Source organism: Arachis ipaensis, chromosome B10 (genome assembly GCF_059453495.1).
Source record: "Arachis ipaensis isolate K30076 ecotype BB chromosome B10, ASM5945349v1, whole genome shotgun sequence".
Lineage (NCBI taxonomy): Eukaryota > Viridiplantae > Streptophyta > Magnoliopsida > Fabales > Fabaceae > Arachis > Arachis ipaensis.
The window spans coordinates 125,395,359-125,467,447 of record NC_142435.1 but is presented as its reverse complement, the minus strand read 5'-3'; the positions used below and the strand labels follow the sequence as shown (position 1 = coordinate 125,467,447).

Here is a 72,089-nt window from a genome sequence, read left to right as displayed (position 1 = left end):
CAAAACTAGAATAGGCACTAGAGAAGAGGCAGAACAACAATGGAATAGGATAGGAATTACTGCTTGGACAATTTGAAAAGCAAGGAATGAAAAAATTTTCAGACTACAAATTCAAATCCAAATACTACTCTAACATATGTTAAGCTGTTAGAAGTAGACATCAATAAATCTCAGGAGCCCAATACCTACACAGCAAAAGAGAAAAGGAGAGCAGAAAAAGTACCAATAACTTGAAGGCCTCCACCACTAGAATGGTTAAAAATAAATGTAGATGCAGAATTTTCCTCTATTTCTAATTTTGGAGCTACAACAATGATGATTCGAGATAACAACGACAACCGACAAAGAGGAGCAACAATCAATCTCAAAGTATCCTCATGCCATGGCGGAAGCATGGGCGATAAGAGAGGCGGCTATCATGGCAGAAAACTTAAGATTGGAAAAGGTCATCATAGAGTCAGACTCCTTACAATTGATTGAAGCCCTCAAATCAGGATGTTCAATATGGGATATAGACTCCATCCTCCAAGACATTAGAGCCAATGATGAGCGGATAATTTATACGCTTTTTGGCATTGTTTTTAGTATGTTTTTAGTAGGATCTAGTTACTTTTAGCGATGTTTTCATTAGTTTTTATGTTAAATTCACATTTCTGGACTTTACTATGAGTTTGTGTGATTTTCTGTGATTTCAGATATTTTCTGGCTGAAATTGAGGGACTTGAGCAGAAATCAAATTCAGAGGTTGAAGAAGGACTGCTGATGCTGTTGGATTCTGACCTCCCTGCACTCAAAGTAGATTTTCTGGAGCTACCGAACTCGAAATGGCGCGCTTCTAATTGCGTTGGAAAGTAGACATCCAGGGCTTTCCAGCAATATATAATATTCCATACTTTGGCCAAGAATAGACGACGTAAACTGGCGTTCAACGCCAGCTTTCTGCCCAAATCTGGCGTCCAGCGCCAGAAAAGGAGCCAAAACCAAAGTTGAACGCCCAAACTGGCACAAAAGTTGGCGTTCAACTCCAAGAAGGACCTCTACACGTGCAACACTCAAGCTCAGCCCAAGCACACACCAAGTGGGTCCCGGAAGTGGATTTATGCATCAATTACTTACTTCTGTAAACCCTAGTAGCTAGTTTATTATAAATAGGACCTTTTACTATTGTATTAGGTATCTTTGATCAGTTGTATGCTATCTTAGATCACGTTTGAGGGCTGGCCTCTTGGCCATGCCTGGACTTTCACTTATGTATTTTTAACGGTAGAGTTTCTACACTCCATAGATTAAGGTGTGGAGCTCTACTGTTCCTCAGAGATTAATGCAAAGTACTACTGTTTTCTATTCAATTCACCTTGTTTCGCTTCTAAGATATCCATTCGTACTTCAATCTGAATGTGATGAACGTGACAATCATCATCATTCCCTATGAACGCGTGCCTGACAACCACTTCCGTTCTATCTTAGACTGAATGAGTATCTCTTAGATCTCCTAACCAGAATCTTCGTGGTGTAAGCTAGAATGATGGCGGCATTCAAGAGAATCCGGAAGGTCTAAACCTTGTCTGTGGTATTCCGAGTAGGATTCAATGAATGAATGACTGTGACGAGCTCCAAACTCGCGATTGCGGGGCGTTAGTGACAGACGCAAAAGGATAGTAAATCCTATTCCAGCATGATCGAGAACCGACAGATGAATAGCCGTGCCGTGACAGGGTGCGTTGATCATTTTCACTGAGAGGATAAGATGAAGCCATTGACAAGGGTGATGCCTCCAGACGATTAGCCGTGCCGTGACAGGGCATTTGGATCATTTTCCCGAGAGAAGACCGAAAGTAGCCGTTGACAATGGTGATGTATCACATAAAGCCAGCCATGGAAAGGAGTAAGACTGACTGGATGAAGATAGCAGGAAAGCAGAGGTTCAGAGGAACGAAAAGCATCTCCATTCGCTTATCTGAATTTCCTACCAATGATTTACATAAGTACCTCTATCCCTATTCTATTATTTATTTTCGAAAACCCATTACTGTTTTATATCCGCCTAACTGAGATTTATAAGGTGACCATAGCTTGCTCCATACCAACAATCTCCGTGGGATTCGACCCTTACTCACGTAAGGTATTACTTGGACGACCCAGTGTACTTGCTGGTTAGTTATGCGAAGTTGTGAAGATATGTTTAGACCATGGTCATGTGCATCCGTTTTTGGTGCCATTGCCAGGGAATCAATTTCGAACAACAATTCACAACCTGAGTAGCAATTTCGCATACCAAGTTTTTGGCGCCGTTGCCTGGGATTGTTCGAGTTTGGACAACTGACGGTTCATCTTGTTGCTCAGATTAGGTAATTTTCTTTGTTTTGTTTTAAAAAAAAAACATTTTTCAAAAATCTTTCAAAAATTTCTCCTTTGTTTTCGAAAAATTATTCAGAATTTTTAAGAATGAATTCTAGTGTTTCATGAAGCATGCTAAAGCCTGGCTGGCTGCAAAGCCATGTCTAAATTCTTTTGGACTGAGGTTTTGGATTAAAATTGAATGAATTACACTCATATTTTTGCTGAAGCTTGGCTGGCCATTGGCCATGTCTAGTGTTTTGGACCGGAGCTTTCATTGAAAGCTTGGCTGGCTAGTGAGCCATGTCTAATTCCTGGACTGAAGCTTTAGACTAACACTGCAAGATTCCTGGAATTCATATTAAAAATTTTGGAATCCTTATTTTCCTTTTTCAATTAATTTTCGAAAAATATAAAATAAAAATCCAAAAAAAATTAGAAAATCATAAAAAATATATTTTGTGTTTTTTGTTTGAGTCATGAGTCATGTTATAAGTTTGGTGTCACTTGCATGTGCATCTTGCATTTTTCAAAAAAATTTCATGCATTCATAGTGTTCTTCATGATCTTCAAGTTGTTCTTGGTAAGTCTTCTTGTTTGATCTTTGCATTTGCATGTTTTGTGTCTTTTCTTGTTTTTCATATGCATTCTTGAATTCTTAGTGTCTAAGCATTAAAGAATTCTAAGTTTGGTGTCTTGCATGTTTTCCTTGCATAAAAAATTTTTCAAAAATATGTTCTTGATGTTCATCTTGACATTCAAAGTGTTCTTGGTGTTCATCTTGACATTCATAGCATTCTTGCATGCATTCATTGTTTTAATCTAAAAATTTCATGCATTGCATCATTTTTCTTGTTTTTCTCTCTCATAAATTCGAAAATTAGATTTGACTTTTTCAAAAAATTTTAAAAATCTAGTTGTTTTTATGAGTCAAATCAAATTTTCAATTTAAACATCTCATCTTTTTCAAAATCTTTTTTTCAAAAAATCAAATCTTTTTCAAATTTCTTAGTTATTTTCGAAAATTCCAAAAATATTTTTCAAAAATCTTTTTCTTATTTTTATCAAATAATTTTCGAAAATAACAATAACAATTAATGTTTTGATTCAAAAATTTCAAGTTTGTTACTTGCTTGTTAAGAAAGATTCAAACTTTAAGTTCTAGAATCATATCTAGTGATTTCTTGTAAATCAAGTCATTAATTGTGATTTTAAAAATCAAATCTTTTTCAAAAACTAATTTCTATCATATCTTTTCAAAAATATCTTCTTATCTTATCTTTTTCAAAAATTTGATCTCAAAAATATCTTTTCTAACTTCCTAACCTCTCATCTTTTCAAAATTTGTTTCAACTAACTAACTAACTTTTGTTTGATTCTTAACTTTTTCAAAACTACCTAACTAACTCTCTCTCTAATTTTCGAAAATATCTTCCCTCTTTTTCAAAAATTTCTTTTTAATTAACTAATTATTTTTATTTTTGATTTCAAAATTTTTCGAAAATTACTAACCTTTTTCAAAAACTATTTTCGAAAATCACTAACCCTTTTTTAAAAATTATTTTCGAAAATTCTCCCTCTCCCATCTTATTCTATTTATTTATTCATCTACTAACATCTCATCTCACATATCTACCCTCCTCACAGTTGTGTTTCTTCCATTACATTACATTCTTTATCTCCCTCTTTTCTTCCACTCACAAAGGGATCCCTATATTGTGGTATAAAGGAACTCTATTATTATTATTTTTTTCTGTGCCCTCTTCTTTGTCATATGAGCAGGAGCAAGGACAAGAATATTCTTGTGGAAGCAGATCCGGAACCTGAAAGGACCCTGAAGAGAAAATTAAGAGAAGCTAAATTACAACAATCCAGAGAGAACCTTTCAGAAATTTTCGAACAAGAAGAGGAGATGGCAGCCGAAAATAATAATAATGCAAGGAGGATGCTTGGTGACTTTACTGCACCAAATTCCAATTTACATGAAAGAAGCATCTCTATTCCTGCCATTGGAGCAAACAACTTTGAGCTGAAACCTCAATTAGTTTCTCTGATGCAGCAGAACTGCAAGTTTCATAGACTTCCATCTGAAGATCCTTTTCAGTTCTTAACTGAGTTCTTGCAGATATGTGATACTGTTAAGACTAATGGAGTAGATCCTGAAGTCTACAGGCTCATGCTTTTCCCTTTTGCTGTAAGAAACAGAGCTAGACTGTGGTTGGATTCTCAACCCAAGGATAGCCTGAACTCTTGGGATAAGCTGGTCAAGGCTTTCTTAGCCAAGTTCTTTCCTCCTCAAAATCTGAGCAAGCTTAGAGTGGATGTTCAAACCTTCAGACAGAAAGAAAGTGAATCCCTCTATGAAGCTTGGGAGAGATACAAAGGACTGACCAAAAAGTGTCCTTCTGACATGCTTTCAGAATGGACCATCCTGGATATATTCTATGATGGTCTGTCTGAGTTATCTAAGATGTCATTGGATACTTCTGCAGGTGGATCCATTCACCTAAAGAAAACGCCTGCAGAAGCTCAAGAACTCATTGACATGGTTGCAAATAACCAGTTCATGTACACTTCTGAAAGGAATCCTGTGAATAATGGGACGCCTATGAAGAAGGGAGTTCTTGAGATTGATACTCTGAATGCCATATTGGCTCAGAATAAAATATTGACTCAGCAAGTCAATATGATCTCTCAGAGTCTGAATGGAATGCAAGCTACATCCAACAGTACTCAAGAGGCTTCCTATGAAGAAGAAGCCTATGATCCTGAAAACCCTGCAATAGCAGAGGTGAATTACTTAGGTGAACCTTATAGAAACACCTATAACTCATCATGGAGAAATCATCCAAATTTCTCATGGAAGGATCAAAAGCCTCAACAAGGCTTTAATAATGGCGGAAGAAACAGGTTTAACAATAATAAACCTTTTCCATCATCCACTCAGCAACAGACAGAGAACTCTGAACAAAATACTTCTAATTTAACAAACTTAGTCTCTGATCTGTCCAAGGCCACTGTGAGTTTCATGAATGAAACAAGGTCTTCCATTAGAAATTTAGAAGCACAAGTGGGCCAGCTGAGTAAGAGGATCACTGAAATTCCTCCTAGTACTCTCCCAAGCAATACAGAAGAGAACCCAAAAGGAGAGTGCAAGGCCATTGACATAAGCACCATGGCCGAAACCAAAGAAGGAGAGGAGGACGTAAATCCCAAGGAGGAAGACCTCCTGGGACGTCCAGTGACCAATAAGGAGCTTCCCTCTGAGGAACCAAAGGACTCTGAGGCTCATCTAGAGACCATAGAGATTCCATTAAACCTCCTTATGCCCTTCATGAGCTCTGATGAGTATTCCTCTTCTGAAGAGAATGAGGATGTTACTGAAGAGCAAGCTGCCAAGTTCCTTGGTGCAATCATGAAGCTGAATGCCAAATTATTTGGTATTGATACTTGGGAAGTTGAACCTCCCTTGTTCATCAATGAACTAAGTGATCTGGATCAACTGACATTGCCTCAGAAGAGACAGGATCCTGGAAAGTTCATAATACCTTGTACCATAGGCACCATGATCTTTAAGGCCCTGTGTGACCTTGGTTCAGGAATAAACCTCATGCCCCTCTCTGTAATAGAGAAACTGGGAATCTATGGGGTGCAAGCTGCTAAAATCTCATTAGAGATGGCAGACAATTCAAGAAAACAGGCATATGGACAAGTAGAGGACGTGTTAGTAAAGGTTGAAGGCCTTTACATCCCTGCTGATTTCATAGTCCTGGATACTGGAAAGGAAGAGGATGAATCCATCATCCTAGGAAGACCTTTCCTGGCCACAGCAAGAGTTGTGATTGATGTTGACAGAGGTGAACTAGTCCTTCAATGGAATGAGGACTCCCTTGTGTTTAAAACTCAAGGATCTCCCTCTGCAACCATGGAGAGGAAGCATGAAAAGCTTCTCTCAAAGTAGAGTCAACCCAAGCCCCCACAGTCAAACTCTAAGTTTGGTGTTGGAGAGTTTCAACAATGCTCTGAACATCTGTGAGGCTCCATGAGAGCCCACTGTCAAGCTATTGACATTAAAGAAGCGCTTGTTGGGAGGCAACCCAATTTTTATCTAACTATATTTTTCTTAGTTATATGTCTTTATAGGTTCATGATCATGTGGAGTCACAAAATAAATATAAAAATTGAAAACGGAATCAAAAACAGCAGAAGAAAAATCACACCCTGGAGGAAGCATCTGCCTGGCGTTCAACGCCAGAACAGAGCATGGTTCTGGCGCTGAACTCCCGAAATGGGCAGCATCCTGGCGCTGAAAGCCCAGAACAAGCATGGTTCTGGCGTTCAACGCCAGAAATGGCAACAAATGGGTGTTGAACGCCCAAAATGGGCACCAACCTGGCGCTGAACGCCCAGAGTTGTGTGCAAGGGCATTTTACATGCCTAAATTGGTGCAGGGATGTAAATGCCTTGACACCTCAGGATTTGTGGATCCCACAGGATCATCTCAGGACCTGTGGACCCCACAGGATCCCCACCTACCTCATCATCTCTCTTTCCATTCATGATTATCCCTTCTGTTTTCCATCTACCACTCACATCCATACACCCACTACCTTCAAAATTCAACATCTCTCTCCCACCCAATCCCACCCATATGGCCGAATACACACATCCATCCATCTCCTCCATAACTTCTTCTTCTTCTATTCTTTCTTTTTTTGCTCGAGGGCGAGCAACATTCTAAGTTTGGTGTGGTAAAAGCATAGCTTTTTTTGTTTTTTCCATAACCATTGATGGCACCTAAGGCTAGAGAAACCTCTAGAAAGAGGAAAGGGAAGACAAAAGCTTCCATCAAGGGTCTATAGCTCAGTGGTAGAACATTTGACTGCAAATCAAGAGATCCATGAAATACCTCAGAGGATACATTTTCTTCCACACAATTATTGGAAGCAACTAAGGGTGGAACATCAAGAGCACTCCATCATCCTTTATGAAATCAGAGAAGATCTAAAAGCAATGAAGGAGGAGCAACAAAGACAAGGAAGAGACATAGAAGAGCTCAAGGACATCATTGGTTCCTCAAGAAGGAAACGCCACCATCACTAAGGTGGATTCATTCCTTGTTCTTATTTCTTCTGTTTTTCGTTTTCTATGTTATGTGCTTATCTATGTTTGTGTCTTCATTACATGATCATTAGTAGTAGTAACTATGTCTTAAAGTTATGAATATCCTATGAATCCATCACCTCTCTTAAATGAAAAATGTTTTAATTCAAAAGAACAAGAAGTACATGAGTTTCGAATTTATCCTTGAACTTAGTTTAATTATATTGATGTGGTGACAATGCTTCTTGTTTTCTAAATGAATGCTTGAACAGTGCATATGTCTTTCGAAGTTGTTGTTTAAGAATGTTAAATATGTTGGCTCTTGAAAGAATAATGACTAGGAGACATGTTATTTGATAATCTGAAAAATCATAAAAATGATTCTTGAAGCAAGAAAAAGCAGCCAAGAACAAAGCTTGCAGAAAAAAAAAAGAAAGAAAAAAAAAAGAGAAAAAACAAGCAGAAAAAGCCAAAAACCCTTAAAACCAAAAGACAAGGGCAAATAAAAAGGATCCCAAGGCTTTGAGCATCAGTGGATAGGAGGGCCTAAAGGAATAAAATCCTGGTCTAAGCGGCTAAACCAAGCTGTCCCTAACCATGTGCTTGTGGCGTGTAGGTGTCAAGTGAAAACTTGAGACTGAGCGGTTAAAGTCAAGGTCCAAAGCAAAAGAAAGAGTGTGCTTAAGAACCCTGGACACCTCTAATTGGGGACTTTAGCAAAGCTGAGTCACAATCTGAAAAGGTTCACCCAATTATGTGTCTGTGGCATTTATGTATCCGGTGGTAATACTGGAAAACAAAGTGCTTAGGGCCACGGCCAAGACTCATAAAGAAGCTGTGTTCAAGAATCATCATACTGAACTAGGAAAATCAATAACACTATCTGAACTCTGAGTTCCTATAGATGCCAATCATTCTGAACCTCAATGGATAAAGTGAGATGCCAAAACTATTCAAGAGGCAAAAAGCTATAAGTCCCGCTCATATGATTGAAGCTATGTTTCATTGATAGTTTGGAATTTATAGTATATTCTCTTCTTTTTATCCTATTTTGATTTTTAGTTGCTTGGGGACAAGCAACAATTTAAGTTTGGTGTTGTGATGAGCGGATAATTTATACGCTTTTTGGCATTGTTTTTAGTATGTTTTTAGTAGGATCTAGTTACTTTTAGGGATGTTTTCATTAGTTTTTATGTTAAATTCACATTTCTGGACTTTACTATGAGTTTGTGTGTTTTTCTGTGATTTCAGGTATTTTCTGGCTGAAATTGAGGGACTTGAGCAGAAATCAGATTCAGAGGTTGAAGAAGGACTGCTGATGCTGTTGGATTCTGACCTCCCTGCACTCAAAGTAGATTTTCTGGAGCTACAGAACTCAAAATGGCGCGCTTCCAATTGCGTTGGAAAGTAGACATCTAGGGATTTCCAGCAATATATAATAGTCCATACTTTGGCCAGGAATAGATGACGTAAACTGGCATTCAACGCCAGCTTTCTGCCCAAATCTGGCGTCCAGCGCCAGAAAAGGAGCCAAAACCAGAGTTGAACGCCCAAACTGGCACAAAAGCTGGCGTTCAACTCCAAGAAGGACCTCTATACGTGCAACACTCAAGCTCAGCCCAAGCACACACCAAGTGAGCCCCGAAAGTGGATTTATGCATCAATTACTTACTTCTGTAAACCCTAGTAGCTAGTTTATTATAAATAGGACCTTTTACTATTGTATTAGGTATCTTTGATCAGTTGTATGCTATCTTAGATCACGTTTGAGGGCTGGCCTCTTGGCCATGCCTGGACTTTCACTTATGTATTTTTAACGGTAGAGTTTCTACACTCCATAGATTAAGGTGTGGAGCTCTACTGTTCCTCAAAGATTAATGCAAAGTACTACTGTTTTCTATTCAATTCACCTTGTTTCGCTTCTAAGATATCCATTCGTACTTCAATCTGAATGTGATGAACGTGACAATCATCATCATTCCCTATGAACGCGTGCCTAACAACCACTTCCGTTCTATCTTAGACTGAATGAGTATCTCTTAGATCTCCTAACCAGAATCTTCGTGGTGTAAGCTAGAATGATGGCGGCATTCAAGAGAATCCGGAAGGTCTAAACCTTGTCTGTGATATTCCGAGTAGGATTCAATGAATGAATGACTGTGACGAGCTCCAAACTCGCGATTGCGGGGCATTAGTGACAGACGCAAAAGGATAGTAAATCCTATTCCAGCATGATCGAGAACCGACAGATGAATAGCCGTGCCGTGACAAGGTGCGTTGATCATTTTCACTGAGAGGATAAGATGAAGCCATTGACAAGGGTGATGCCTCCAGACGATTAGCCGTGCCGTGACAGGGCATTTGGATCATTTTCCCGAGAGAAGACCGAAAGTAGCCGTTGACAATGGTGATGTATCACATAAAGCCAGCCATGGAAAGGAGTAAGACTGACTGGATGAAGATAGCAGAAAAGCAGAGGTTCAGAGGAACAAAAAGCATCTCCATTCGCTTATCTGAAATTCCTACCAATGATTTACATAAGTACCTCTATCCCTATTCTATTATTTATTTTCGAAAACCCATTACTGTTTTATATCCGCCTGACTGAGATTTACAAGGTGACCATAGCTTGCTCCATACCAACAATCTCCGTGGGATTCGACCCTTACTCACGTAAGGTATTACTTGGACGACCCAGTGCACTTGCTAGTTAGTTATGCGAAGTTGTGAAGATATGTTTAGACCATGGTCCTGTGCATCCCTTTTTGGTGCCATTGCTAGGGAATCAATTTCGAACAATAATTCACAACCTGAGTAGCAATTTCGCATACCAGCCATCAAGAACAGACTTCTTAATTACGGCTTCACATGGATCCCTCGCACAGGTGACCATCTGGCTGATACCATAGCTCACCTAAAATAGCAAGATCAATTGAACATTAGATGGCCCACATCACCTCCTAATCATGTCGCAAAGATCATAAGGGATGATAGACTTGGAATCTCCAATCAAAGAGAATAGAGACAGAACCAATAATGTTCGTTTGTGCTTTATAAAATTGGACAAATGGGAGGACAAGAATTGATCTAATGGTATCGACGGTACTAAGCAGATAGGCTCAAGAGATCTCACCCGTAGCATTGCAAATGAAAGTCTCACAGTCGGCAAGCGAAATTATTTTCTAGCATCATAGAGTATCTCCATCAATTCTATCTCCAGCGCTTCTCAAATCTCCATCCAGTTAGGTGGTTCAGCATCTCTACCCTATGCTCATATTTCCTCGTAGCAGCTTCAACGCTTTTGTTCTTGACTCTTTAAGTGATGTTTTAAGGCATTGTCTATGGTGAGGAAAGTAGAAGTAAGTCCTTTATGTTAGAAAATGATTTAATTTCCTAATCTAGTTGTGGACAATAATATATTAATTATAATCACAAATTATACTATTTCAAATTAAATGACTTATATAATGATGATTTCATTTATTGTTATAAATGCTAAATTGAATAAATCATAATTACTTTTGATTTGGAATTAAATGAGAATAAAACCAGATATTATCTTTTGGACTTTAGATACTATTTTTATTTGGGCTTTAGGGTTTAGGGTGACATGCTCAAATATAAATAGTGCATTCAGGGTTTCAGTCCCCAACACACCAAAGCCTCCTTTGTCGCCCTTTTCCAATCAGAAGAGTCACAATTCAGCCATATTAGGGATATAGAAGGTTTTGGTTGAGAAAAATCGAAAGAACTACAACATCTAAACTCTTTCAATCATGATTCATGTTTATGAATTCAGGTACACTTTCGCATTCAAGTATTTTCTTTTTTAATGATTTAACATAAATAATCTTTGAGTTAAGGAATTCTGAAAAAATCTAACAAGTAGTATCAGAGCCATCCTTGACTAGATCATTAAGTAATAATTAATTCCATTGTTATTCGTTATTTGCTATTACTTAATACTGGCATATCATATCAATATTTTTTTTTAATTTGAATCAATTGATGTGCGTATATATTTAGTATGTATGTTGTGTGTTGCTTTCCTGTTATGCGCCACTATTGGTGTTCCTCCATCTTTGATTATGTGAATGCAAGCATTATATTATTGACATTGTGGTCTTCTATATATGTAGCTTTCTTATTTCATTGCAAAATATTGGTAATTTTTCCATTGCAAAATATTGGTAATTTTTTTTTATGTATTATTATTATTGTTGTTGTTGTTGTTGTTATTGCTGTTGTTGGTTAAAATCACTTATGCGCTATATATTGTGATTTCAAAATAAATAATAATAATACCAGTGTTTAAATTGATTTGTGTCTCAATCTCAAATATTGGAGCAATAGTAATGTTGATTCATAAAATTAAAAAAAATTAATTAATTCCTTGATCACGGATGCTGCATATCCATGGATTTAGCATACTTACCATAAACATTTTTGTATGCACTATGGTTTGATATGTGAATATGAATTCTTGATCACGGATGCTGCATATCCATGGATTTAGCATACTTACCATAAACATTTTTGTATGCACTATGGTTTGATATGTGAATATGAATTCAGAAATTTTTGGCACATGAATTTGTTACAATATTATAATCATATTTTTTTAAGGTCTGAAAAGACACAATCAAAATTTAATTTCTTTTGCGATTTAAAATTTTTTTTATTGTTACATAAGGAAACTAGTAACAATTTGGATTATTATACTCACCTAATTTATAAAGATTTGATTTTATAATAAATTGATTGAACATGATGCTGCAAAAGTAGCTTCTTTTGTGAAAATTGATTTATTTAAAACATTAGGAATATAGTGATGTGAAATTTATGCGAATGTTGATCAGTCCAAAGGAAGGTCTATATTTGGTCAAATTATATACACATATTAATGGTAAAGATATGTTTGAATAACTAATTAAGAATAAAGCAATGCTTATTAATTTTTGTGGATAATAATCGGCCCAAAGGAAGTTTATTGTTTGGCCAAATAATAAGCATTGCACACTTTTTTTTATTTTCTATTAATTATGAAATCAATAATCGGCCCAAAGGAAGGTTATTGTTTGGTCAATTAATAGAAAATATATGCGATAATAAATAGGTTGCGAATTTTAAGTTTCCATATGCGCATTCAGTCGGTCCAAAGAAAGGCTTAATGTGTGACAGAAATTTTGACAATATTTTATTACTGCAATGAGAGTATCACTTACAATTAATTTTTCTATCCAAGGATTGAAAATTAATGTTGTTCTAGATATCTCAATATGGATTTTTTTTTTCCATTATTTAACTAATATTTATTGCATGTTTTCTTTGTTCTAATTCAGAAACTATGGCTTCAACTGCCAATATTTTTGTACAAATTAGTAGTATTCCTATGATGAATGGTTCAAACTTTAGGGTTTAGAAGAATACTGTGGAGATTGTCCTCAGTTGTATGAATCTGGATATAGCTCTTCGAGAGAAAAAACTCACTTCCACTCCAGAAAATCTCAATGAGGTTAAAATAGAGAAGTGGGAGAGATCCAATCAAATGAGAATTATGATCATGAAATGCTCAATTTCTGAAGCATTTCGGGGCTCAATTACTGAGGATAAAGATGCCAAATAGTTCCTGAAAGATATTGAAAAATTCTTTGCAAAGAATGAAAAGGCGGAGGCAAGTAGCCTTTTGAGCAAACTTGTCTCCATAAGGTATAAAGGTAAAGGAACATAAGGGAGTACATTATGGAAATGTCTCATCTTGCTTCTAAATTGAAAGCACTAAAGTTAGAGCTGTCTGAAGATTTACTTGTGCATTTCATTTTGATCTCTCTTCCTGCACAATTTGGGCAATTCAAAGTGAGTTATAACACTCTGAAAGACACTTGGTCCCTAAATGAGCTTATATCTTCATTATGTGCAAGAAAAAGAAAGGTTACAGCAAGATAAGACTGAAAGTGCTCACATAGTTTCATCTTCTTAGGATAAAAGAAAGCGTTATACTACTACAGATGCGCCTTCTCAGCAAAAAAAGGCTAAGAAACAGGATCAAGTTTTAACCTGTTCCTTTTGTAAAAAGGTGGGACACATGAAGAAAGATTGTACCAAATATGTCACTTGACGTGTAAAGAAAGGTATAATTCTTATTTTTGTTTGTTCTGAGGCTAGTTTAAGCTATGCACCTATTGATACTTGGTGGGTAGATTCTGCTGCTACTACTCATGTAAGTGTTACTATGCAGGATTGCCTGTGGAGCCGACCGCCAAGTGATGCTGAAAGATACACCTATGTGGCAGACGACAATATAGTTGCAGTCAAAGCTATAATAACCTTTAGATTATGTTCCACGAGTGGATTTTACTTGAATTTATTTGAGTTATTTTATGTACCGTCATTTAGACAGAACTTAGTTTCTGTTTTTTGTTTGGACAAATCAAGTTATTTTTGTTCGTTCGAAAATAATAAAGCTAGTCTCTTTTATAAATTGGATAATATTTTCTCTGGTTGTTTGATGAATAATCTATAGGCTTGATTTGAATTCCTATAATAATGAAATACTGCAAACAGGTACAAAACAAAAACTAAATGAGAATTCAGCATCATTATGGCACAAACGCCTAGGTCACATCTCTAAACAGAGAATCCAAAGGCTCATGTCGGATGAAATTCTTGGACCCCTAATTTTGGCAGACTTTGAAGTCCGCATTGAGTGCATAAAGGGAAAAAGACAAACGAAAGGAAATTAGGTGCCGAGAGAGCTAAAGATGTCTTAGAACTGATACATACCGATATATGTGGCCCATTTCCTATTGTCTCTTGGAACGGACAACGATATTTTATTACGTTCATAGATGATTACTCTCGTTATGGGTATCTATATTTAATTCATGAAAAGTCCCAAGCCTTGGATGTTTTCAAGTCTTTCAAAGCTGAAGTTGAACTTCATCTTAGGAAGAAAATTAAAGCTGTCAAATTTGATCGTGGTGGTGAATACTACAAAAGATATGACGGTTCAGGTGAGCAACATCCCAGGCCTTTTGCACTTTTTCTAGAGGAGTGTGGTATTATTCCGCAATACACTATGACAGAAAAACCTAGTATGAATGGTGTTGCAGAGCGAAGGAACCGAACTCTTAAGAACATGGTAAGAAGTATGATTAGTCATTCTTCCTTGCCTGAATCACTCTGGGGAGAAGCTTTAAAGACCGCAGTGTACATCCTTAATAGGGTGCCAAGCAAAGCAGTTAACAAAATCTCTTATGAAATTTGGACTAGAAAAAAGCCCAGCATAAAGCATTTACACATTTGGGGATGTCGAGCTGAGGCGTGACTTTATAGGCCGCATGAAAGAAAATTGAACTCAAGAACAATTAGTTGCTACTTTGTTAATTATGCTAAGCGTTCATGGGGTACAAGTTTTACAATCCTGCATCAAGGTCTATTTTTTGAAATGGAAAATGCGAGATTTCTTGAGGATGTTGAGTTTGGAGGGAAGGGAATATTAAGAATGTTGCTTTTGATGAGGATTCTGTAACTGATAATGATCAGGTCTTTGTACCTGTCATTGTTCAAGATAGAGTTATAGTATAAGAGCACAATGAGAATCCCACTCAATTCCAACCCATACAGCAAGCTCAACAACCTCAAGAAGTGCCATTAAGGAGATCCAACAGAAAAAAGAGAAGTGTAATTTTTGGATGAATATGTAGTCTATCTCTAAGAACATGAGGATAGTATTGGTTTGACAAAAAATGACCCAATCAATTTTCTTCAAGCCATACAAAGTTCTAACTCTGAAAAGTGGATTGATGCCATGAAAGGAGAGATGAAGTCTATGAAAGACAATGATGTTTGGGACCTCGTAGAATTACCTAAAGGTGTGAAACTAATTAGTTATAAATGGATATTTAAAACCAAAAGGAATTCTAAAGATAATGTCGAGAGATATAAAGCTCGTCTAGTCACTATAGCTTTACACAAAAATAAGGCATAGACTATAAAGAGATTTTCTCTTTGGTATCGTCAAAAGACTCTTTTAGAACCCTAATGACACTAATAGCTCATTTTGACTTGGAGCTACATTAGATGGATGTGAAGACAGCATTTCTCAATGGTGACATTGATAAAACGATGTATATGGTACAACCAGAAAATTTTGCATCAGGCGATTTAAAATCTATTGTTTGTAAGTTAAAGAAATTCATCTATGGTCTCAAACAAGTTTTCCGTCAACGGTATCACAAGTTTCATCAATTCATTACCTCATATAGTTTTGAGATAAATATTATAGATGAATGTGTGTACTGCAAGTTTAGTGGGAGTGTTGGGTAGATACTTGAGCAATCCGGGCATGGATCATTGGATAGCTGTTAAACGCGTAATGTGTTATCTGAAGAGAACAAAGGATTACATGCTTACTTATCGGATATCAGAAAATTTGGAGATTATTGGGTACTCTGATTCTGATTTTATGGCTTATAGTTGCAAAACTTTGTCGCTGAGTTTCGTATAGTAGATGACATTGAAAGGCAATTGAAGATATTTTGTGACAATAAGTCAGCAGTACTATACTCCAACAATAATAAGAGTTTGACAAAATCAAAACATATAGACATCAAGTTCTTAGTTATCAAGGAGAAAGTTCAAGAAAAATAGATTTCCATAGAACATATAGGAACAGAGTATATGCTAGCAGATCCATTAACCAAGGGATTGATCCCTAAAGTCTTTCACGAGCATACTGCTCGGATGGGTGTCAATATTTACGATGCCTTAGTTTAGTGGGAGTTTATTTTATGCTATGTCCTATGACAGATATTGAATTATCTTTCTGCAGAATTAAGTTGATGGTTGATTTCATATTATGTGCAACGTTTATTTTGCAATGTTTGATCTCAATAAAGTTTTAAAGTTGGACCAGCTGGAAATAGACATACATGAGATCACTTGGCATGTAATTTCCATATTACTCATCCAAATTTGATCTATGTCGTTAAATATTAGTATGGTGATCATCGTGGTTTTGTCATGACACTAATATGATAAAAGCTGTGGTAATTTCATATCTAATATATGAGATGGACTAGATTGTTAAAGTAATAAAGGAAATAGCATTCAGATGCATGCATAAAGTTTATAAGATGTGATTATGTCAAGAAAGAATATATGTATAGCCCAAGTAGGAGATTATTAGGAAATTATTTAATTTCCTAATTTGTTTGTAGGCAATACATATATTAATTATAATCAGAAATTATGCTATTTCAAATTAAATGACTTATATAATGATTATCTCATTTATTGTTATAAATATTTAATTGAATAAGTTATAATTACTTTTGATTTGGAATTAAACGAGAATAAAATCAGATATTATCTTTTAGACTTTAACCATATTATCTTTTGGACTTTAGATACTATTTTTATTTGGGTTTTAAAATTTAATGGATGTCATGCTCAAATATAAATAGTGCTTTCAGGGTTTTGATCTCCAACATACTAAAGTCGCCTTTGCGGCCCTTTTTCCATCAGAAGAGTCACAATTCAACTCTATTAGAGATACAAAAAACTTTGGTTGAGGAAGATCAAAAGAACCACAAGATCCAAACTCTTTCAATCAGGATTCATGTTTATGAATTCAGGTACGCTTCCGCATTCAAAGTATTTTCTTTCTTAATGATTTAACATGGATAATTTTTGGGTTAAGGAATTTTGAGAAAATTCCAACCCTTTAAAGTTGTAGAAAGCATATTTGAATTTTGTGGCTCTCCTTCACGCAGTACATTTTGGTGTGACATTGTAAAATTTGGCCCTAAACTTGTGATAATAACATACTGTTCCTTCCCTTTCCAAACCAAACGTCTGCAACAAACACACACACACATTCCATCAACATTCATTTAGATCATTTCAATCCATGATTTCTCTTTCATTTTACTTCATTTTCTCAGGAAACAAAATCATCAACATCAACGAAATAAATAAAAAATAAACCAAGCATCCAAACCAAAATTTTTGGTGCGACCATTTCCGATAGAAACGATGAGTTCTTTGACACTGTTAACCATCGGAAATCGTTCTTGTTGTCAAACACATGTGTGACTACCGCGACAGTAGAATTGTTTGGGACGAGTCCGCCGTAGACGGTGTATCAAGATTTCTTTTCCAGACTCCAACAAAACGAATTGAAGCAATTTGGAGTGGGGCGCGGCCAACCTTCCAGAGCTCAAAGTTGAAGCTCGAAGACTCATACACGTCGGCGCATGAGAACACCAACGGCAATGAACTATTGAAATCCAAGCAGGGAACAAAGGCTTTCGGCTGAATTTGGACTAATATGCTTAAAAATCAATATTTATGAATTGACCCCTGAATTTTAGCTAATTTGTTTTATAATCTGGTCTTTTAAGGTCTTTAAAATACTTTTATCATTGAAGAAATCTCCATGATTTAAATGTTAATAGTTGAAGCTTTTATTCCTTTAGATGCTGTCATTAGGATTGTAAGTTTGTGGCTTTGCACCTTATAACCCTTCTTTGGTTGTTGTTTGTTGGTTTGGGTTGAGCTTTGTCCTAACCCACAACAATGTCAAAAAAAAAAAAAAAAACATTAATTATATTAGGCACTAATCTGATTTCCTAGAGATGAATTGGCAAAGATCCTTTAAATAGTTGAAGAGGAACAAAGACATAGACACTAAGAGTCTAAGAGAGTGTATCCGATCCGGATCTTCTATGTCTATCCCTTAATTTCTACTCCACCATTCAAAACATAACACGTTTCTAATTGTTCTCACATAACCTAATTTAGATTTCTTTTTTAATTGCCACTATTTCTTATACAATCATATTAAGTGTATACTAAAATCAATTACAAAAATTTATTATTAGTATAAAATATACATTAAAAATAAATTAAATAACACATATATTTATACATAAATATATAATAACTGATTTTATTATACAAATAATATTTTATTTTTTTATTAGACAGAGATACTTTTCAACAAGAAATTGTTTAATTTTTATCAAAAAGTTTTACGTAGAAATTAAGGGAGTTGCAGTACAATGAAATAGAATTCACCGTTATATATATATATATATTATTCTTTTAGTTAAAAAACAACTTTTAGCGTAATTTCAATAAAATATTTTTAAAATTTCAAATTTAACGGTATATGAGAAGTGAATTATTTTTAAATTTTATTTTATATTGGAAATAATTAATAAAATGAGATCGATTTCAGTATAAAAAAATAATTTTATTTTAATAGAGAATAAATTAATTTTTTTATCTTGTATAAAATTTAAATTGAATTAAAATTAAATATTAAAATGACAAATCTCATTTTAGTCATAAATTACTATTTTGTAACATTAATTATATTTGATATATATTAAAATTAGTTATTAATATAAAATATATATTAAAAATAAATTTATATATAATATTTTGTTATAGTATATAATCTTATAAATGTTAATGTGGCATTTCTCGGACTTAAAATGAAATTGAATAATGGAAGCCAAATATTGGTGATGCTAGTATATTTTCAAAATTTGAATCTTTTAAATTTTAAATTTTTATTTTAAAGAATAAAATATGATTTTTCACTTTTAAATAATTTTTTTATATTTTTTTTTAGTCTCATTTATAAAATAAATAATAATTTATAAATAATAAAAAATTACACTTTAATTACCCTCTAAATAAAATAAAATTTAAAAGTTAGAAGATCGAGATCCATATTTTCAATTCCATCCGATCATCAATAATCATGGCATGTAGTTTATTTACACCAAAGTCAATTAAATAGTGAAAGATATAAGTGTTTATAAAGTAGGATAGGGATATTTTATTTATTGATATAAATAATTTGAATATAATTTATAAATTTATATTTTATTAGTTATTTTATTTATAGTATAAACGAATTAATTAAAAGTATATCTTATTTATATTATAAATGAGATAAGATACAAATTTTTAAACAAATATCACGGGTGTACACGTGATACATGAAAGTTGACGTACTCTATATATCTCATTACAGTGTAAACAAAATATATTTATAATTAATTTGTTTACACTATAAACGAGATATGAATATTTGTAAGTATAAAAATATACTTTTTATAGATATAAAAATAAAAATATAATTTTTAAAATAATAAAAAATATAAATAATTTAATTTAGATCGATTTAAAAAATAAAAATTAATATATTTATTATTATTTAGTTCAAATACAATATTAACAAATAAAGTAGAATAGAGTAGTAAAACAACACATCAAAATTCAACAGCGATCAAATTAAGTAAATAAGTGTCCATATATTCAAAATACAAGAATTTAAATTGAAGTGTAAAATTCTAGTGTCTTCTACATTTTCTTTCATTTTACCTACTGCCACCATGAATATCTCAATGCGTTGATAACGACTTATTTGGACTTAAAGCACGTTCGTTAAGTATAGGTATAGAAGGAAATAATTATCTAATTCATTTGATAATGGTAGATACTCCTATAAAAATGGTATTACAAACTGTTAAATTATTTAATATATTTAATTAAATAATTTAATAATTTATAATGTCATTTTTATGTAAAGATATCTTCACAGAAAAATTCATCCTTCAGAATTATTATCTTCTAGTTGTCTAGGGGAGAATGCGTTCAAATTCGGTCACCTTTGATTTTTTCTACGTACGTGTTTCGGTTACTTAGTTCGTTACGTTCTTGCAAGTTGCAATAATTCAGGTAGGTGATTTTTGTTTTACATGATGTTTGAAATAATTTTGTTTTGGCCGAAAAAGGCGAATTGGACAGTCACATTAAATGAATAAACAATTCATCTTCTCCAGATATTTTGATTATTTCTTGTGTTATAAACCATTAAGAATGATTAGAGAAAAAGAGAATTATATATCTTACTTAAATCGTTTTTCACACATCTTTTCGTATTTTTTATGAAATAATTAACTATATAATTAGCCATCTCTGTATAGATCACAGTAACATACACTTGTGACGTTTCTGAACGCCGGCTTTCTTAATTGAATATTTTATTACAACATAGTAGTATTAACACCATTAATTAAATAATTAGAAATGGCATATAGTTCGATTGTGAAAGAATGATGCAACAATTATTTAGGGGTATAGTTTTGGCATATTTTCCACGAGGGACAGAAGTGGTTGATGGTTAGATCGATTGGTTCACCATTTTTCTTTGACATTGTTGCCGAAGGCTATATCTTTTTCCTTTCAATATAGCAAAAATATATATTTATATATATAAAAAAATTATAATGTTACAAAAGTCCTTGGTTGCATAGACATTAGACAGCTATATGAATTATAGGAATGGCGCAAATTAAACGCACTTGATGATTATATTGGGATTCTTTGAATACCAAATTATTATAATAATAATTAGGAGACCATAAGAAAAATACTACTAATAATGTTGGTATATAAGAGCAATCTGAATTCTAGAAGGTGGCCCGTGACATGTATATAAAATCATAATTGGGGTGTAATTGTCGGGTTGCTGTTTGCGATATTGACATCCTAACAACATAACAATTCCAAGACGAGTATATCACCTACCAAAAATTATGAAATATCAATTGAACAACAACTAACAGCTACGGAAAATCATCATATTATGGGGTATGTGAAAAGAGATTTCGATAGATAATGGTTTAGCACTAGGTAGCAATTAAGTAGCAACAATAATCATGTAAGAAGATCTCTTCATTTTGCGAGGTTCACGGAAATGTTCATCAACAGCTAAACAAAGGACGGCGAGGACAATATAACATGAACATATTACATGTAACATATTTGTAAGGGGTTGGGGGAAACCTATTCTATTATATTAACATTTTAAGTCAATACACCTTGCCAACTTATTGCTTGACCTCCAATTCATCCAAATAAATAACAATTTCTTTCTTTCTTTTTTCTTTTCCTTATTATGTAAAACAATTTAGGGTATATAAACCGCTAATAAATGCACTTAAATTATCTTGATGCTGATAAAAATATTTTCAAATTTTGTTATCAACAAAAAATATCTTCAAATAATTTAAAGATGTTTTCGCTGTAATTAGACAAATAAAAAAGTTAATTAATTTAAAAACGTGTGCATTTTTTTATGCTTTTAAATAATATGAAGGCATTTTGTCAATAACAAAATTTGAAGATATTTTTATTAATAATAAAATAATTCAGTTACATTTTTTATGATTTACCCAAAAGTTTAATTACATAAGTTCACACCGCCGGTATCCTACCACCAAAGTCATCAAATCATATTTTAGACTAAGGAATGTATGTACTTGATATATATATATATATAGAAACAAGATATATAAAAATAAGACAAATTTAATTAATTTTCGAATATATTTGTATTTGTATTTATATATATACTTGATAATTTTGCCAATCATCTTGGCATCCATATGATATCACATAACACACGTTATAATTCTTTAATAGTACTACTACAATATTATATATATTATATTATTATATCACTAGAACAATTGTGCGACTAAAAATAAACTAAAAACAAAATTCATTCGTTCATGCATGTAATATATCTTCTTTGCATCTCCACATTAAAGAGACGAGAAGTCAAGGAATCTCCACGTAAGTCGTTTTTCTCATTTTTCTGAGGGTGGTTAGGACTTAGACTTAGAATAAGGTACTATAAATTTCTCAATATCTTGAAATTATTTTGTTTGTGTCATCATTCATCAATTCCATCACCTTATTATTCTTCCATATCTTCTTGATTGTCTTCACATACACTAAACACTAAATAGAATTAAAACAAACAAGGGCACGGTTTTTTCAAGATATGACTAAGATTACATGGAAATCAATCATCCCAAGTTGTTACAAGATTACCAAAAGCAAAGTAGAAGAAGAAGAGGTTTCAAAACATTGTTCTTTCCAAAGGCTATGCCTCTCTGATGTAAGCATTACAAGCTCTCCTAAGGACATTGAAGATCTTTCAACTTCTTTTGTTGGATCAAAGCTTTACACATTCACCTTAGAGGAGCTAAAAGAAGCAACGCATAATTTCTCATGGAGTAACATGCTTGGTGAAGGTGGGTTTGGACCTGTTTACAAAGGTTTTGTTGATGACAACCTTAAACGTGGTCTGAAGGCTCAATCCGTGGCAGTTAAACGGTTAGACTTGGAAGGCTTGCAAGGTCACAGAGAGTGGCTGGTTAGTTATTAACTTCCTAATATAAACTAGAATTTAATTCTTGATTTTTTTTTAATATGCAATTAAATTGATGATTTTATTTTCTTTTACAGGCAGAGATTATATTTCTTGGGCAGCTAAGGCATTCACATCTTGTTAAGTTAATTGGATACTGTTGTGAAGAAAAGAACAGGCTTTTGGTGTATGAATACATGCCAAGAGGTAGCTTAGAGAACCAATTATTCAGAAGTATGTAATTACTCTTCTTAATCCTAATCAATTATTTTTCAGAAGTACAGTTCTTCAACGCTAATTAATGTTGTTTGGTTGTAATGAAAGCAGGGTATTCTTCTAGCATGCCATGGTCAACAAGGATGAAAATTGCATTAGGTGCTGCTAAGGGCCTTGCATTCCTTCATGAAGCAGATAAACCTGTCATATACAGAGATTTCAAAACTTCAAATATCTTACTTGACTCAGTATGTTCCTTCTCTTTTGTCTCTTCTCATATTCTTCAATCAGAATATTATGTATGGCGCACTAATAAAGAAATAATCTTTACTAATTTCAGGACTACACAGCTAAATTATCAGACTTTGGGTTAGCTAAGGATGGTCCTGAAGGAGAAGAAACACATGTAACAACAACACGCATAATGGGGACAAAGGGCTATGCTGCCCCTGAATATGTCATGGCAGGTATTTATTAGAGAAAATATGGCTACTTTCGCGAAAATGTCTTTATGTGAACGACGATAGGTGAGAATTGTTTCGTCTAACAGTTCTCATTTATGATTTCACATGAAAGATAATTCTATTTAATCAATGTTGACTAATTTCACATGAGAGATTGTCTTCGTGTAGATGATAGTAAACCAGAACTGTTAGATGTCAATTTAGTCAAATTATCTATCAGTTTTCACCTATGTTCTTCCCATGAAAATAACTCAATTAACCAATATTGACCAATTTGACACGAAAAATTATTTTTTCACTTATCATCTTCACATGAAAGACAATTCCATTTAACCAATGTTAACCAACTTTATTTACTCTGCTAATAAGTCATGAATTTTCAGGTCACCTTTCTACCAAGAGCGATGTGTATAGCTATGGAGTGGTTCTGTTGGAGCTTCTTACAGGGAAGCGAGTGGTGGATAGGAGCCGGCCGAGTCGAGAGCGGAGCCTGGTGGAATGGGCAAGGCCTATGTTGAGGGATCAAAGGAAGCTGCACCATGTGATGGACCCAAGGTTGGAAGGGCAGTTTCCTATGAAAGGAGCAGTTAAGGTTGCTGCATTGACACATAAATGCTTGAGTCACAACCCCAATCCAAGACCCTCAATGAGGGATGTTGTCAAGACATTGGAGTCACTTCAAGACTTTGATGATGTCTTCATAGCACCATTTGTTTATGTTGCAGTCAGTGAAAAGAAATAGACATTATACTCTCCAAAGTGTCATCAAAGACTTATTAGTTGCAGCAATGTAGATAAAATATAGTAGATAGCTAGCAAAGTTAGGAAAAGAAGAAAAGATTATGGTTTTGTCACTTAAATTTGGAAGGGACAACTTGGTCAATCTATCTACATAATGATAAAAGATAAATGTAAATAAGCAGTAGTACTGAGTAATTGTGAGTACAAGCTAAGTATATATAGGTATGCGAATTTGATTGTATAAAACTGAACGAAGAATGAACTATCTATCTATTTATATCACAGGCTAACTACTAATTTAGTATCAAAAAGATTTAATCGCACATAAAAAAATTTTCGACAGATGTTATTGTCGAAACAATTTTTAAATAATTTGAAGTAAATATTATATTTTCTATATATGACAAAAAAATTTCGTATTTAGCAAACAACTTATCTATTTGATCTAAATTTTTGTGATAATATTTGAATAAATATTTAAAAAGCTCAGAAAAAATTCAAAGTAAATTGTGATCTCTATATTTTTTTTATTTTTCAAAAAATATGATCATTCACATTAAGAAAATTAAAAAAAAATCACTTGACATAAAATTATCAAATTTTAAACATAAAAAGATCTTATTTTTTTAATAATAATTACAAAAATTTACATAAAAATTTAATCTCTAAAATCTATTTTTAAAATATATATTTAATATCTAATTTTTTTTGTCACGTTTTTAAATTTTTCAAAAAACTTATTTAATGTTAACATCTTTTAAGGTTCTTTATCAGCAATAGATACATTCAAATACTAATTTGATAATGTACTCTATATCATATAAAAGTTGATACAAATTTATTATAGAATAAACTTATGTCATATTGTTGTTTGTAATTATACCATGTCAACAATTTTGCAATATAAAATATAATGGAATTCTACATAAAATAATACTAAACTTTAATCATACTAATTAATTAAATTTAATACCTATTATTACTTAATTAGATTAAAAAATAATAGTTAAATATAATTAATATCTACATAAAAACTATAATAACAACAAATTTTAGTTTCAAATATTCAAATTGTATACTATTTAGTCTATTTAAATATACGTTTAGTAACACTCTTATTATTATGACTCCATTTCATATATTCTCTTAAATGAATTGATCAAAATATTTTTAACCACGTTCAATTTTAGCATAACAATATTTACTTACTATATATACATTTCAATATATCATGATTAATAAAATTTATTTATAATTGTATTTTATATTTTTTGTATTTTAATTTTATTTTCAATAATTTTTTCTATTTGTTTTAATTATCTCTAAACACAAACGATTAAAGAAAACCTCAAAATTATGCTATAAAGCACATTTTTTAAAAAATATCACCAAATAATAAATAATTTAATCTTTGAATAATATAATATTTTTAAATTTATATTATATAATATAATTAATTTAGCTCTTTGTGCAGTACGTGAATCTTAATATAATTTTATTGAAATTTGGAAGTCTTTGTTCACACATTCAACTAGGTAACTTTTATTCAACTATTCTTTCCTTATATTTTATTCATGGTAAAATATAAGGTACAGATCAAAATTTAAAGATATGCTACGTGGTAAAATATAAACCATACATTCTAAAACCACACTTTTCACTTAAAACCGTAACTTTTCACAAAGAAAAGTGTCACCTAATGAAAAAAAGTAAATTAGAAGATTTAAGAGAAGAAATAGTTAATCAAAAATTAATGATTTTAACCAATGTTAATTGTAATGACACCGAATTCTTAAAATCAATACAAAACGATTTTTCTCAAAATCTTTATTTTACTATAAGTTTTATTGAAGAACTTCAAAAACCTGAAAAAACTTATTTTTCACACGGAACTTCTAAAAAATGCTACCATAGAAATGATTCCCCACATCTTTATCATACTTTTAACCCACAATTAAATTCTATAGTAGATATGTTTGAAGAAATATTAATATCCATAAAATTTCAAAGAAATAAGGAAAAAGAGAATCCCAAAGAAGAAAAATTCCAAAATATAATCAACATAACAGACTTAAAAGTAAAACCACCATTGAAATTATGAATATTGAAGAAAAATTAGAAGAAGTTACAATGCTTTTTAAACAATTAAAAATGGCTCAAGAAAATAATATTATGGAACATGGTTTTCAAATAGAAGAAGAATTAGTAAATTCTGAAAATATAGAAAATGAAGAACACATTTTAGATTATTCAAGTGACGAAGAACCAGCCATTCCAATACAAGTAAAAAATGAAGCTGGAACATCTAAGGATAATCAATCTCAATTTAAATGGGAAACAGGTTTTGATAATTATGCTTTTAAAAAAGGGTTTACAAATAAAGATTCAAAATATACAAAAATACCATCAAAATATGTTCCTAAAATCCAGGAAATGGAAGGAGAAAGAATGCTCGATTTAGACTGTAAAAAGAACGAAAAAGAAATTTTCGAAAATTGGTTGAATTCCTTTTTATTAGAAGCCTTTACTAATCCAAAACTTAGTGAATTGTCTGGAAGATATATTTGGAATTACATAGGGTTTCATACTAAAGGAACTATAAGAGATTATATGACATCAATAAAAAACCAAATAATAGAAGAATTAGCAACAAAAACTACAGCTTATGATAAGATATTATATATAATGATGATTCTATATAAAGAATTTTTTGAAAAAAAATATTATAGATCATAGACAAGAAGTTTATAATAAAGAATATCAAGAAGCAAAAAACCATTTAGCTAATATTCAGATATATGATCTATGTAATGTGGAGTCTTATATATGTGAATATAGAATACATTATTACAAATTAAAAGAAGAAGATAAAAATCATTATCTTAGTATGTATATAACAAAACTTCCATATCCTGCTAATGAATTTATAATGGGAAGATTTATAAGAGAAATAAATAGAGGAACAATTGAAAATAACTTTGGTGGAGCAACCTCTGCAAGAAGAGAGGAAATAAAAGAACGTTGTATGCAAGAAGCAACTCAAAAAAGATTTGCAAATATAATTAGAATTTGCTGTCAAGATAATGAAGAGATACCTAAAAAATATGGTCTTAATAAAAATTTTCAAAGAAAAAGAAAATATCAATTTAGAAAAAGAAAATACTATCCAAACTGGAGAAAAAAGAGATATTTTAGAAAGGAAAATAATAATAAAAACAAAAGACAAAGAAATAACTATTGCCCGAATAAAAAAGAAAATTGTAAATGTTGGTATTGCAAAGAAGAATGACACTATGCAAATGAATGTCCGAAAAAGAAGGATAAAAGGGATCTTACTAAACAAATAGAAATTGCTAAGTCTTGTTTCATGGAACCTTTAGAGGAATCTGATGATAATTTAGACTATATTTTTGAATATGTCTCGGAAACAGACTCAGAGACTGAGTAATAATGCTACATTTATTACTATAAAAATAACAGAAAAGTTTATAAATACTTTCATAGATTCTGAAGCAACACAATGCTTTGCTAGTTCAAATATAAAACTTGATTGGAAAAAATTAAAGAAACCATTAAGAGTTAGAATAGCTGACAAATCAATACATAAAATTGACCAAAAAGCAGAGATGGTTGAAATTTTTATTCAAAATTATAGGTTCATTGTTCCATCTATATATATGTTAGATTCTGGAATGGATTTTATCATAGGAAATAATTTTTTAAAGCTATATCATCCATTCATTCAAGAATTAACATATATAGTTTTAAAAGCTCCACACGATTCTTCAATAAATCAAAAATCAAAACGTATAAAATACCGACTACTACTATAGATAAGATCTTAAAATTTAAAATATTTTCTATATTAGAGACATGTTATTTAAATTTATACTTTCAGATAAATATCCCAAAAAATAATCTTGAAATAAAGATAGAAGAACTTTTGGATGAAATTTGTGCTGAAAATCCTTTAGATATTAAAAATACAAATAACGAATTAGTAAGTATTAAATTAAAAGATCCTACAAAAGAGATAAATGTTCCAAATAAAATTTCTTATTCCGCAAGAGATAGAGAAGAGTTTTCACTAGAATGTAGAGATCTTTTGGAAAAAGGAATTATAAGATTAAGTAAAAGTCCTCATGCGGCTCCAGCCTTTTATGTCGAAAACAATAATGAAATTAAAAGGGGAAAACGAAGAATGGTTATTAACTATAAGAAGATGAATGAAGCAACTATTGGTGATGCTCATAAACTTCCAAGAAAAGATTCTATTTTAGAAAAAATTAAAGGAGCAACTTGGTTTTCATCTCTTGATGCAAAATCAGGATATTGGCAACTTCGTTTAGACAAAGAAACAAAGAAATTAACTGCTTTTACTTGCCCAACAAAAGAATCAACAAGTGTGTTGCTCTATGAATGAAATGTATTACCATTCGGATTAAAACAAGCCCCAGGTATTTATCAAAGATTTATGGAAGAAAATCTAAAAGAGTTAAATGAATTTGTTTTAGTGTACATTAATGATATACTAATTTTTACAAAACAGGATAGAGAAGATCATCTTCAAAAATTATTAATAGTTTTAGAAAGATGTAAAGAAAAAGGATTAGTTCTTAGCAAAAAGAAAGCAAGAATAGCAAAACAAGAAATAGAGTTTCTTGGATTAATTCTATCCACTCAAGGAAAGCTAAAACTTCAGCCAAATATCCTAGAAAAGGTAAATTTATTTCCTAATAAAATAGAAGATAGAAAACAATTACAAAGATTTTTAGGGTGTATAAATTATATTTCTGATCAAGGATTTTTAAATAATATAACAGAATACACTAAAAGCTTATTTCCAAAAATAAGTACTAAAAAAGAATGGAAATGGGATGAAAAAGATAGTATGCAAATTCAAAGGATTAAAGAATTATGTAAAAAACTTCCAGAACTATATATTCCAGAAGAAAATGACTACTTAATAGTAGAAACAGATGCTTCAGACATAACCTGGTCAGGATGTCTAAAAGCTAAGAAAGCTATAAAAAGTTTGGAACAAGAAAAAGAATCACTAGATTCTAAAGTTTCCCCAAAGGAATTACTTTACAGGTATATTTCAGGGACTTTTACTCCAACAGAACAGAGATATACCACTCATGAAAAGGAAACTCTAGCAGCAATTAAATCTCTTAAGAAATGGAAAATTGATTTACTACCCAGAGAATTTACATTAAGGACAGATTCAAGTTACCTAACAGGTTTCATACGATATAATTTAAAAGTTGATTATAATCATGGACGATTGGTAAGATGGCAATTATTTTTGTTACAATATCCAATAAAAATTGAATATATTAAGGGTGACAAAAATGTTATTGCAGATACATTAACAAGAGAATGGAGTTCGTCTACAACGCATTAGATCAAGAAATTCAAAAATATGAGCAAGAACTCAAAAAATACAAGCATTGTCAGCAAATAAGGACACAGATCCAATCTCTCAGGAAGGCCATCAAAGCAATGAAATCAACACAGCAAGCAAAACCATCAGAGTTCAGCCAGCTAAGCGTGGTGGACAAATCAGGTGAAGAAAAAATTTCAGAAAATAAAACAATTGCTGAAATCATTAAAAAATCCACCCAAGATAAAAAATATTATGTAATTTATAATGGTCCCATGAAAGGAGTATATGATGCCTGGGAAAAAGCAGCACCATTCACACATCAATCAAGGATAATTCATAAAGGAGGGTTTCTAACACTGGAAGAGGCAAAGGAATCCTTCAGGGAATATGAAGCTCTCCATCCAGAGCAAACCTTAAAAAGAGCAGATAAAGATCCAATTCAAACCCAGAGAATAGGGATAATAAGAAACATTCCTACAAGGGCTGAAATCAAGGAAAAGAAAAGGGTCTGTAGATCAAATCTCAAAGAAACCCTTAACATAGTCCTGAATTGGACAGAAGAAAAAAGGACAATTTTGGGATATTATCCTATTGCCAAAGAACAGCTAACAAAGCTGGTTATATTCCCAGATGCTTCCCCATCTGACACCTATCAGTTTTTCCAATATGGATTAATTGATACAATTTTAATTTTTAATGACCTAAAAATTATTAGTGAGTTTCCTGCAGGATTCGTTGATGCAGTAAAGAGATTTAAAAATATGATTGACAATGTAAATCCAAGGGATATATCCCTAAAATTTACAAACAGTCAACCTATTTTTAATGAAGAAGAAGAATGCTTGGTTCCAGCACACCAAGTAATATTCATGTCCGTCTTCCCAGAAAATTTTCAACCAATTGATCATATTCAAGATTTAACGATTTACAGTCATGAGGGAAGGTTAGCCAGCACATTAGCAAGGGTCTTTGAAAGAACTCAAAAAATAACGAAGGAATCTCACACAAGGATTAATTATAAAAGTAGAAATACTCTGCTTGTATCCAGTAAAAGAAATAAAATCGAAGAAAGAGAGATGAGACTCTTGGTGGAATTTGAATCAGCATTCTACAACTTATCTGGACTTTTAGAAAAGCTCTCTGAAGGGATAAAGAGGAATCTCTGCTATTTGATAAAAGACAGAGAAGACCACAAGTGCCAGCTATGTGCCTCAGAGATATCTGAAGAAAGCAATAATGAAACGGAATCAACTCACATGATGAAGGAAGGAGACAATGCATCTGAGGGTCACATGATAAAAGAGGAGGACAGTGCATCTGAAGCATCTCTCAACATTATTGCATAGTGACGTAAGCACTTAGGTCATAGAGCACCAACAATGTAGCTGGTGCAAAAGAACAAACAATGACGTAAGCAATGACGTCATAAGAAGGGTAAGGATGGGAATTGTCCATCAAACCCAACTATTATAAATAGGTTGCTTAGGCAATTGTAGAAGTATCAAACAATAGAAAGCAGGAGGCTAAGAGTACTCATATGCTAGGAGAGCAAGGAGGAAGCTGCCAAGGCGATTCTATAGTCTGAAAAAGAATTCCCTTAGGAAAAAATAATTCTAAACTCCCCTCTGGAGTTAGCATCTACAATCTCCCCTCTGGAGATAAAAACACCTTATGTAAAATATACTAAATAAAGGAAGTTTTTCTCCAGAAAGGTACATCTTCATCCTAGTCTTTCAATTATGAATTATTTAGAAAGTTTAGAATTAACAGAAGAATCTGATTATTATAGATTAACTGCTTTATTAGATAATGAAAAACAGGCTGTTCTAAACACAGAATTAAATCTCAAATCAAATGAAAACTTTAATAAACAAAATCTCTTAAAAGAAGTTTTTAATAGAAAAAATATAATATACTATGGAAAAATTCAACTTGAAGCCCCTATAAAGATAAAATCCGCCAATGGAGAACTTGAAATAGCTTTGATAAATGATGAAGAATTGAGCAAACAGATTGAGAAAATTAAGGATCAACAAAAAAGATCTAAAATTGGATGGATTCATATTAGTACTATACAAGTCTTAATCAAATCTACATATATGAAAGGAATTAATTCACCAATAAGCTTAGCAATCTTTGACAAAAGAATTACTGATGACCAATAGATCAAATAATTGGAATTGTTCATGAAAACTTGGCAAACGTAAATGTTAAATTCAATGCCCATCTTGGATATGTTATACCTTTATCAATTGAAAATCTTGGTAGATCTATAAGTTTGGCTTATAAATTTCACAGAAAGAATCTAATGGAACAAGATGATGAACCATTTTCGATTACATATGCTATAAATTATGCTTTAATAAATAGCCATCATAGTATAATATTTAAAAACAGAGAAAGAATTTATGTCGATGAATTATTTCAGAAAATTGTAAAAACAGAAATACCAAAATATAAAGCTATTGAAAACCAGTTCTATTATTAAAAGAACCATCAGGAAAATTAGTTTCATCGAATTTTCAAATAAGAGAATCTAAAATTAATAGCCCTTTAAGTTTATCTAAGTTAAAAATTAAAGAAGAAAATTCTGAAATAAAAGAATTAACAAAAAAGGTCGAAAAGTTAAATGAAACTCTAAACACTAAATTATGACAAGAAATAATGAAGAAATATATGTAACTTATCAAGACAAGAAACAAGAGCTCTTTGAAAGAGAAAATCGTTTAAATTACTTACAGTTTTCTGGAATAAATCAAAAGGCATTTGAAACTCTAAAAATAATTTATGACAAGTTGAAAAGAGAAGTTGAAGAGCTAGAAAAATTAATAGAATCTCTGGAAAATAATGATGAATCGATGATAGAGTTTGCAGAAATTCTAAAATAAATAATGAAGCATAAAAAGATTGAAAAACCAGAAAATAAAATAAAAAGAAAAAGGGCGGAAAAATTAAAAAGTAAAATAAAGGAATATAAAAGGGAATTAAATAATCTTCAAATCGAAATTGATGACCTTATAATAAAAAGGATAGAAATAAGAATAAATATAAACAAGTTGGAATTAAACTTAAAAAATTTATAAATGCCTGGAAAACCATATTATGACTTAAAAGAATTAAAACTGTTGAAAGAAAAAAATGGAGAATGAAGTTGAAAAATTAAAAAGATATTTAGAAACAACAGAAAGTGTAGAAATAAAAGAAGTTTGTGAGGATTTGAGAAATTATATTAAAGAAAAAGACAAACAGATAAAAGATTTTATATACAATAATCCATGCAAAAAAGAATATTATAAACTAAAACAAGATTGAAAAAACTATAAAAATCAGAATTATAAATCAAGGACTAATAATAAATAATCACACAAAAAAATAGTAGAAATGGTTAATACTTTAGATTATAAACTTGCAAATTATTCAAATCCTTTAAATAAAGCACCACCAATTGAATCTATACAAATTATAAACTTATTTAAAGTAAAATATGAAGAGTTAATTTTGAAAAAGAAATTAAAAGGAAAGTCGACTGTAAAAAATTGGTATCAGAGCCAAGTTAACGATTAAGGGTAACACTTTCTCTTTAAGCAACACTTTTTAGTGACACGCTTTTCTGCCACAAAAGACAAAAATCTGTATATATTCATCTGTACACTAGATGGACCCTTTATTCATTCATCATATTTGGGTGATGATATCATACAATTACATTTTATATTTTAAAAAATTATGTATTTACCGTAAAAAGTGCGTTTAAGTAAAAAATATTTTTTAAGTTAAAAATTTCTATACTTAGGGTTGGATGAATCTATGTAATCTAAGGTGTTTAAATACACTGTTTGAATATATGATGAAAAATGAAAGAAAAAAAAAGAAAAAAAATAAAAGAAAAATAAATTTTTTTATGTATTGTTTGGATAAAAAAAATTGATAAAAAAATAGAGATAAATTTTTTTTATTTGAATAAAAAAAATAAAAAAAATCATATACATTAATATTTTTATATATTATATGTAAATTATAATTTATTAATATATTTAAGTCATTTTTTGCAACAGAAAAAAGTCATTTAATTTAATTTTCAACACTTTAATATATTATCTTTATTAATAAAAAGTATTATTTTAAAGTTATCTTTTTCCATTGTTTTTTAAATATCATAAATAAAAAGATGTATCACTGTTTCTCAAACAAATACAAATAAATAATTTTATAAAAAAAATAAAAAACACTTTATAGGTTACATCATTAATTTCTTAAATTATATTTAAGGAACATGTGTCACTAAATCGTCTCTAAAAAAATACGATATTAATATTAAAAGTAGCTAGCATTTTTTTTTTATTATATGCAACTAAAAAAGTAAAAATTCATATACAAATTCTTATAAACATATAATAAAACACCAAAAAAATAACAACAACCATGAGAATAATATTTCATAATCATATATCAATTTCAAAAAAGAATAATTGTTTATAGTTAGAGGAGTTAATAGTTATTTTCGTCCCTAAAAGATACATCGATCTCCATTTTCGTCCCCGAAAGTTAAAATTAATCAAAATCGTCCTCCAAAGATACCGTACTTAATCACGTTCGTCCTTCCGTCATCTCCATAGCTGAGTTGGCAAACGGCCGCTGACGTGGGCCGTTAACTGCCAAGGTGGCAAACGCCAAGCTGTAGCATGTTGTTGATGACAAGATAAGTCTTATTTAAGACGTCAAATTAGTCCTTCTTTGTGGATAAACCCTAATCCCAATTTCAACGATAAATACGGCGCCGTGAACACTTTCGGTGGCAGTAGAGGTTAGTAGGAGCTGTAATCCTTGGCTGGCTGACTGGATGGAGATAGAAAATGGTGGTTGTGGTGGCGGTTTGTCGCATGCATCGCATGACAGTCATGGATCTAGTGCTTCGATGCGAAGGAGGAGGCTGAATTCTCATGACAGATCATGTTTTGTGGGCTGAAGACTGTATTTAAAAAATTAGGGACAGCAGAGAATCTGAATAGATTGTTCCATGCATGTCCAAGGTACCAGGTGAGTGATGTTAAAAGAAGTTAAAGTTTTTTCATCTTGTTCTATGATGTTGGGTGTTCCTTGAATTTTTTGTTTACTCCTTTCTGAAATTGCAGACGGGCAGTCACTGCAATTATTTTAAGTGGGTTGATGATGATGAATTTGAAGCAGTGGATGTATGTGATACAAAGAAAGATGCAGGAGCTGATATGGAGGTTGAAGGTGACTATGATGAATGGAGGGTGAAGGTGGCATGGAAGTTGGGCAGCTTGGAAGCTGAAGTTAGAGCTTTGAAACTGCTAATGATTTTGATGTTTGGAGTAGTTGTGATACTCTGTTGTTTGTTATATACTTCTAAATAAACCCAGTTATCATCTGTGAACATGTAATGGTGTATTGAATTTTTTGACTTGAATGGGAGTAGTTATTTGAAGTTGGAAGCAATTTCCTGTTAATGGTGGATAATTTTATAAGATTTGGCAAAAAATTCTCTGTCGCTGTTCATATGAATTATGTTGAGCCATAAACAAAATAAGCAACAAAGTAAGTAATCTTAGTAATAACTTGTCATTGAAGGCTAATTGTCATATTGTCTTAACAGAGAAATACCACAACAAAGTTATAAGGTTCTGATGTCACCACAATACATTGAATTTAGACTTAAATACCATACAAAAAACAACAAACAGAATGTTATTTCATACACAAAATGAGTCAGCCACAACACATTCCTAACAAATCAAACTTTGTCGTCAATCTTCCGTGGAGCCTTGAAACCTGGAGTAGGCACAAAAGTCATGAAGTTGGCCAGCCGCTTAGCAGTTCCAAAACTTGTCCCCTTAATGGTCTCAGCAGAAACAACCACAGATCCAGTTGCAATAGGCTTAGGGGAGGAAGTTAACATTGCTTTTCTTTTAATCACTTGTAACTTAGGTGGCCTAGCTACCAATTGATCTTGTATACACCAGTATCAAATGAATTTGTCAGATGATTAGGGTAATGTGAAATTTTTTAGGAGTGAGGAGTGATGATACTACCTGTTGGGTATCTTGGGTTGGTGGGATGCTTTCGGATTGGCTTATGTCAATCTCTGATGGAAGCTGGATGGGTGATGGAACTGAAGGCAAAGGTACTTCTGCTTCTGTACCATTATCAGCATCAGTAGAGGCAGCATTGAGTTCTAGTTCAGCACCTTCTATAGCAGGGGCAACAACTGCCAGTTGTAGCTGCATCTTCCTGGCATGTTCCTCAGCATCCACAGCCTTTTTCTTTGCCCAACCTCTTTTGTTGTGTCCAACCTCACCACAGTACATGCACCGGATTGGGTTGTATTTTCTTTTCATTTTTGTCTTTGACCCACTTGGTTGTTCTTCTTTGTCCCTTCTCCTCTTCTTTGTCGGCCTTCCAGGTTTAGGCTTCATTGGGGGTAGGACTGGTGCTGGATGTGGAGTTTTTCCCCATAGATGCTGCCCCTTAACCAGATTGACATTGAAACAATAAGTTTGCTTATACGCTTCCATCTTCAACCAATCATGGCAGTATTCTTCAGGTCTCTTGTCATTCTTGTCTTGTATGGCCGATATTGCATGCATACATGGCATACCTTTCAAACCAAATAAATGGAACCAGTAAACTTGTTATCATGAATGAAGACATTGTTAACTGATGAGCGGATAATTTATACCCTTTTTGGTATTGTTTTTACATAGTTTTTAGTATGTTTTAGTTATTTTTTATTATATTTTTATTAGTTTTTATGCAAAAATCACATTTCTGAACTTTACTATGAGTTTGTGTGTTTTTCTATAATTTCAGGTATTTTCTGGCTGAAATTGAGGGACCTGAGCAAAAGTCTGATTCAGAGACTGAGAAAGAACTGCAGATGCTGTTGGATTCTGACCCTCCTGCACTCAAAGTGGATTTTCTGGAGCTGCAGAAGCCCAATTGGCACGCTCTCAATTGCGTTGGAAAATAGACATCTTGGGCTTTCCAACAATATATAATAGTCCATACTTTGCCTGAGATTTGATGGTCCAAACTGGCACACTTCTTGGCGTTAAACGCCCATTTTGGCACCCAAGGTGGCGTTTAACTCCAATTTGAGGCATATACACGTGGAAGCTTGAAAACTCAGTCCAAACACTCACCAAGTGGGCCCCGGAAGTGGAATTCTGCACTATCTACACCTAATTACTCATTTTCTGTAAACCTAAGTTACTAGTTTAGTATAAAAACTACTTTTAGAGATTCATTTAGCAACTCATGACATTTTACATTTCATATTGTCTCTTCTACGGCATGAGTCTCTAAACCCCATAGGTGGGGGTGAGGAGCTCTGCTGTGTCTCAATGGATTAATGCAATTACTATTGTTTTCTATTCAATCATGCTTGATTCTATTCTAAGATACTCACTCGTACTTCAATATAGAGAATATGATGATCCGTGACACTCATTATTATTCTCAAACCTATGAACGCGTGCTTGACAATCACTCCCGTTCTATCTGAGCTCAACGTAGTCGTTGGGCGACAGCTTGAGTGCGTATCTCTTGGGTCTCTGATCCACGGACCGAGTCTGTGAGATTAGAACCTTCGTGGTAGAGACTAGAACCAATTAGCAGCATTCCTGAGATCCAAAAAGTCTAAACCTTGTCTGTGGTATTTCGAGTAGGATCTGGAACAGGATGACAGTGACGAGCTTCAAACTCACGAATGTTGGGCGCAGTGACAGTGTGCAAAAGGATAGAGAGATCCTATTCCGACACAAGTGAGATACGACAGATGATTAGCCGTGCGGTAGCTGTACCTGGTATTTTTCATCCGAGATGAGAGATCCGACAGTTGATTAGCCGTACAGAAATTGTGCCTGGTATTTTTCATCCGACAGGACGGATGGTAGCCATTCACAACGGTGATCCACCAACATACAGCTTGCCATTGAAGGAAGCCATGCATGTTTGGAGAAGAAGACAGTAGAAAAGCAGAGATTCAGATGACAGAGCATCTCCGGAACCTCAACCTGTTCCTCATTACTGAATCACAAGTATCATTCATTTCATGTTATTTACTTTTCATAAACAAAATCATTTTTATCATTAATCTCCTGACTAAGATTTACAAGATAACCATAGCTTGCTTCAAGCTGACAATCTCCGTGGGATCGACCCTTACTCATGTAAGGTATTACTTGGACGACCCAATGCACTTGCTGGTTAGTTGCACCGGAGTTGTGAAAAGTGTGATCACAATTCCGTGCACCAAGTTTTTGGCACCGTTGCCAGGGATTGTTTGAGTTTGGACAACTGACGGTTCATCTTGTTGCTTAAATTAGGAAAAATTTATCTTTTTGGTTTAGAGTCACTAAATTTGAGTCTTTTATTTTCTTTTCAAAAATCTTATTTTTCTTTATTAATCTTTAATTTTCCTTTGAGTCTTCTATTTGAGTTTAGTTTCATGTTTTAAGTTTGGTGTCAATTGCATGTTTTTATTTTCCTTCAATTTTTCGAATTGTATGTTCTTTTTATTCTTCATATTTTCGAGTTTTATGTTCCTTGTTCTTTCTTGATCTTCAAGTTGTTCTTGTTTATTTTTCTTGTTTGATCTTTAGTTTTTCTTGTTTTGTGTCTTTCCTTATTTTTCTTGTGCATTTTCGAATTATTAGTGTCCAAAGTATAAAAATTTTTAAGTTTGGTATCCTTTGTGTTTTTATTTTCCTAAAGATTTTTAAAATATGTTCTTGGTGTTCATCTTGATCTTCAAAGTGTTCTTGGTGTTCATCTTGACATTCAAAGTTTTCTTGTTTGTTTTCTTTGTTTTGATCTAAAAATTCTAAGTTTTGTGTCTTTTACTTATTTTTCTCTTTCCTCGTTAAATTAAAAAAATAAAAAATAAAAAATAAAAAATAATATCTTTTCTCTTTATTTTAATTGAATTTTCGAAATTTACACAAAAAACTGAGATTTTTATTTTAAAATTTTTATCTTATCTTATCTTAGTTTTAAATTTCAAAATTCAAATCTTTTTCAAAAATCATATCTTTTTCAAAATCTTATCTTATCTTATTTCAAATTCAATTTTCAAATTTCAATTAAATTCTAAAATTCAAAATTTAAATCTTTTTCAAATCTTTATCTTATATTTTTGACTTTTTCAAAATTCAAAATTCAAAATTTAAAATTCAAATTTTAAATTTCAAATTTCAAATTTCAAATTTCAAAATTTAAAATTCAAAATTTAATTTTTAAATTTAAAATATAAATTTCAAAATTTTTTAATTTAAAAACTTATCTCCTCTTAAAATTCCTTATCTTCTCTTACCTAACTTATCTTATCTTTTCTAATCTCAAATCTTAAAATCAAATCTTTTTCAAATCTTTTTCTTTTCTTAATTTTCAAAACTTGCATCATTTTTTTACTTTCTTTTAATTTTTTTAAATTCAAAAAAAAAAGAGAAAAAGAGAAAAAGCATAATTTTTTTTTATTATCCACATCATCTCCCTTTCTCCATCATGGACCTAAGTGGAAATGAACAGTCCAGAAGGACTCTGGGGTCATATGCTAACCCCACTACCGCTTCATATGGGAGTAGTATCTGTATACCCCCCATCAGAGTCAGCAATTTTGAGCTAAACCCTCAACTCATTATCATGGTGCAGCAAAATTGTCAGTATTCCGGTCTTCCACAGGAAGAACCTATTGAGTTTCTGGAACAATTCTTAGAAATTGCTGACACAGTACGTGATAAGGAAGTAGATCAAGATGTCTACAGATTATTACTGTTTCCATTTTCTGTAAAAGATCAAGCTAAGAGGTGGTTAAATAACCAACCCACAGCAAGCATAAGAACATGGAAATAGTTATCAGACAAATTCCTGAATCAATATTTCCCTCAAAAAAGGATGACACAGCTAAGGCTGGACATCCAAGGCTTTAAACAAGAGGATAATGAATCTCTTTATAATGCCTGGGAGAGGTACAGAGAGATGCTAAGGAAATGCCCCTCTGAAATGTTTTTAGAATGGGTGCAGTTAGACATCTTCTACTACGGGCTTACAGAAAAGACCCAGATGTCTCTATACCACTCAGCTGGTGGATCTATATACATGAGAAAGACAATTGAAGAGGCTCAAGAGCTCATTGATACAGTTGCTAGAAATCAGCATCTGTACTTAAGTAGTGAGTCCTCCATGAAAGAAGAGGCTAAAGCAGTATCCGCTGAACTTAGTCCTCCAGAACAAGTTGCTGAACTCAATTAGCAATTGCTTTTTATAACAAAACAGTTAGCAGAATTTAAAGAGATGCTACAAGACACTAAAAATGCTAACAAAAATATGGAAGCACAATTGGATCAGACAAGACAGCAGTTATCTAAACAGATAACAGAAGAATGCCAAGCTGTTCATTTAAAGAGTGGGAAGACATTGAATATCTCAACTCAAGGCAGCAGAAAGCCAAGAAAGGAACAACTGACAGAGGATGACCAAATCACTGCCCAAAATCCCCCTGAGGACAATGGTGCACGAATTTGTATATGTCAATATCAATATTACTATTTCTTACAAATTCGCACAACTAACCAGCAAGTGCACTGGGTCGTCCAAGTAATACCTTACGTGAGTAAGAGTCGAATCCTACGGAGATTGTTGGTTTGGAGCAATCTATGGTTATCTTGCAATTCTTAGTCAGGATATAATATCAATAATAATTCTTAGTTTGAATTGTAAAAAGGTGAAAGGGCATAAAATAAATACTTGTTATGCAGTAATGAATAATATGTTGGAGTTTTGGAGATGCTTTGTCATCTGAATTTCAGCTTTCCTCTTGTACTCCTCTTCAAACACGCAAGTTTCCTCCTATGGCAAGCTGTATGTTGGTGGATCACCGTTGTCAATGGCTACCATCCGTCCTCTCAGTAAAAATAGTCCAGGTGCGCTGTCATGTCACCGCACGGCTAATCATCTGTCGGTTCTCGATCATACTGGAATAGGATTTACTGTCCTTTTGCGTCTGTCACTACGCCCAGCACTCGCGAGTTTGAAGCTCGTCACAGTCATCCAATCCCTGAATCCTACTCGGAATACCACAGACAAGGTTTAGACTTTCCGGATTCTCATGAATGCTGCCAATGGATTCTAGCTTATACCACGAAGATTCTGATTAAGAAATCTAAGAGATACTCATTCAATCTAATGTAGAACGGAGGTGGTTGTCAAGCACACGTTCATGGGTTGAGAATGGTGATGAGTGTCACGGATCATCACCTTCGTCATAATGAAGCGCGAATGAACATCTTAGATAGGAACAAGCGTATTTGAATAGAAAACAGAAATACTTGCATTAATTCATCGAGACACAGCAGAGCTCCTCACCCCCAACAATGGAGTTTAGAGACTCATGCCGTCAAAGAGTACAAAGTTCAGATCTAAAAATGTCATGAGATACAAAATAAATCTCTAAAAGTTGTTTAAATACTCAACTAGTAACCTAGGTTTACAGAAAATGAATAAACTATGATAGATGGTGCAGAAATCCACTTCTGGGGCCCACTTGGTGTGTGCTGGGGCTGGGACTTAAGCTTCTCACGTGCCTAGGCTGTTTCTGGAGTTAAACGCCAGGTTGTAACCTGTTTCTGGCGTTCAACTTCCATTTGTAACCTGTTTCTGGCGCTGAACGCCAGACTGCAACATGAAACTGGTGTTGAATGCCAGTTTACATCGTTTATCCTTGAGCAAAGTATGGACTATTATATATTGCTGGAAAGCCTTGGATGTCTACTTTTCAACGCAATTGGAAGCGCACCAATTGGACTTCTTTAGCTCCAGAAAATCTATTTCGAGTGCAGAGATGTCAGAATCCAACAACATCAGCAGTCCTCTTTTCAGCCTGAATCAGATTTTTGCTCAGCTCCCTCAATTTCAGCCAGAAAATACCTGAAATTATAGAAAAATACACAAACTCATAGTAAAGTCCAGAAATATGAATTTTGCCTAGAAACTAATGAAAATAAACTAAAAACTAACTAAAACATACTAAAAAATACATGAAATTAACCCCAAAAAGCGTATAAAATATCCGCTCATCACAACACCAAACTTAAACTGTTGTTTGTCCCCAAGAAACTAGACAAATAAAATAGAATACAAATAAGTCACGAAGGAATAATATCTCAAAGTTTTTGAGTGAAGCTCAGATTCTAATTAGATGAGCGGGACTAGTAGCTTTTTGCTTCCAAACAGTTTTGGCATCTCACTTTATCCATTGAAGCTCAGAATGATTGGCATCTATAGGAACTTAGAATTCAGATAGTGTTATTGATTCTCCTAGTTCAGTATGTTGATTCTTGAACACAGCTACTTTATGAGTCTTGGCCGTGGCCCTAAGCACTTTGTTTTCCAGTATTACCACCGGATACATAAATGTCACAGACACATAATTGGGTAAACCCTTTCAAATTGTGACTCAGCTTTGCTAAAGTCCCCAATTAGAGGTGTCCAGAGTTCTTAAGCACACTCTTCTTTTTGCTTTGGACCTTGACTTTAACCGCTCAGTCTCAAGTTTTCACTTGACACTTTCACGCCACAAGCACATGGTTAGGGACAGCTTAGTTTAGCCGCTTAGGCCAGGATTTGATTCCTTTAGGCCCTCCTATCCACTGATGCTCAAAACTTTGGATCTTTTTTATTACCCTTGACTTTTGGTTTTAAGGGCTATTGGCTTTTTCTGCTTGCTTTTTCTTTTTTTCTTTTTTTTTTCGCTCTCCTCTCTTTTTTTTTCTTTTTTATTTTTTTCTGCAAGTTTTTGTATTCACTGCTTTTTCTTGCTTCAAGAATCATTTTTTATGATTTTTCAGATTATCAAATAGCATTTCTCCTTTTTCATCATTCTTTCTAGAGCCAACATATTTAACATTCATAATCATCAAATTCAAAAGACATATGCACTATTCAAGCATTCATTTAGAAGATAAAAAGCATTGCCACCACATGTAAATAATTAGAATTTTTTTATTAAAAACTCGAAAGAAAATTGCCTCCTTATTCTAAAGAAAATCTGCTATTTTATTCATGTTTAATAATGATGAGAAAAATAAATTATAACTTAATTGGAGATAAAATCAAAATATAGATACTAATTACTACTATTTATATATAACTTCTAAGGTAAAACTCAAATAAGAACAATTATCACAGAGTTAAGGCTAAGATTAAAACTCAACAACCTTGAAGTTGGGAAGTGGATGCCTCTTTAGTCTGTGGAATGCTTGTCCCTTCAAGAGATAGTTTCTGACGCTTTAATTCCTTCAGTTCATGCCCTTGCTCTTCTTGTTCTCTGAGCAGTTTGCAGAGCATGCTGTTTTGATTTTGCTGTTCTTCCTTTATTTGGTCCATAGCTTCTTGCAACTTAGTAACAGATGCTTCAAGATGTTCCCAATATTCAAATTGAGGGATTTCCGGGAGAAATTTCTGTGCTCTTCTCTTGATGGGGTCATCCTGCACTTGTTATTTTTCCATTGTGGTTTTAGTGATTGGTTGCTCCACTGAGATATACTCCGTTATTCCTATCCTTACTCCAGCATCTTTGCAGAGCATAGAGATTAAGCTTGGATAAGCCAACCTGGCATCTTTGGAGTTCTTGTTTGCAATTATGTAAAATTCACATGAAATCAGTTGATAAACTTCCACTTCTTTTCCCAACATAATGCAATGGATCATCACTGCTCTTTTAACAGTGGCTTCAGAACGGTTGCTAGTGGGCAATATAGAACGCCCAATAAAGTCCAGCCATCCTCTGGCGACTGGTTTGAGATCTTCTCTCTTGAGTTGATTTGGGACGCCCTTGCTGCTGGTGGTCCACCTGGCTCCAAGGATGCATATATCCTCTATAATCTTATCCAGGCCCTTGTTTGTTCTCATCATTCTCCTATTGAAGGAGTCTGGGTCATCTTTCAGCTGAGGTAGCTTAAAGATCTCCCTGATTTTGTTAGGGTGGATGTGAACAATCTTTCCTCTTACCAAAGTCCGATAGTCATAGAAGGCAGTTCCAGATATTCTCTGCCTGTCTGTTTGCCACAGATTAGCGTAGAACTCCTGAACCATATTCCTTCCCACTTTTGTTTTAGGATTAGCTAGGATTTCCGAGTTCCTGTTTCGAATCTGCTCTTGGATTTCCGGATATTCATCTTCTTTCAGATTGAACTTGACTTCCGGGATCACTGATCTTAGACCCATTATTTTGTAGTAATGGTCTGAATATTCTTTGGTTAAGAACTTCCCTTGATTCCAAAGTGGTTTTGGAATACTTTCTTTCTTGCCTCTTGGAGTGGGTTGTTTTCCTTTAGGAGCCATGATCTTAGTGGGTATGGTTTAGTGATCACGGATAAACACACCAAACTTAAAGGTTTGCTTGTCCTCAAGCAAAAGAAAAGAAAGGAGAGGGATAGAAGGAGAGCTAGACGCAACTTGTGGAGGAGAGGGGGAGAGGCCGAGCCAATATTTAAGGGGTAGGGGGTGGGTTTCGAAAATCTTTTGAAAAAGATATGATAGAAAAAGTGATTTGGAAAAGATAAGTATGATATGAAAAGATGTGATTTAAAATTGAAAAGATATGAAAGATATTTGAAAAAGATGAATCTGGATTTTGAAAAAGATAATGTGGAGATTTGAAAAAAAAAGATATTGATGAGTTGATAAGATTTTAGAAGGAAAAGAGATAGATTTGTTTTGGAGAATTTGAAAAAGAGTTGGATTCGATTGAAAAAAAGGATTTGTGTTTATGAATTAAGATACATTTGATATTTTTGAAATAGGGTTTTTAGAAATTAGGGTTAAAAGATTTTTGGAATTGAGAGTTTGTAACATGTTTATGGAAGAAATCATGAATTGAAACATGAAAATTAAAATTAAAATAAAAATTGTGAAGTAAAAATGAATTTACCTCCTCCCCACCATCCTGGCGTTAAACGCCTAAATGCTGCATGTTTTGGGCGTTTAACGCCCAAATGCTGCTTCTCCTGGGCGTTCAACGCCCAGCTGTTGCTTCTTTCTGGCGTTGAACGCCAGGAACTCCTTTGTCACTGGTGTTTTTCTGAACGCTCAGGATGCTGTAAATCTGGCGTTCAACGCCCAGATGGCTATCCTTACTGGCATTTTCTTGCCAGTGAGATCCTTTTTTCTGTTTTGTGCTCTGAATCCTTCTGTAGCTCTGTGAACTTATGCAATTGATTCTTTACCTTGTTAATATTAAGCTCATGTAATTAAGATGAAAAATAAAATAAAATAAAATAAAATAAAATAACAGAAAAAGTTAGCTAATGGCTGGGTTGCCTCCCAGCAAGCGCTTCTTTATTGTCTTTAGCTGGACCTTGCTGAGCTTTTAATCTAGCCTCAGCCTTGAGCACTCTTGCTCAACATTTCCTTCAAGATAGTGCTTGATTCTCTGTCCATTAACAATGAACTTCTTATCAGAATCAATGTCTTGAAGCTCCACAAAACCGTACGGTGATACACTTGTAATCACATATGGTCCCCTCCACCGGGATTTCAGTTTCCCGGGGAATAGCCTGAGTGTAGAGTTAAACAACAGAACCTTTTGTCCTGGTTCAAAGATTCTAGATGACAGCTTTCTGTCATGCCACCTTTTTTATTTCTCTTTATAAAGCTTGGCATTTTCGAAAGCAGTGAATCTGAATTCCTCTAGCTCATTCAGCTGGAGCAATTTTTTTTCTCCAGCTAATTTGGCATCAAAGTTTAGGAATCTGGTTGCCCAGTAGGCCTTATGTTCCAGTTCCACGGGCAGGTGACAAGCCTTACCATACACAAGTTGGTATGGGGAGGTCCCTATAGGAGTCTTGAATGCTGTTCTGTAAGCCCACAGAGCATCATCCAAGCTTCGTGCCCAATCCTTTCTACGGGTACTTACAGTCCATTCCAAGATTCTTTTTAGTTTTCTGTTAGAAACTTCAGCTTGCCCATTTGTATGTGGATGATATGGAGTCATCACCATGTGGTGAATTCTATACCGGACCATGGCAGAGTAAAGCTGTTTGTTGCAGAAGTGAGTGCCCCCGTCACTGATTAATACCCTAGGGACATTAAACCTGCTGAAGATATGTTTCTGGAGGAACTTCAGCACTGTTTTAGTATCATTGGTGGGTGTGGCAACGGCCTCTACCCATTTTGATACATAGTCGACTGCCACCAGAATATAAGTGTTTGAGTATGATGGTGGAAAAGGTCCCATGAAGTCAATTCCCCACACGTCAAACAACTCAATCTCCAAGATTCCTTGTTGAGCCATGGCGTAACCATGAGGCAGATTACCAGCTCTTTGGCAACTGTCACAGTTACGTACAAACTCTCGGGAATCTCTATAGAGTGTAGGCCAGTAGAAGCCACATTGGAGGACCTTGGTGGCTGTTCGCTCACCTCCGAAATGGCCTCCATATTGTGATCCATGGCAATGCCATAAGATCCTCTGTGCTTCTTCTCTAGGCACACACCTACAGATTATTCCGTCTGCAGAGACAGGGTTCATCTCACAAGTAGTACTTTGCATCAGTAATTAATTTTTTCTTTTGTTGCCTGCTGTACTCCTTGGGTATGAACCTTGCAGCTTTATAGTTTGCAATGTCTGCAAACCATGGTGTTTTCTGAATGGCAAACAAATGCTCATCCAGAAAGGTTTCAGAGATCTCAATAGAGGGAAAGGACGCCCCTTCTACTGGCTCTATCCGGGACAGATGGTCAGCCACTTGGTTTTCTATCCCTTTTCTGTCTCTTATTTCTATATCAAACTCCTGCAGAAGCAACACCCATCTTATGAGCCTGGGTTTTGAATCCTGCTTTGTGAGTAGATATTTAAGAGCAGCATGGTCAGTGTACACAATCACTTTGGATCCTACTAAGTATGATCTAAACTTGTTAATGGCATAAACCACCGCAAGCAATTCTTTTTCTGTGGTTGTGTAGTTTTTCTGGGCATCATTTAAAACGTGGCTAGCATAATAAATGACATGCAGAAGCTTGTCATGCTTCTGCCCCCCCCAGTATTGCACCAATGGCATGGTCACTGGCATCACACATTAGTTCAAATGGTAATGTCCAGTCTGGTGCAGAGATAACTGGTGATGTGACCAGCTTAGCTTTCAGAGTTTCAAACGCCTGCAGGCACTCTGTGTCAAACACAAATGGTGTGTCAGCAGCTAGCAGATTGCTCAAAGGTTTTGCAATTTTTGAAAAATTCTTTATAAACCTCCTGTAGAATCCTGCATGCCCCAGAAAGCTTCTGATTGCCTTAACATTAGCAGGTGGTGGTAATTTTTCAATTACTTCCACTTTAGCTTGATCTACCTCTATTCCCTTGTTTGAAATTTTATGCCCAAGGACAATCCCTTCAGTCACCATAAAGTGACATTTTTCCCAGTTTAAAACTAGGTTGGTCTCTTGGCATCTTTTCAGAACAAGTGTTAGGTGATCAAGACAGGAGCTGAATGAGTCTCCATATACTGAGAAGTCATCCATGAAGACTTCCAGAAATTTTTCCACCATATCAGAGAAAATAGAGAGCATGCATCTCTGAAAGGTTGCAGGTGCATTACACAGCCCAAATGGCATCCTTCTGTAAGCAAACACTCCAGATGGACATGTGAATGCTGTTTTCTCTTGATCCTGGGGATCTACTGTAATTTGGTTGTATCCTGAATAGCCATCCAAAAAGAAGTAATAATCATGACCTGCTAATCTTTCTAGCATCTGGTCTATGAATGGTAAAGGAAAATGATCCTTTTTGGTGGCTGTATTGAGCCTTCTGTAGTCAATACACATGCACCACCCTGTAACTGTTCTTGTAGGAACCAGTTCATTTTTTTCATTATGAACCACTGTCATGCCTCCCTTTTTGGGGACAAGTTGGACAGGGATCACCCAGGGGCTATCAGAAATAGGGTAAATAATCCTAGCCTCCAGTAATTTGGTGACCTCTTTCTGCACCACTTCCTTCATGACTGGATTTAGCCGCCTCTGTGGTTGAACCACTGGCTTAGCATTGTCCTACAATAAGATCTTGTACATGCATCTAGCTGGGCTTATGCCCTTAAGGTCACCTATGGACCACCCAAGAGCTGTCTTGTGTGTCCTTAGCACTTGAATTAGTGCTTCCTCTTCTTGTGGATTTAAAGCAGAGCTTATGATCACTGGAAAAGTGTCACCTTCTCCCAGAAATGCATATTTCAGGGATGGTGGTAATGGTTTGAGCTCGGATTTAGGAGGTTTTTCCTCTTTCTGAGGAAGTTTCAGAGGCACTTTCAATTCCTCTGAATCCTCTAGATCAGGCGGAACATCCTTAAAGATGTCTTCCAGCTCTGATTCGAGACTCTTAGCCATGTTGATCTCCTCCATCAGAAAGTCGATAAGATCAACCTTCATGCAGTCTTTTGGTGTGTCTGGATGCTGCATGGCCTTGACAGCATTCAACTTAAACTCATCCTCATTGACTCTCAGGGTGACTTCCCCCTTTTGAACATCAATGAGAGTTCGTCTAGTTGCTAGGAAAGGTCTTCCTAGAATGAGAGTAGCACTCTTGTGCTCCTCCATTTCCAGCACTACAAAATCAGTGGGAAAGGCGAATGGCCCAACCCTGACAATCATGTCCTCAATCACGCCTGATGGGTATTTAATGGAGCCATCAGCAAGTTGGAGACATATTCGGGTTGGTTTAACTTCTTCAATTAAACCAAGCTTTCTGATAGTGGATGCAAGTATTAGGTTCATGCTTGCTCCAAGATCACATAAAGCTGTCTTGGTGCAATTACCCTCTAATATGCATGGTATCAGAAAGCTCCCAGGATCTTTAAGCTTTTCTGGAAAGCTTTTCAGAATGACTGCACTGCATTCTTCTGTGAGGAGAACTTTTTCAGTTTCTCTCCAATCCTTCTTATGACTCAAGATCTCTTTCATGAACTCGGCATAAGAGGGTATTTGCTCAAGTGCCTCTGCAAACGGAATCTTTATTTCAAGAGTCCTGAGATAATCTGCAAAGCGAGCAAATTGCTTATCCTGCTCCTCTTGGCGGAGGTTTTGATGATAAGGTATCTTGGCTTTATATTTATCAACCTTAGTTGCTGCAGGCTTAATTCCTACAGAAGTGGTTGGAGAAGCCTTTTTAGAGGGGTTGTTATCAGCACTTGTGTATGTCTGATCCCTCACTGGCATTTGAATGCCAGGGTTGGAAGCTGGAGTGACATTAGACGCCAACTCCTCACCTGTTCCTGGCGTCTGAACGCCAGAACTGTGCTTCCTTTGGGAATTCAACGCCAAGTCCTTGCTTGTTTCTGGCATTGAACGCCAAGAACTGAGCATGGTTTGGGCGTTCAACGCCAGCTTTCCACCCAATTTCTGGCGTTTGAGCGCCAGAATTATTTCTCTCTGGGCACTTACTGTCCTGAGATGGATTTTGGGTAGTTTGCTCATTTCTTGGCTTCCTGCTACCTTGAGGTGGGGCATCTAATATTTTCCCACTTTTTAGTTGAACTGCTTGGTACTCTTCTGTTATTTGTTTTGACAGCTGCTGCTTTGTTTGCTTTAATTGTACTTCCATATTTATATTAGCCATTCTTATCTCTTGTAGTCTCTCCTTGAATTCGGCTAACTATTTTGTTAGAAAATCCAATTGCTGATTGAACTCAGTAGCTTGTTCTGCAAGGCTGAGTTCAGCAGTCACTGTTTTAGCCTCTTCTTTCATGGAAGGTTCACTGCTTAGGTACAGATGCTGATTTCTGGCAACTGTATCAATGAGCTCTTGAGCTTCTTCAATTGTTTTTCTCATGTGGATAGATCCACCAGCTGAATAATCTAGAGAAATCCGAGCCCTTTCTGTAAGCCCATAATAGAGATGTCTAACTGAACCCACTCTGAAAATATTTCAGAGAGGCATTTTCTTAGCATCTCTCTGTATCTCTCCCAGGCATCATAAAGAGATTCATTATCTCCTTGTTTAAAGCCTTGGATGTCCAGCCTTAGCTGTGTCATCCGTTTTGGAGGAAAATATTGATTTAGGAATTTTTCTGTCAGCTGTTTCCATGTCCTTATGCTAGCCTTAGGTTGGTTGTTTAACCACCTCTTAGCTTGGTCTTTTACAGCGAACGAAAATAGTAATAATCTGTAGACATTCTGATCTACTTCCTTATCATGTACTGTGTCAGCAATCTGTAAAAACTGTGCCAGAAACTCTGTAGGTTCTTCCTGTGGAAGACCGGAATACTGGCAACTTTGCTGCACCATGATAATGAGCTGAGGATTCAACTCAAAGCTACTGACTCCAATGGAGAGTATACAGATACTACTCCTATATGAAGCAGTAGTGGGATTGGCATATGACCCCAGAGTCCTTCTGGACTGTTCAATTCCACTTAGATCTATGATGGAGAAAAGGGAATTGATACGAATAGCAAATAGAATATATATATATATATATATATATATATATATATATATATATATATATATATATATATATATATATATATATATTTAAAAAAAAGAACTAATAATTAAATAAATAAATAAAAACAAAATAAAATAAAATAATTAGGAATTAAATATAATTTTCAAAAATTAAGAACAAAAATTTAAAACTAAAATAATTACTTAATTAAGAAGATTTGAAAAACTTTGGATATGATTTTTGAAAAAGATTTTAAATTTTGAAATAAAAAATCTGAATTTCAAAATTGATTTTCGAAAATTTACTTTAAAATAGAGAGAAAAGATATTTTGAAATTAATGAGGAAAGAGAAAAATAATAAAATAGCATAAGATTTAAAATTTTTAGATCTAATGCTCCTTGTTTTCAAAAATTTTGGAGGGAAAACACCAAGGAACACCAAACTTAAAAATTTTAAGATCAAGACACAAGGAACACTCAAGAACACCTTGAAGACTCACAAGAACAACAAGAACATGAAGAAAGAACACCAAACTTAAAATTTTTAGAAAATCACAATAAAATTTTCGAAAATTATAGAAAGATTAACAAGAAAACACCAAACTTAAAGTTTGGCACAAGATTTACTCAAAGAAAAATTATTTTTGAAAAAAGATTTTAAAAAGAAGATACCCAATTACCAAGAACATAAACCAACGCTCTAGCCAATTGAGCTGTAAATGTAACATTTATTTTAAAGAAGTATTTTTAATAACTAAGAATAAATTTTTTTGAAAACTAATGTTTTGAAAAAGCACAAGAAAAACAAGAAAAGAAACAGAACAAGAAAAACTAAAGATCAAACAAGAAAAATAAACAAGAACAACTTGAAGATCCAGGAAAAACGAAGAACACAAATTCAAAAATTTAAAGGAAAATATAAAATATGCAATTGACACCAAACTTAATATATAAAACTAAACTCAAACAGAAAAACTCAATTATTAGTAAAAAAAATAAAATTTCGAAAAACTTTTGAAAAAGAAAATAAGGATTCTAAAATTTTTAACAAGAACAATAATAAAAGATTCAAAGATAAATCACAGATTAATAAATAAAAATAAAAATTTTTGAAAGATTTTTTTTGCAAAGAAAGTAAAAGACTCTGACCCAATAGACAAAATCTTCCTAATCTAAGCAACAGGATGAACCGTCAGTTGTTCAAACTCGAACAATCCCCGGCAATGGCGCCAAAAACTTGGTGCACAAATTTGTATATGTCAATATCAATATTACATTACAAATTCGCACAACTAACCAGCAAGTGCACTGGGTCGTCCAAGTAATACCTTACGTGAGTAAGGGTCAAATCCCACGGAGATTGTTAGTTTGGAGCAATCTATGGTTATCTTGCAATTCTTAGTCAGGATATAATATCAATAATAATTCTTAGTTTGAATTGTAAAAAGGTGAAAGGGCATAAAATAAATACTTGTTATGCAGTAATGAATAATATGTTGGAGTTTTGGAGATGCTTTGTCATATAAATTTCAACTTTCCTCTTGTACTCCTCTTCAAACACGCAAGTTTCCTCCTATGGCAAGCTGTATGTTGGTGGATCACCGTTATCAATGGCTACCATCCGTCCTCTCAGTGAAAATGGTCCAGGTGCGCTATCACCGCACGGCTAATCATCTGTCGGTTCTCGATCATACTGGAATAGGATTTACTATCCTTTTGCGTCTGTCACTACGCCCAGCACTCGCGAGTTTGAAGCTCGTCACAGTCATCCAATCCCTGAATCCTACTCGGAATAGCACAGACAAGGTTTAGACTTTCCGGATTCTCATGAATGCTGCCAATGGATTCTAGCTTATACCACGAAGATTCTGATTAAGAAATCTAAGAGATACTCATTCAATCTAATGTAGAACGGAGGTGGTTGTCAGGCACACGTTCATGGGTTGAGAATGGTGATGAGTGTCACGGATCATCACCTTCGTCATAATGAAGTGCGAATGAACATCTTAGATAGGAACAAGCGTATTTGAATAGAAAACAGAAATACTTGCATTAATTCATCGAGACACAGCAGAGCTCCTCACCCCCAACAATGGAGTTTAAAGACTCATGCCGTCAAAGAGTACAAAGTTCAGATCTAAAAATGTCATGAGATACAAAATAAATCTCTAAAAGTTGTTTAAATACTCAACTAGTAACCTAGGTTTACAGAAAATGAATAAACTATGATAGATGGTGCAGAAATCCACTTCTGGGGCCCACTTGGTGTGTGCTAGGGCTGGGACTTAAGCTTCTCACGTGCCTAGGCTGTTTCTGGAGTTAAACGCCAGGTTGTAACCTGTTTTTGGCGTTCAACTCCCATTTGTAACCTGTTTCTGGCGCTGAACGCCAGACTGCAACATGGAACTGGCGTTGAACACCAATTTACGTCGTCTATCCTTTAGCAAAGTATGGACTATTATATATTTCTGGAAAGCCCTGGATGTCTACTTTCCAACGCAATTGGAATCGCGCTAATTGGACTCTTGTAGCTCCAGAAAATCCATTTTGAGTGCAGAGAGGTCAGAATCCAACAACATCAGCAGTCCTCTTTTCAGCCTGAATCAGATTTTTGCTCAGCTCCCTCAATTTCAGCCAGAAAATACCTAAAATTACAAAAAAACACACAAACTCATAGTAAAATCCAGAAATATGAATTTTGCCTAGAAACTAATGAAAATAAACTAAAAACTAACTAAAACATACTAAAATCTACATGAAATTAACCCCAAAAAGCGTATAAAATATCCGCTCATCAGACAGTAAGAGCCCAGAGAGGAATGATTTTGGCGTTCAAACGCCAGAAAAGGGTGGCAATCTGGCGTTAAACGCCCATACAGCACCCAATTCTGGCGTTCAAACGCCAATGGGGGATTAGACACCTGCAAGTGTTGATAACAACCCCCTTAGGCAGGCTTCTCCAACCACTTCTGTAGGAAGTAAACCTGCAGCAACTAAGGTTGAAGAATATAAAGCCAAGATGCCTTATCCTCAGAAACTCTGCCAAGCGGAATAGGATAAACAATTTGCCCGCTTTGCAAACTATCTCAGGACTCTTGAAATAAAGATTCCGTTTGCAGAGGCACTTGAGCAAATACCCTCTTATGGTAAGTTCATGAAAGAGATCTTAAGTCATAAGAAGGATTGGAGAGAAACTGAAAAAGTTTTCCTCACTGAAGAATGCAATGCAGTCATTCTGGAAAGCTTACCAGAGAAGCTTACAGATCCCGGAAGCTTTATGATACCATGCACATTAGAGGATGCTTGTACCAAGACAACTCTATGTGATCTTGGGGCAAGTATCAACCTAATACCTGCATCCACTATCAAAAAGCTTGGTTTGACTAATGAAGTTAAACCAACCCGGATATGCCTCCAACTTGCTGATGGCTCCATTAAAATTTCATTAGGCATAATTGAGGACATGATTGTCAAGGTTGGGCCATTTGCCTTTCCCACTGACTTTGTCGTGCTGGAAATGGAGGAGCACAAAAGTGCAACTCTCATTCTAGGAAGACCTTTCCTAGCGACTGGACGAACCCTCATTGATGTCCAAAAAGGGGAGGTGACCTTGAGAGTCAATGAGGAGGAATTTAAGTTGAATGCTGTCAAAGCTATGCAGCATCCAGACACCTCAAAAGACTGCATGAGCGTTGATATTATTGACTCCCTGGTGGAAGAGGTCAATATGACTGAGAGTCTCAAATAAGAGCTAGAGGACATTTTTAAAGATGTTCAACCTGATATGAAGGAACCAGAGAAAACAGAAGAACCTCTGAAGACTCCTCAGGAAGAGGAGAAGTCTCCTAAACCCGAGCTCAAACCACTACCACCATCCCTGAAATATGCATTTCTGGGAGAAGATGACACTTTTCCCGTGATCATAAGCTCTGCTTTAGAGCCACAAGAAGAGAAAGCACTAATTCAGGTGCTAAGGACACACAAGACAGCTCTTGGGTGGTCCATAAGTGATCTTAAGGGCATTAGCCTAGCCAGATGCATGCACAAGATCCTATTGGAGGATGATGCTAAGCCAGTGGTTCAACCACAGAGGCGGCTGAATCCAGCCATGAAGGAGGTAGTGCAGAAAGAGGTCACTAAGTTACTAGAGGCTGGGATTATTTACCCTATTTTTGATAGCCCCTGGGTGAGCCCTGTCCAAGTTGTCCCCAAAAAGGGAGGTATGACAGTGGTTCATAATGAAAAGAATGAACTGGTTCCTACAAGAGCAGTTACAGGGTGACATATGTGTATTGACTACAGAAGACTCAATATAGCCACCAGAAATGATCATTTTCCTTTACCATTCATAGACCAGATGCTAGAGAGACTAGCAGGTCATGAATACTACTGCTTTTTGGATGGCTATTTAAGTTACAACCAAATTGCAGTAGATCCTCAGGACCAAGAGAAAACAGCATTCACATGTCCATTTGGAGTATTTGCCTACAGAAGGATTCCATTTGGTCTGTGCAATGCATCTGCAACCTTTCAGAGGTGCATGCTCTCTATCTTCTCTGATATGGTAGAAAAATTTCTGAAAGTCTTCATGGATGACTTCTCAGTGTTTGGAGACTCATTCAGCTCCTGTCTTGACCATCTAGAACTTGTTCTAAAAAGGTGCCAAGAGATTAACCTGGTTTTAAACTGAGAGAAATGTCACTTTATGGTGACTGAAGGAATTGTCCTTGGGCACAAAATTTTGAACAAGGGAATAGAGGTGGATCAAGCTAAGGTAGAGGTAATTGAAAAATTACCACCACCTGCCAATGTTAAGGAAATCATAAGCTTTCTGGGGCATGCAGGATTCTATAGGAGGTTTATAAAGGATTTTTCAAAATTTGCAAAACCTCTGAGCAATCTGCTAGCTGCTGATACACCATTTGTCTTTGACACAGAGTGCTTGCAGGCCTTTGAAACTTTGAAAGCTAAGCTGGTCACAGCACCAGTCATTTCTACACCAGACTGGACATTACCATTCAAACTAATATGTGATACCAGTGACCATGCCATTGGTGCAGTATTGGTACAGAGGCACGACAAGCTTCTGCATGTCATTTATTATGCTAGCCGTGTTTTAAATGACGCGCAGAAGAATTACACAACCACAGAAAAAGAGTTGCTTGCAGTGGTTTATGCCATTGACAAGTTCAGATCTTATTTAGTAGGATCAAAAGTGATTGTGTACACTGACCATGCTGCTCTAAAATATCTCCTCACAAAGCAGGATTCAAAACCCAGACTCATAAGATGGGTGTTGCTTCTGCAAGAGTTTGATATAGAAATAAGAGACAGAAAAGGGACAGAGAACTAAGTAGCTGATCACCTGTCCTGGATAGAACCAGTAGCAGGAACGTCCCTCCCTCCTACTGAGATCTCTGAAACCTTTCCGGATGAGTAACTCTTTGCCATTCAGGAAGTACCGTGGTTTGCATACATTGCAAACTATAAAGCTGTGAGATTCATACCTAAAGAGTACAGTAAGCAGCAAACAAAAAAATTAGTTTCTGATGCAAAGTACTACTTGTGGGATAAACCATACCTCTTTAAGAGATGTGCAGACGGAATAATCCGTAGATGTGTGCCTAGAGAGGAGGCACAGAAGATCCTATGGCATTGCCATGGATCACAATATGGAGGACATTTCGGAGGTGAGCGAACAGCCACAAAGGTCCTCCAATGTGGCTTCTACTGGCCTACTCTATATAGAGACTCCCGAGAGTTTGTACGTAACTATGACAATTGCCAGAGAGCTGGTAATCTGCCTCACGGTTATGCCATGCCTCAGCAAGGGATCTTAGAGATTGAGTTGTTTGATGTATGGGGTATTGACTTCATGGGGCCTTTCCCACCATCATATTCAAACACTTATATTCTGGTGGCAGTAGACTATGTATCTAAATGGGTAGAGGCAATTGCAACACCCACTAATGATACTAAGACAGTGATGAAGTTCCTTCATAAGCATATCTTCAGCAAGTTCGGTGTCCCTAGGGTACTGATCAGTCATGGAGGCACTCATTTCTATAATAAATAGCTTGACTCTACTCTGATCCGATATGGAATTAACCACAAAGTGGCAACTCCATATCAGGCACAGACAAATGGGCAGGCTGAAGTCTCAAATAGAGAACTAAAATGAATCCTGGAACAGACTATAAGTACCCGTAGAAGGGATTGGGCAAGAAGTTTGGATGATGCTCTGTGGGCATACAGAACCGCATTCAAGACTCCTATAGGGACTTCTCCATACCAGCTTGTGTATGGAAAAGCCTGTCATCTGCCAGTGGAACTAGAGCACAAGGCCTACTAGGCAACCAGGTTCTTGAACCTTGATGCTAAGGTAGCTGGAGAGAAAAGATTATTCCATTTGAATGAGCTGGAAGGGTTCAGACTCAATGCTTTCGAAAATGCTAAAATTTACAAGGAGAAAGCGAAAAGATGGCATGACAGAAAGTTATCATCTAGAGTCTTTGAGCTAGGACAGAAGGTTCTGCTGTTTAACTCTAGGCTCAAATTGTTCCCTGGGAAACTGAAATCCCGGTGGAAGGAACCATATGTGATCACAAGTGTGTCACCATATAGTTATGTAGAGCTTCAGGATATTGACTCTGACAAAAAATTCATTATTAATGGATAGAGAGTCAAACATTATCTTGAAAGCAATGATGAGCAAGAGTGATCAAAACTGAGACTAAATTAAAAGCTCAGTAAAAGTCTAGCTAAAGGCAGTAAAGAAGCGCTTATTGGGAAGCAACCCAATCTTATTTATCTATGTTAATTACTTTTTCATTTCATTTTTCATTGTTAGTTTATCTTTTCTTTAGGTTGATGATTATGTGGAGTAAAAAAATGCTCCAGAATTAAAGCAGAATAAAAAATAGCAGCAAAAATAGCACACCCTGGAAGACAGGCTTACTGGCGTTTAAACGCCAGCAAAGATAGCAGAATGGGCGTTTAACGGCCATGCAGGCAGCATTCTGGGCGTTCAGAAAAACGCCCAGTAAAGAAGGATTCCTGGCATTTAACGCCAGCCAGGGTATCTGGCTGGGTGTTAAAACGCCCAAAGAGGCAGTCAAGTGGGCATCAAATGCCAGAATGGATAGCATTCTGGGCGTTTAACGCCAGGATGACACATGGGAGGTAATTTTGTTTCCAATTCAATTTTTTTTCAATTTTTCATGTTTTAATTCATAATTTTTTGCATCAAACATATTTTAAACGTTCATCTTTCAATTTCTATTTTCAAAAATTAATAATCTTTCCAATTCTTTTTAATTCTTTTTCAATTCTTTTCAATTTCTTCCAAAACGTTTTCAAAACTTACATGTCTTTTCAAATTCTTTTTCAACTCTTTTTAATTTTTCTTGTATACACGATGAGCGGATATTTTATACGCTTTTTGGGGATAATTTCATATAGTTTAGAGTATGTTTTAGTTAGTTTTTAGTCTATTTCTAGTAGTTTTTAGGAAAAATTCATATTTCTGGACTTTACTATGAGTTGTGTGTTTTTCTGTAATTTCAGGTATTATTCAGGCTGAAAAAGGACTGCTGATGCTGTTGGATTCTGACCTCCCTGCACTCAAATTGGATTTTCTGGAGCTACAGAACTCGAAATGGCATGCTTCCAATTGCATTGGAAAGTAGACATCCAGGGCTTTCCAGCAATATATAATAGTCCATACTTTGCACAAGGATAGACGACGTAAACTGGCGTTCAACGCCAGTCCTCTCCCCAATTCTGGCGTCCAGCGCCAGAAAAGGATCAAAAGCTGGAGTTGAACGCCCAAACTGGCATAAAAACTGGCGTTCAACTCCACAAATGGCCTCTGCACGTGAATTGCTTAAGTCTCAGCCCCAGCACACACCAAGTGGGCCCCAGCACACACCAAGTGGGCCCCAGAAGTGGATTTCTGCATCATCCATCATAGTCCACTCATATTTTGTAACCCTAGGCTACTAGTTTAGTATTTAAACAACTTTTAGAGACTTATTTTGTATCTCATGACATTTTAGATCAAAACTTTGTATTCTCTGACGGCATGAGTCTCTAAACCCCATTGTTGGGGGTGAGGAGCTCTGCTGTGTCTCGATGAATTAATGCAAGTATTTCTGTTTTCCATTCAAACACGCTTGTTCCTATCTAAGATGTTCATTCGCGCTTAACTGTGATGAAGGTGATGATCTGTGACATTCATCACCTTCCTCAAACCACGAACGTGTGCCTGACAACCACCTCCGTTCTATATCCGATTGAATGAGTATCTCTTAGATTCTTTAATCAGAATCTCCGTGGTATAAGCTAGAACTGATGGCGGCATTCATGAGAATCCGGAAAGTCTAAACCTTGTCTGTGGTATTCCGAGTAGGATTCAAGGATTGAATGACTGTGACGAGCTTCAAACTCCTGAAGGCTGGGCGTTAGTGACAGACGCAAAAGGATAGTAAATCCTATTCCAACCGAATCGAGAACCAACCGGTGATTAGCCGTGCTGTGACAGAGCGCGTGAGCGTAGTTTTCACTGGAAGGATGGAAGGTAGCCATTGACAACGGTGATCCACCAACATACAGCTTGCCATAGGAGGACGTGCGTGCGTGAATCAAAAGACAGAGGAAAGCAGAGATTCAGAAGACAAAGCATCTCCAAAACTCCAACATATTCTCCATCACTGCATAACAAGTAACCTTTAATCCATGCTCTATTGTTTATTTGCAATTCAACTGATAAACATAATTGACTTACTGACTAAGATTTACAAGATAACCATAGATTGCTTCAAACCAACAATCTCTGTGGGATTCGACCCTTACTCACGTAAGGTATTACTTGGACGACCCAGTGCACTTGCTGGTTAGTGGTACGCGTTGTGAAAAGTGTGATTCACAATTTGTGCACCAAGTTTTTGGCGCCGTTGCCGGGGATTGTTCGTGTTTGAACAACTGACGGATTATTTTGTTGCTTAGATTAGGAAAAAATCTTTCTTTTTGGTTTAGAGTCTTTTATTATTTATCCCTTGTTAAAACACTTTAAATTTATAACTCAGTTAGTTAGAACGTGGTGTTTATGTTCATGGTAATTGGCTATCATATTTTTTTTTAAAACCTTTTTCAAAAATAATTTTTCTATTAAATCCTGTGCCAAACTTTAAGTTTGGTGTTTTCAAAAATAATCTTTCTTAAAATTTTTGAAAATTCCATAACTCATTTGGCTAGAGCGTTAATCTGTGTTCTTGGTAATTGGGTTAGAGTCTTTTATACTCTTTTCGAAACCTTCTTTTTCATAAATAATATTTTCTCTATTAAATTGTGTGCCAAACTATAAGTTTGGTGTTTTCTTGTTGATTTCCCTTTGGTTTTCGAAAATTTTGGTTTGGTTTTCTAAAAATTTTAAGTTTGGTGTTCTTTCTTCATGTTCTTGTGTTCTTGTGAGTCTTCAAAGTGTTCTTGAGTTTTCCTTGTGTCTTGATCTTAAAATTTTTAAGTTTGGTGTCCCTTGGTGTTTTCCCTCCAAAATTTTCAAAAACAAGGAGCATCAGATCTAAAAATTTTAAATCTTGTGCTATCTTATTGTTTTTCTCTCTCCTCACTAAATTCAAAAATATCTTTTCAAAATATCTTTTCTAACTTCCTAACTTCTTATCTTTTCAAAATTTGTTTCAACTAACTAACTAACTTTTTGTTTGTTTCTTAACTTTTTCAAAACTACCTAACTAACTCTCTCTCTCTCTCTAATTTTCGAAAATATCTTCCCTCTTTTTCAAAAAATTTTTGTTTTTTTTAACTAATTATTTTTAATTTTTTTTTTACGAAAAAAAAATATTTATTTCAAAATTCAAATTCTTTTTAGTTATTTTATTTTATTTAAGTATTTACTTCTTATAAAATAAAATAAATAAAAAGATAAATCAGTCCAAGTTATATCCATATATCCATCATGGACATAAGTGGAAATGAACAGTCCAGGAGGACTCTGGGGTCATATTCTAACCCCTCTACTGCTTCATATGGGAGTAGCATATGCATACCCTCCATTGGAGTTAGTAGCTTTGAGTTGAATCCTCAGCTCATTATCATGGTGCAGCAAAGTTGCCAGTATTCCGGTCTTCCACAGGAAGAACCTACAGAGTTTCTGGCACAATTTTTACAAATTGCTGACACAGTACATGATAAGGAAATAGATCAGGATGTCTACAGACTATTACTGTTTCCATTTGCTGTAAAAGATCAAGCTAAGAGGTGGTTAAATAACCAACCTAAGGCCAGCATAAGAACATGGAAACAGCTGACAGAAAAATTCCTGAATCAATATTTCCCTCCAAAAAGGATGACACAGCTAAGGCTGGACATCCAAGGCTTTAAAAAAGGAGATAATGAATCTCTTTATGATGCCTGGGAGAGATACAGAGAGATGCTACGAAAATGCCCCTCTGAAATGTTTTCAGAGTGGGTTCAGTTAGACATCTTCTACTATGGGCTTGCAGAAGGAGCTCAGATGTCTCTAGATTACTCAGCTGGTGGATCTATCCATATGAGAAAGACAATTGAAGAGGCTCAAGAGCTCATTGATACAGTTGCCAGGAATCAGCATCTGTATCTAAGCAGCAACCCTTCCATGAATGAAGAGGTTAAAACAGTAACTGCTGAATTCAGTACTGTAAAACAAGCTGCTGAATTCAATCAGCAGTTGGATTTTCTAACAAAGCAGCTAGCTGAATTCAAAGATAGGCTACAGGAGACAAGGATAGCTAATATACATATGGACGAACAGTTTAAGCAAACAAAGCAGCAGCTATCAAGGCAAATAGCAGAAGAATGCCAAGCAGTTCAATTAAGAAGTGGGAAAACATTAAATACCCCACCTCAAGGCATCAAAAATTCAAGAAATGAGCGACCCACCAAAGATTCACCTGAGGACAGTAAGAGCCCAGGGAAAAATAATTCTGGCACTAAAACGCCAGAAAATGGGTGGAAGGCTGGCGCTGGACGCCCAGACCATGCCCAAAACTGGCGTTCAGCACCAGAAACAAGGCAGGATTGGCGTTCAACGCCAGAAATGGGCAAGAATCTGGCGTTGAACGCCCAAATGGTGCAGAATCCAGCGTTGAACGCCCAAAATGGGCACATTTCTGGCGTTCAGGCGCCAGGAACAGACAGTGAGTTGGCGTCTAACGTCACTCCAGCTTCTGACTCTGGTACTCAATTGCCAGTGAGGGATCAGACACACACAAGTGCTGATAACAACCCCTCTAAAAAGGCTTCTTTAACCACTAAGGTTGAGGAATATAAAGCCAAGATCCCTTATCCTCAAAAACTCCGGAAAGAGGAGCAGGATAAGCAATTTGCTCGCTTTGCAGATTATCTAAGGACTCTTGAAATAAAGATTCCATTTGCAGAGGCACTTGAGCAAATACCTTCTTATGCCAAGTTCATGAAAGAGATCTTGAGTCATAAAAAGGAGTGGAGAGAAACAGAAAGAGTTCTCCTCACTGAAGAATGCAGTGCAGTCATTCTGAAAAGCTTTCCTGAAAAGCTTAAAGACCCTGGGAGTTTTCTGATACCATGCACATTAGAAGGTGATTGCACCAAGACAGCTTTATGCGATCTTGGGGCAAGCATCAACCTGATACCTGCATCCACTATCAGGAAGCTTGGCTTAACTGAAGAAGTTAAACCAACCCGGATATGTCTCCAACTTGCTGATGGTTCCACTAAATACCCATCAGGCGTGATTGAGGACATGATTGTCAGAGTTGGGCCATTCGCCTTTCCCACTGACTTTGTTGTGCTGGAAATGGAGGAGCACAAGAGTGCTACTCTCATTCTAGGAAGACCCTTCCTAGCAACTGGACGATCCCTCATTGACGTCCAGCAGGGGGAAATAACCCTGAGAGTCAACGATGACGAGTTCAAGTTGAACGCTGTCAAAGCCATGCAGCATCCAGACACATCAACAGACTGCATGAAAGTTGACCTTATTGACTCTTTGGTAGAAGAGATCAACATGGCTGAGAGTCTCGAATCAGAGTTGGAAAACATCTTTAAAGATGTTCAGCCTGATTTGGAGGATTCAGGGGACATAAAAGAGCCTCTGAACTTTCTTCTGAAAGAGGAAAAACCTCCTAAACCAGAGCTCAAGCCACTGCCACCATCCTTGAAATATGCATTTCTGGGAGAAGGTGACACTTTTCCAGTGATCATAAGCTCTGCTTTAAATTCACAGGAAGAGGAAGCACTTATTCAAGTGCTAAGGACACACAAGACAGCTCTTGGGTGGTCCATAGGTGACCTTAAGGGCATAAGCCCAGCTAGATGCATGCACAAAATCCTATTGGAGGATAATGCCAAACCAGTGGTTCAACCACAGAGGCGGCTAAATCCAGCCATGAAGGAAGTGGTGCAGAAAGAGGTCACCAAGTTACTAGAGGCTGGGATTATTTATCCTATTTCTGATAGCCCCTGGGTGAGCCCTGTTCAAGTCGTCCCAAAAAAGGGAGGCATGACAGTGATTCATAATGAAAAAAATGAACTGGTTCCCACAAGAACAGTTACAGGGTGGCGCATGTGTATTGACTACAGAAGGCTCAATACAGCCACCAGAAAGGATCATTTTCCTTTACCATTCATAGACCAGATGCTAGAGAGACTAGCAGGTCATGATTATTACTGCTTTTTGGATGGCTATTCAGGCTATAACCAGATTGCAGTGGATCCCCAGGATCAAGAGAAAACAGCATTCACATGCCCATCTGGAGTGTTTGCTTATAGAAGGATGCCATTTGGGCTATGTAATGCGCCTGCAACCTTCCAGAGATGCATGCTCTCTATTTTCTCTGACATGGTGGAAAAATTTCTGGAAGTCTTCATGGATGACTTCTCAGTATATGGAGACTCATTCAGCTCCTGTCTTGATCACCTGAAACTTGTTCTGAAAAGATGCCAAGAAACCAACCTAGTTTTAAACTGGGAAAAGTGTCACTTCATGGTGACTGAAGGAATTGTTCTTGGGCATAAAATCTCAAACAAGGGAATAGAGGTGGATCAAGCAAAAATAGAGGTAATTGAAAAATTACCACCACCTGCCAATGTTAAGGCAATCAGAAACTTTCTGGGGCATGCAGGATTCTATAGGAGGTTTATAAAGGATTTTTCAAAAATCGCAAAACCTCTAAGCAATCTGCTAGCTGCTGACACGCCATTTGTGTTAGACACAGCATGCCTGCAGGCGTTTGAAACGCTGAAAGCTAAGCTGGTCACAGCACCAGTCATTTCTGCACCAGACTGGACATTGCCATTTGAGTTAATGTGTGATGCCAGTGATCATGTCATTGGTGCAGTATTGGGATAGAGGCATGACAAGCTTCTGCATGTCATTTATTATGCCAGTCGCGTTCTAAATGATGCCCAGAAAAATTACACAACCACAGAAAAAGAACTAATTGCAGTGGTTTACGCCATTGACAAGTTCAGATCATACCTAGTAGGATCAAAAGTGATTGTGTATACTGACCATGCTGCTCTTAAATATCTACTCACAAAGCAGGATTCAAAACCCAGGCTCATCAGATGGGTATTGCTTCTACAAGAGTTTGATATAGAAATAAGAGACAGAAAAAGGACAGAGAACCAAGTGGCTGATCATCTGTCCCGGATAGAGCCAGTGGAAGGGACGTCCCCCCCCCCTTTCTTGAGATCTCTGAGACGTTCCCTGATGAGCATCTATTTGCCATTCAGGAAGCACCTTGGTTTGCCGATATTGCAAACTATAAAGCTGCACGGTTCATACCCAAGGAGTACAATAGAATACAAAAGAAGAAATTAGTCACTGATGCAAAGTACTACTTGTGGGATGAACCCTATCTCTTTAAGAGATGTGCAGACGGAATTATCCGTAGGTGTGTCCCCAGAGAGGAAGCACAGAGAATCCTATGGCATTGCCACGGATCTCAATATGGAGGCCATTTCGGAGGTGAGCGAACAGCCACCAAGGTCCTCCAATGTGGCTTCTATTGGCCCACACTCTATAAAGATTCCCGAGAGTTTGTACGTAATTGTGACAGTTGCCAAAGAGCTGGTAATCTGCCTCATGGTTACGCCATGCCTCAACAAGGAATCTTGGAAATTGAGTTGTTTGACGTATGGGGAATTGACTTCATGGGACCTTTTCCACCATCATATTCAAACACTTATATTCTGGTGGCAGTTGACTATGTATCAAAATGGGTTGAGGCTATTGCCACACCCACCAATGATACTAAAACAGTGCTGAAGTTCCTCCAGAAACATATCTTCAGCAGGTTTGGTGTCCCTAAAGTGTTAATCAGTGATGGGGGCACTCACTTCTGCAATAAACAGCTTTACTCTGCCATGGTTCGGTATGGAATTCGCCACAAAGTGGCCACACCATATCATCCACAAACCAATGGGCAAGCTGAAGTCTCTAACAGAGAATTAAAGAGAATCCTGGAACGGACAGTAAATACCCGTAGAAAGGATTGGGCAAGGAGCTTGGATGATGCTCTGTGGGCTTACAGAACAGCATTCAAGACCCCTATAGGGACCTCTCCATACCAACTGGTGTATGGTAAGGCATGTCACCTGCCCATGGAACTGGAACATAAGGCCTACTGGGCAACCAGATTCCTAAACTTTGATGCCAAATTAGCAGGAGAAAAAAGATTGCTCCAGCTAAATGAGCTAGAGGAGTTCAGATCCACAGCTTTCGAAAATGCCAAACTATATAAAGAAAAATAAAAAAAGTGGCATGACAGAAAGCTGTCATCTAGAATCTTTGAACCAGGACAGAAGGTTCTGTTGTTTAACTCTAGACTCAGGCTATTCCCTGGGAAACTGAAATCCCGGTGGAGGGGACCATACGTGATTACAAGTGTATCACCATATGGTTATGTGGAGCTTCAAGATATTGATTCTGATAAGAAGTTCATTGTCAATGGACAGAGAATCAAGCATTATCTTGAAGGCAACACTGAGCAAGAATGCTCAAGGCTGAAGCTAGATTAAAAGCTCAGCAAAGTCCAGCTAAGGACATTAAAGAAGCGCTTGTTGGGAGGCAACCCAATTTTTATTTATTCTCATGATTTTTCATGTTTTATTAGGTTCATGATCATGTGGAGTCACAAAATAAATATTAAGAAATTGAAAACGGAATCAAAAACAGCAGAAGAAAAATCACACCCTGGGGGAAGCACCCGTCTGGCGTTCAACGCCAGAACAGAGCATGGTTCTGGCGCTGAACGCCCAGAACAAGCATGGTTCTGGCGTTCAACGCCAGAAATGGCTAGTAAATGGGCGTTGAACGCCCAAAATGGGCACCAACCTGGCGCTGAACGCCCAGAGTTGTGTGCAAGGGAATTTTGCATGCCCACATTGGTGCAGGGATGTAAATGCCTTGACACCTCAAGATCTGTGGACCTCACAGGATCATTTCAAGATCTGTGGACCCCACAGGATCCCCACCTTCCCTCCTCATAATCCTAGTTTTTTTCTTTCCACATCTTCTTCTTCATCTATTCCCTCTTCTTTTGCTCGAGGGCGAGCAACATTCTAAGTTTGGTGTGGTAAAACAATTATGTAAAGGATCTATAGCTCAGTGGTAGAACATGTGGCTGCAAATCAAGAGATACCTCAGGGGATGCACTTCCCTCCACATAATTATTGGAAGCAACTGAGGATAGAAATACCAAAAATCACTAGGAATCAAGCCACAAAGGCAAGGAAGAGACATAAAAGAGCTCAAGAACATCATTGGTGCCTCAAGAAGGAAATGCCATCATCACTAAGGTGGACTCATTCCTTGTTCTTACTTTCTCTGTTTTTCGTTTTCTCTATGATAAGTGCTTATCTATGTCTGTGTCTTCATTACATGATCATTAGTAGTAATTAGTGTCTAGTTTGATTTTATCCCCAATTAAGTTATAGTCTATTTTTCTCATCATCAGCAAACATGAATAAAATAGTAGATCTTTTGAATAAGAGGCAATAAAATTTCGAGTTTAATAAGAGAAATTCTAATTAGTTAAATGTGGTGGCAATGCTTTCTGTCTTCTGAATGAATGCTTGAACAGTGCATATGTCTTTTGAATTTGTTGTTTAAGACTGTTAAATATGTTGGCTCTTGAAAGAATGATGAACATGAGACATGTTATTGATAATCTGAAAAATCAAAAAAATGATTCTTGAAGCAAGAAAAAGCAGCAAAGAACAAAGCTTGCAGAAAAAAAAAAGCAAGCAGAAAAAGCCAGTAACCCTTAAAACCAAAAGGCAAGGGCAAATAAAAGGGATCCCAAGGCTTTGAGCATCAGTGGATAGGAGGGCCTAAAGGAATAAAATCCTGGTCTAAGCGGCTAAACCAAGCTGTCCCTAACCATGTGCTTGTGGCGTGAAGGTGTCAAGTGAAAACTTGAGACTGAGCGGTTAAAGTCAAGGTCCAAAGCAAAAAGAAGAGTGTGCTTAAGAACTCTGGACACCTCTAATTGGGGACTTTAGCAAAGCTGAGTCACAATCTGAAAAGGTTCACCCAATTATGTGTCTGTGGCATTTATGTATCCGGTGGTAATACTGGAAAACAAAGTGCTTAGGGCCACGGCCAAGACTCATAAAGAAGCTGTGTTCAAGAATCATCACACTGAACTAAGAGAATCAATAACATTATCTGAATTCTGAGTTCCTATAGATGCCAATCACTCTGAGCTTCAATGGATAAAGTGAGATGCCAAAACTGTTCAGAAGCAAAAAACTACTAGTCCCGCTCATCTAATTAGGATCTGAGCTTCAATCAAAAACTCTGAGATATTATTGCTTCTCAACCTATTAGTCTTCTATTTTATTTGTCTAGTTGCTTGAGGACAAGCAACAGTTTAAGTTTGGTGTTGTGATGAGCGGATATTTTATACGCTTTTTGGGGATAATTTCATATAGTTTAGAGTATGTTTTAGTTAGTTTTTAGTCTATTTCTAGTAGTTTTTAGGAAAAATTCATATTTCTGGACTTTACTATGAGTTGTGTGTTTTTCTGTAATTTCAGGTATTATTCAGGCTGAAAAAGGACTGCTGATGCTGTTGGATTCTGACCTCCCTGCACTCAAATTGGATTTTCTGGAGCTACAGAACTCGAAATGGCATGCTTCCAATTGCATTGGAAAGTAGACATCCAGGGCTTTCCAGCAATATATAATAGTCCATACTTTGCACAAGGATAGACGACGTAAACTGGCGTTCAACGCCAGTCCTCTGCCCAATTCTGGCGTCCAGCGCCAGAAAATGATCAAAAGCTGGAGTTGAACGCCCAAACTGGCATAAAAACTGGCGTTCAACTCCACAAATAGCCTCTGCACGTGAATTGCTTAAGTCTCAGCCCCAGCACACACCAAGTGGGCCCCAGCACACACCAAGTGGGCCCCAGAAGTGGATCTCTGCATCATCCATCATAGTCCACTCATATTTTGTAACCCTAGGCTACTAGTTTAGTATTTAAACAACTTTTAGAGACTTATTTTGTATCTCATGACATTTTAGATCAAAACTTTGTATTCTCTGACGGCATGAGTCTCTAAACCCCATTGTTGGGGGTGAGGAGCTCTGCTGTGTCTCGATGAATTAATGCAAGTATTTCTGTTTTCCATTCAAACACGCTTGTTCCTATCTAAGATGTTCATTCGCGCTTAACTGTGATGAAGGTGATGATCTATGACATTCATCACCTTCCTCAAACCACGAACGTGTGCCTGACAACCACCTCCGTTCTATATCCGATTGAATGAGTATCTCTTAGATTCTTTAATCAGAATCTCCGTGGTATAAGCTAGAACTGATGGCGGCATTCATGAGAATCCGGAAAGTCTAAACCTTGTCTGTGGTATTTCGAGTAGGATTCAAGGATTGAATGACTGTGACGAGCTTCAAACTCCTGAAGGCTGGGCGTTAGTGACAGACGCAAAAGGATAGTAAATCCTATTCCAACCGAATCGAGAACCAACCGATGATTAGCCGTGCTGTGACAGAGCGCGTGAGCGTAGTTTTCACTGGAAGGATGGAAGGTAGCCATTGACAACGGTGATCCACCAGCATACAGCTTGCCATAGGAGGACGTGCGTGCGTGAATCAGAAGACAGAGGAAAGCAGAGATTCAGAAGACAAAGCATCTCCAAAACTCCAACATATTCTCCATCACTGCATAACAAGTAACCTTTAATCCATGCTCTATTGTTTATTTGAAATTCAACTGATAAACATAATTGACTTCCTGACTAAGATTTACAAGATAACCATAGATTGCTTCAAACCAACAATCTCTGTGGGATTCGACCCTTACTCACGTAAGGTATTACTTGGACGACCCAGTGCACTTGCTGGTTAGTGGTACGCGTTGTGAAAAGTGTGATTCACAATTTGTGCACCAATACAGTAATAAGTTTTCATAATTAATTGCATCATTCTTCTTCTACTCCCTTCTATCTTATTTTGCTCGAGGACGAGCAAAGCTTTTAAGTTTGGTGTGGAAAAGCTCAGCTTTTTGCTTTCCATAACCATTAATGGCACCCAAGGCCGGAGAAACCTCTAGGAAGAAGAGCAACAAAGGCAAGGAAGAGATATAGAGGAGCTCAAGAACTCCATTGGTTCTTCAAGAGGAAGAAGAAGCCACCATCACTAAGGTGGACCCGTTCCTTAATCTCCTTGTTTATTTTCTTTTCTGTTTTTAGTTTTTATGCTATGTTTTGACTATGTTTGTGTCTTCATTACATGATCATTAGTGTTTAGAGTCTATGTCTTAAAGTTATGAATGTTCCATGAATCCTTCACCTTTCTTAAATGAAAAATATTTTCTGAAAAAGAAAAAAAAGTACATGAATTTCGAATTTTATCTTGAAATTAGTTTAATTATTTTGATGTGGTGGCAATACTTTTTGTTTTCTGAATGAATGCTTGAACAGTGCATATTTTTTATAGTGAAGTTTATGAATGTTAAAATTGTTGCCTCTTGAAAGAATAATAGAAAAAGAGAAATGTTATTGATAATCTGAAAAATCATAAAATTGATTCTTGAAGTAAGAAAAAGCAGTGAAAAACACAAAGCTTGCGAAAAAAATGCGAAAAATAAAGAAAAAAAAAAGAAAGAAAAAGAAAAAAAAAGAAAAAGCAAGCAAAAAGCCAGTAACCCTTTAAACTAAAAGGCAAGGGTAAAAAGAATCCAAGGCTTTGAGCATTAATGGATAGGAGGGCCCAAAGGAATAAAATCCTGGCCGAAGCGGCTAAATCAAGCTGTCCCTAACCATGTGCTTGTGGCGTGAAGGTGTCAAGTGAAAAGCTTGAGACTGAGCAGTTAAAGTCGTGGTCCAAAGAAAAAGAGTGTGCTTAAGAACTCTGGGCACCTCTAACTGGGGACTCTAGCAAAGCTTAGTCACAATCTGAAAAGGTTCACCCAGTTATGTGTCTGTGGCATTTTTGTATCCGGTGGTAATACTGGAAAACAAAATGCTTAGGGTCATGGCCAAGACTCATAAAGTAGCTGTGTTCAAGAATCAACATACTAAACTAGGAGAATCAATAACACTATCAGAATTCTGAGTTCCTATGGATGCCAATCATTCTGAACTTCAAAGGATAAAGTGAGATGCCAAAACTGTTCAGAAGCAAAAAGCTACTAGTCCCGCTCATCTAATTGGAACTAAGCTTCATTGATAATTTTGAAATTTATTGAATCTTCTCTTCTTTTTATCCTATTTTGTTTTTAGTTGCTTGGGGACAAGCAACAATTTAAGTTTGGTGTTGTGATGAGCGGATAATTTATACTCTTTTTGGCATTATTTTTACATAGTTTTTAGTATGTTTTAGTTACTTTTTATTATATTTTTAGTAGTTTTTATGAAAAAATCACATTTCTGGACTTTACTATGAGTTTGCGTATTTTTCTGTAATTTCAGGTATTTTCTGGCTGAAATTGAGGGACCTGAGTAAAAGTCTGATTCAGAGGCTGAGAAAGGACTGCAAATGTTGTTGGATTCTGACCCTCCTACACTCAAAGTGGATTTTCTGAAGCTACAAAAGCCTAATTGGCACGATCTCAATTGCGTTGGAAATTAGACATCTTGGGCTTTCCAGCAATATATAATAGTCCATACTTTGCCCGAGATTTGATGGCCCAAACTGGCGTTAAACGCCAGCCAGAGACCCTTTTCTGGCGTAAAACGCCAGAACTGGCACATTTCTTGGCGTTAAACGCCCATTTTGGCACCTAGGGTGGTGTTTAACTCCAATTTGAGACATATGCACGTGGAATCTTGAAAGCTCAGCCCAAACACTCACCAAGTGGGCCCCGAAAGTGGAATTCTGCACTATCTACACCTAATTACTCATTTTCTGTAAACCTAAGTTACTAGTTTAGTATAAAAACTACTTTTAGAGATTCATTTAGCAACTCATGACATTTTAAATTTCATATTGTATCTTCTACGGCATGAGTCTCTAAATCCCATAGGTGGCGGTGAGGAGCTCTACTGTGTCTCAATGGATTAATGCAATTACTATTGTTTTCTATTCAATCACGCTTGATTCTATTCTAAGATACTCACTCGTACTTTAATATAGAGAATATGATGATCCATGACACTCATCATTATTCTCAAACCTATGAACGCGTGCTTGACAACCACTCCTGTTCTATCTGAGCTCAACGTAGTCATTGGGCGATGGCTTGAGTGCGTATCTCTTGGGTCTCTAATCCATGAACCGAGTCCGTGAGATTAGAACCTTCGTGGTAGAGGCTAGAACCAATTAGCAGCATTCTTGAGATCCGGAAAGTATCCATTCACAACGGTGATCTACCAACATACAGCTTCCCATTGAATGAAGCCATGCATGTTTGGAGAAGAAGACAGTAGGAAAGCAGAGATTCAGATGACAGAGCATCTCCGGAACCTCAACCTGTTCCTCATTACTGAATCACAAGTATCATTCATTTCATGTTATTTACTTTTCATAAACAAAATCATTTTTATCATTAATCTCCTGACTAAAATTTACAAGATAATCATAGCTTGCTTCTAGCCAGCAATCTCCGTGGGATCGACCCTTACTCACGTAAGGTATTACTTGGATGACCCAGTGCACTTGCTGGTTAGTTGCACCGGAGTTGTGAAAAGTGTGATCACAATTCCATGCACCATTAACTAATTAAGAGAAGAAATAAAAGTTGTTACCTGTGAGCTGCCAAAACCTGCAGGTGCATGTGTGCTTTCCCAGGTCAACCACCATATTGGTGGGCCAGCCATGCACTTCGTACAGTTCTTCTTTTTCATCACCAAACCACTGAGGAGCCCAATGGCGGGACAACACTGTCATTTCTTCCAACCTACTTTGCTGAACAGGAGGGAGAATTCCTTGATAGTTCTGCAACTTCTTCCTGTTATCAACCATACTCTTCATGATGATTCTTCTAACTTCTTCAGCTAGGGTCAGGATAGGCTCACTCCTTTCGTGCTTGATCTTTGTATTGAATGACTCACAGGCGTTGTTGCATATATTATCCACTTTCAAAACCTCACTGAAATGCGCCTTCGTCCATGCCTCTTTTGGCCATTTATCAAGATACTGCCAAGCTTTCTCGTTGATCAACTTAACTCTCTTCATGTTTCTATCAAATTCAGCTGTTGTCTTTGACCGAGCACATTCCCACACAAGGTCCTTTAACTCACAGCTACCCCACTGCTTGGAGAAATTGCGCCATAAATGCCACACGCAGAAGCGATGGTGAACTCTTGGAAACACTTCCTGCACGGCAGGGATTAAACCCTGCACCAAATGCCAAACCCGAAAAGATATTAAATCATTTTAGTCCCTAACAAAGTATTCATTAAATCAAATTAGTCCTTACAAGATACTCATTAAATCAAATCAATCCTTAAAACGTGTTATCGCGAATCAATTTCATTTTCAGTGTTACCTTCTGCATATCTGAGATGAAGCACCATTTGTTCTCTCTGTAGTCTCCAAGATCACTGTGAAGCAGCTCTAGAAACCATTGCCAATTATCCTTGTTTTCCACACTGACAATCTTATAAGCAATCACGAAGATGTGATTGTTAGCATC

The 72,089-nt window shown here is 35.7% G+C and overlaps 1 protein-coding gene and 1 non-coding gene across 2 annotated transcripts; one reads left to right on the top strand and one right to left on the bottom strand.

Moving 5' to 3' along the window:
- Positions 1-4,645: 4,645 nt before the first annotated feature.
- LOC148581622 (small nucleolar RNA R71) lies at positions 4,646-4,753 on the bottom strand. The gene has a single exon (XR_015894250.1). It is a non-coding gene; the product is annotated as a small nucleolar RNA R71 (small nucleolar RNA).
- A 17,252-nt stretch (positions 4,754-22,005) lies between these two features.
- Positions 22,006-24,386, top strand: ARSK1 (root-specific kinase 1). The gene is made up of 5 exons (XM_016327006.3): positions 22,006-22,687; positions 22,780-22,915; positions 23,009-23,145; positions 23,238-23,364; positions 23,745-24,386. The coding sequence occupies exons 1-5, from the start codon at positions 22,313-22,315 to the stop codon at positions 24,101-24,103; spliced, it is 1,134 nt and encodes a 377-aa protein (XP_016182492.1). The 5' UTR covers positions 22,006-22,312; the 3' UTR covers positions 24,104-24,386.
- Positions 24,387-72,089: the final 47,703 nt, after the last annotated feature.

Excerpts from the sequence above, each read along its gene's own strand:
- ARSK1 (XM_016327006.3), top strand. The coding sequence starts at position 22,313 with ATGACTAAGATTACATGGAAATCAATCATCCCAAGTTGTTACAAGATT. Across the intron at positions 22,916-23,008 it reads AGAGAACCAATTATTCAGAA|GGTATTCTTCTAGCATGCCA; the intron begins GTATGTAATTAC and ends TAATGAAAGCAG. Across the intron at positions 23,365-23,744 it reads CCCTGAATATGTCATGGCAG|GTCACCTTTCTACCAAGAGC; the intron begins GTATTTATTAGA and ends ATGAATTTTCAG.